General features: G+C 39.3%; 2 protein-coding genes across 2 annotated transcripts; both read left to right on the top strand.

The window, feature by feature from the left end:
• The first annotated feature begins 13,809 nt into the window (after positions 1 to 13,809).
• LYZ (lysozyme) lies at positions 13,810 to 18,899 on the top strand. Its single transcript, XM_010358741.2, has 4 exons — positions 13,810 to 14,007; positions 14,755 to 14,919; positions 17,180 to 17,258; positions 18,122 to 18,899. Exons 1-4 carry the CDS (start codon positions 13,872 to 13,874, stop codon positions 18,186 to 18,188), a joined length of 447 nt encoding a protein of 148 aa, XP_010357043.1. The 5' UTR covers positions 13,810 to 13,871; the 3' UTR covers positions 18,189 to 18,899.
• Positions 18,900 to 23,921: 5,022 nt separating this feature from the next.
• On the top strand, positions 23,922 to 53,499 carry YEATS4 (YEATS domain containing 4). The gene is made up of 7 exons (XM_010358740.2): positions 23,922 to 24,670; positions 27,562 to 27,681; positions 29,778 to 29,844; positions 29,934 to 30,028; positions 35,041 to 35,133; positions 35,223 to 35,310; positions 52,848 to 53,499. The coding sequence occupies exons 1-7, from the start codon at positions 24,620 to 24,622 to the stop codon at positions 53,015 to 53,017; spliced, it is 684 nt and encodes a 227-aa protein (XP_010357042.1). The 5' UTR covers positions 23,922 to 24,619; the 3' UTR covers positions 53,018 to 53,499.
• Positions 53,500 to 63,063: the final 9,564 nt, after the last annotated feature.

The raw sequence follows: 63,063 nt of genomic DNA, 5'->3' as shown, positions 1-63,063 counted from the left end.
TGGCTAACTGTAACTCATCATTCAGGTCTCAACTAGAACCTCCTAGACAGGTTTATCACTTTTGTTAATTTCTTCTATAAATACAGTGCTTCTATTTCTGAAGTACTCACCACACTTAAAATTGTTTTCAATCAGCATGACTTACTATTCTATAAACTCTATGAGGGCAAGGATGTTATCTGCCTAGTTCCTACCAGAACCTGAGTTCCTTGCACGGTGCTGCCTAGCGGACAATAGCTGCTAGATAAAACATTGTCAAACAAATTATTTCCCAATAAGTGCATGAGAGTATGACACATGGCAAAGGCAACAACTGTAAGAAGCATATTAAAAGCAATTTAAGAGCTTAAAAGCCAGGATGCCTTTACAAAACTGTTTTTGAACTTTAAACATAACTCTGAAAGAGTCTTAACTCTAAATATCCCTTTAACTGAAATGTTGTTACTTTTTAAAAACTATTTTCAGTGATTCTTTCAGATATGGCCTACTCTCTTTGTTCTCTGCCTTTGCTTATATGACTTTCTCTATTTAGAACACTGCCCACCTAACCTCAATTCCTTCAGTCCCCTGGCTGGCTTATACTTCTTGAAGACTTTGTAGAATTAAGAGGCTTTCCATAGGCAGAGTAGGTGGGGAAGGGCATAGCAGATTGAAGAAATAGCAAGAGAGAAGCAAAGAACAGAGTAAATGTGCAGCAAATACCAAAAAGGGAGAATTCTTCTCTGTGGCTGGAGGTAAAATGCATGGCAGAGCCTAGCAATACCCCTACTAGGCTAGTGCTACTTATTAGGCCAAGTGATCAAGTGACAGATTTTAAACATAGTAACATGTGACTTTTGCTAGAGACTGTTGTAGCACAGTATTGGCAATATAGTAGAAATAATTCCCCATTACCCAGTCCTGTGATGTATGGTGAATAGTATTATTTCCTTTCAGAATCAACCAGTTACCTGACCCAAAATGCAACAGCAGCAAGACCATAGCATAAATTAAAGTTATATGATTTCTGGAGTTTAGATGGTGTCAGAAAACCCGGGAAGGAAATTATCTAGCTTGTTTGATCTATTTTGCAATGAGCAGGACCTCAAATTACAGGGATATTGAGTGCTAAAAGAACAGATTGCATGCCAATCACAACAGGAAGAAAGAAAGCAAAAAAGAACACACTGTGATCACTAATACTTGGGAAAAAAATACACTAGTCTGAATTAGCCAATCCTAAATTAGTTACCATTTCTTAGCAACCCATGTGCCTCAGGAGCCAACGAAATGCCACCTTTGGATTGGGGTCAAGCCCTACTCCTCATAGGGACTACTCCCACAAAAAGTCATTCTGACCCATGGCCAGGCCCCTGGACTTGCAGGGGGCAGCTGGTAGGGGTGCTCATCCTGTTTCACAAGACTGGTACATAGCAGCTCCACTAGTTGAGAAAGTAATTACTTCACTTTAACCTTTCAGCGTCTAGTGTCCCCTGGAGAGTCAGAGGGTATTGCTCCCTACACCCCAACTCTCTCACTCCCTGTATATTCTCCTAGCAGCCATGCTGCCACAACAGAAATGAATCTAGGTCCTCTGCACCCCTAAGCCAAACCCCACAGGGCAGCCTCAGCTGAGTCATGAGTGAAATGCAGCTGTCCTAACCACAGTATCCCAACGTCCTCAATAACTTCAAGGAAGCAGCACTGCTTCACTACCAAGTGGTTATTTGCACCATCTAACAAAAGCCATGCCAATGCTTCTCTCCATTAATACAATTTAGATTTACCTGCGTCAGTGACATTCTGAGGTTTTTAAAATTCATTTTTCTGATATACTGACACAGGTAATATTTTAATTACTTAATACTAATAGCAAAAACAAGATTGCAGGAACAAAAATTACATAGTAGTGACATAAATTATAGTGAAACAAGATTATAAAGACAGAGAGGTCTGGCTCACTAGTGTGAACCATTGAAAATCTAAACACTGGCCAGGCATAGTGGTTCATGCCTACAAGCTCAGCACTTTGGGAGGGCAAGGTGGGAGGATCACTTGAGCCCAGGAGTTCAAGACCAGACTGAGCAACAAAGTGAGACCCCGTCTATACAAAAATTAAAATAATTAGCCAGGTGTGTGGTACGTGCCTGTAGTCCCAGCTACTCTGGAGACTGAGGCAGGAGGGTGGCTTGAGCCCAGGAGTTCAGGGATGTAGTGAGTTACGTTGTGCCACAGCACTCCAGCCTGGGTGACAGAGTGAGAATCTGTCTCTAAAAAAAAAAAAGAAAAGAAAATGACCTAGGGTTACCTCTGGAGTTAATGGTGACCTGAGTCATGACAACAACGAGCTAGTTTCAGGAAAATAGTTTAATCCCTAGAGCCCGCAGGAATCATCTCATTTTCTGCTTTCTAATCGCATTCTAATCAGAGCAAGCAAGTCTATATCAACTAGTGTGGTTAGTATAGATTTGGTGTACCATAAATGGATGTAAGAAACATCACTTTGCTTTCTTCCCCAATCTAACAAAATGTCTCTAAGCCCCACTTCCCCCGTGTGGTGAGGCAATGCTAGTTTTCGTTAAACTTTTTAAGCTGCTCTCCTGTCCAGGAGCTTCTAGGAGTCTCAAAAAAACTATGAAGTTCCGAAAACCTGGGGAAGACCTTAGAGCTTCAGCCTGTCATGGTCATACCTGAGCTGCTCAGACAGTGGTTACTGCCCAAGCTGATGTGGTCATTCAAAGGCAGGAGGCTCCTTTTCCAAGCTTTGTTGATGCCCAAGGCAGGGCAATTTGTGTTCAATTTCTCCAGCAGCTACGCGCCATCCAAGATACCTCTTGCCATTGCCCTGGATCCCACATGGGAGTGAGATGCCGGGTGCTACCATTCTTGGAATCTGCTGCCACTGTCACCCTAGATATGACCAAATTTACCTTGTCAATACCCAGTGGCCTCAGAAAGTCCCACCCCAGCTTATTCTCTCTCAGTGGAATTTGTTTCCCAAACAATAGCCTGGATAGGAGGTAGCATTCTGGAAGCATGGCAACTTGTGTTTCTTCCAGGAAATACAAATGCTATTCTTGCAAGAGTTTTAAATCTTTTCTTTTTTTTTAACTATGCAATAAAAATGACCCTACCAAAAGAACACTGTACTGAGATATTCTTTCTAGTTACTTTTTACATGGTTTATATGTTATTTGAATGCTCTCATGAAGCTCTGTGAAAATAGTTCACTTATTTCCATTGAAATTTAAGAGAACACAGATCTGGGTAGAGATGAGCTGCAGAAGAAAGATGACTATAAAGCAACATGACTGCCTCAACAAATGTGACAGAGTTCATATATGCAGATGAATGAGGACGCCTTCAGAATAATCACCCTTCCTTTAGTAATTCCACTATCGATTAAAATATTTTCGGAACTTCTCTCTTAGAGTTCCCTTCAAGGCCTAAAACACACTCCTCTCTTTCTCCCTCCCTTTCTTTCTCTTATTTTCTCTTACTTCCCTGAGATATTCGTTATAGCTTATGTCTTATTTTGTTTTGCCTCTGTTTCCTTTGAGTTCTTCTTCTTGAAATGTTTCTTTTGATGTTAATGTCACTCTGTATTTCACAATAGTGTCTTTCATCAAGTATCCTCCACTGATTGTGTAAGAATAGTACAAAGCACTAAAGAGCTGAGCAGAAAATCTGTAAACCTGGGTACGTCTCACCACAAGCAATTGATCAAGACTGGCCATTTCACTGTGGGCCCCAAATAATAATATCTATAGGTCTTTACTCCTGGTTCAGATATTTACTCCAGAGAGAATCCTACTGGTTCCTGCCTGAGAGGTAGTTTTGGCAGCCAGACATCGAGGAGCTCGGTTCAGGCAGGTTGAGAACTGGGTGACTGGATTACTGTTCAGAAGGCAGATTTGTATTTAATGCCCCTATTTTCATTATGGCATTATCCCCTGTCTTTAGTCATGCCTTGAGTCCCAAGTCCAGAGTCTCTGGTTCATCCTCTCCAAAGAGTGATCTTCTCATCCTTCTTCTAGGATTGGGAAAAGGCAGAAACCTGGTTTCCTGGTCTGGGGGAGAAAATCTGGGGCTTAACTGTTTCATATACAGATTTCCAACCTGTCTTTCTGTTTATAGCACTGCCGTGCAGTCCTGCCTTCAGAATTACCTAGTTTTTTCCAGGATCTAAGGCACGAGTTAGTTTGCTCTGTAGTGATTCCCCTTTTTCCAGGCACTCAGGTGTCAGCTTTCTCCATTATCCTAAATTAGTTACTACTCAACCACTCTGTATTATAAACTTTTATTGACATTTCTCATCTATTATCATCTCGTCTGCTTTTCCTTTGCCCTTGTTGGTTTATACCTTTTCATATTCCTTTTGTTGATCCTTTAATGTAATTTGGAAAGTGAACAGAGAGAAACCTGTGTGCCCAACCCACCACTTTCAACAGAGGGCATAGTGGCTTATGCTTGTAATCCCAGCACTTAGGGAGGCCAAGGCAGGAGAATTGCTTGAGCCCAGGAGTTCAGGACCAACCTTGGCAACATAGCGAGACCCTGTCTCTACAAAAAATGAAAAATTAGCTGTATGTGGTGGTACATGCCTGTAGGTGGGAGAGTCACCTGAGCCTGGGAAATCAAAGCTGAAAAAACATGATTGCACTGCTTCACTCCAGTCTGGGCAACAGAGTGAGACCCTGTGATATAGTTTGGTTATTTATCCCCATCCAAATCTCCTGTTGAATTATAATCCCCAGTGTTGGAGCTGGGGCCTGGTGGGAGGTGTTTGGGTCATGGGGGCAGATCCCTCGTGGCTTGGTGCTGTCCTGGTGATAGTGAGTGAGCTCTCACGAGATCTGGTTGTTGTAAAGTGCGGCACTCCCCCAACCCCCGGCAACTCTCTTGCTCCTGCTCCCACTATGTGAAATACCTGTTCCTCCTTCACCTTCCTCCATAACTGTAAGCTTCCTGGGGCCTCTCCAGAAGCAGATGCCGATGCCATGCTTCCTGAACAGCCTGTAGAACTATGAGCCAATTAAACCTCTTTTCTTATAAATTACCCAGTCTCAGGTATTTCTTTATAGCAACACAAGAATGGCCTAACAGAGCTGGGTGCAGTGGCTCATGTTTGTAATCCAAGCACCTTGGGAGGCTGAGGCAGGAGGATTGCTTAAGTCCAGGAGTTCAAGACCAGCCTGGACAACATAGCAAGACTGTGTTTCTACTAAAAATTTAAAAAGTTGGCCAGGTGTGGTGGCACATGCTTGTGGTCCCAGCTACTCGCCTGTGGTCCCAGCTACTTGAGAGGCTGAGGCAGGAGGATTGCATGAGCCCAGGAGTTCATGCTGTAGTGAGCCAAAATTGCACCCCTGCACTCTAGCCTGGGCAACAGAGCAAGACCCTATCTCCAAAAAAACAAAACAAAACACAACACAACAAAACTGGCCTTACATCCTATCTAAAAACAGAACAAAACAGAGGGCTATAGCACATTGTTTAGAATATCTTACATTATGGCAAATCTTCATCTTTTCAGGATGGCTTTAGTTTTGGGGAATAGTCAAAAGTGTGAGAAACCCTTAGTCAGATTCCCTTTCCCAGGCCTGAAGCGCCCAACACTCACCATAAAGAATTATTTTTCTCTATCTTGAGAAACAAATGAGTAAATCATAACTATTGTCCACTGTAATACAACAAAGTAATCTAGGGTCTGTAAGCAACTTTCGTAAAAAAGATAAAATGCATACATTGCATCAAAAAGAACATGCAGTACATACAAAATTTCTGAGGAAGAAAAATAATCTGTGCCCTCAAATCATGCTTACTTACTATTTTATTTTTAAATAGATTGCTCATTAAATCTACGTCAAATGGAATGACAGGGTTATCAATGGATGTTATAACTGCCCTTAACTTCTTCCCCAGGGGAGATAATTAAGGGGATCCCTTTGAAGTAGTCACTTGATAACATGCTATCACTTTGGTTCAGGTTGGCAGCAAATATTTGCTTGTTCCATTCCTAAGATAGTATAAGGTCATAACTGTTTAAACATTTGAAAAGAAAAATTAATCTTACCAGCATAAGGCTGCAACCAGCACGTGTAATAACTGGCCATCTTTAGTATTGAGTTGGGAATGGTATAAAGGGGACCAAAAGCTAACTCTTTTTTTTCTTCTTCTTTTTTTTTTATTTTTGAGACACAGTCTCACTCTAGTTGCCCAGCTGGAGTGCAGTAGCATGATCTCAGCTAACCGCAGCCTCAACCTCCCGGGTTCAAGTGATCCTCTGACCCTCAACCTCCCGAGTAGCTGGGACTACAAGCACATTAAAAAAAAATTTTTTTTTATTTTTAGTAAAGATAGGGTTTTTCCATGTTGCCCAGGTTGGTCTCCAACTTGTGGTCTCAAGCAATCCTCCTGCCTCAGCCTCCCATAGTGCTGGAAATACAGGCATGAGCCACTGCGCCCAGCCAAGACTAACTCTTTTAATTGGTTTCTGTCTCTTTGGGTCCTGAAAATCTCACTATTTATTATTATTATTATTATTATTTGAGACAGAGTCTCACTCTGTTGCCCAGGCTGGAGTGCAATGGCACAATCTTGACTCACTGCAACCTCTGCCTCCTGGGTTCAAGCAATTCTCCTGCCTCAACCTCCTGAGTAGCTGGGATTATAGGCACCCACCACCATGCCCAGCTAATTTTTGTATTTTTAGTAGAGACAGGGTTTCAGCATGCTGACCAGGCTGGTCTTCAACTCCTGACCTCAGGTGATCCACCTGCCTTGGCCTCCCAAAGTGCTGGGATTACAGGCATGAGACACCACACCTGGCCCTCTTTATTACTGAAGAATCAAAATTAGACCTAGCCTGAAAAATGAGATTATTCTTGATTCTTCTAGGATTGGGAAAAGGCAGAAACCTGGTTTCCTGGTCTGGGGGAGAAAATCTGGGGCTTAACTGTTTCATATACAGATTTCCAACCTGTCTTTCTGTTTATAGCACTGCCGTGCAGTCCTGCCTTCAGAATTACCTAGTTTTTTCCAGGATCTAAGGCACGAGTTAGTTTGCTCTGTAGTGATTCCCCTTTTTCCAGGCACTCAGGTGTCAGCTTTCTCCATTATCCTAAATTAGTTACTACTCAACCACTCTGTATTATAAACTTTTATTGACATTTCTCATCTATTATCATCTCGTCTGCTTTTCCTTTGCCCTTGTTGGTTTATACCTTTTCATATTCCTTTTGTTGATCCTTTAATGTAATTTGGAAAGTGAACAGAGAGAAACCTGTGTGCCCAACCCACCACTTTCAACAGAGGGCATAGTGGCTTATGCTTGTAATCCCAGCACTTAGGGAGGCCAAGGCAGGAGAATTGCTTGAGCCCAGGAGTTCAGGACCAACCTCGGCAACATAGCGAGACCCTGTCTCTACAAAAAATGAAAAATTAGCTGTATGTGGTGGTACATGCCTGTAGGTGGGAGAGTCACCTGAGCCTGGGAAATCAAAGCTGAAAAAACATGATTGCACTGCTTCACTCCAGTCTGGGCAACAGAGTGAGACCCTGTGATATAGTTTGGTTATTTATCCCCATCCAAATCTCCTGTTGAATTATAATCCCCAGTGTTGGAGCTGGGGCCTGGTGGGAGGTGTTTGGGTCATGGGGGCAGATCCCTCGTGGCTTGGTGCTGTCCTGGTGATAGTGAGTGAGCTCTCACGAGATCTGGTTGTTGTAAAGTGCGGCACTCCCCCAACCCCCGGCAACTCTCTTGCTCCTGCTCCCACTATGTGAAATACCTGTTCCTCCTTCACCTTCCTCCATAACTGTAAGCTTCCTGGGGCCTCTCCAGAAGCAGATGCCGATGCCATGCTTCCTGAACAGCCTGTAGAACTATGAGCCAATTAAACCTCTTTTCTTATAAATTACCCAGTCTCAGGTATTTCTTTATAGCAACACAAGAATGGCCTAACAGAGCTGGGTGCAGTGGCTCATGTTTGTAATCCAAGCACCTTGGGAGGCTGAGGCAGGAGGATTGCTTAAGTCCAGGAGTTCAAGACCAGCCTGGACAACATAGCAAGACTGTGTTTCTACTAAAAATTTAAAAAGTTGGCCAGGTGTGGTGGCACATGCTTGTGGTCCCAGCTACTCGCCTGTGGTCCCAGCTACTTGAGAGGCTGAGGCAGGAGGATTGCATGAGCCCAGGAGTTCATGCTGTAGTGAGCCAAAATTGCACCCCTGCACTCTAGCCTGGGCAACAGAGCAAGACCCTATCTCCAAAAAAACAAAACAAAACACAACACAACAAAACTGGCCTTACATCCTATCTAAAAACAGAACAAAACAGAGGGCTATAGCACATTGTTTAGAATATCTTACATTATGGCAAATCTTCATCTTTTCAGGATGGCTTTAGTTTTGGGGAATAGTCAAAAGTGTGAGAAACCCTTAGTCAGATTCCCTTTCCCAGGCCTGAAGCGCCCAACACTCACCATAAAGAATTATTTTTCTCTATCTTGAGAAACAAATGAGTAAATCATAACTATTGTCCACTGTAATACAACAAAGTAATCTAGGGTCTGTAAGCAACTTTCGTAAAAAAGATAAAATGCATACATTGCATCAAAAAGAACATGCAGTACATACAAAATTTCTGAGGAAGAAAAATAATCTGTGCCCTCAAATCATGCTTACTTACTATTTTATTTTTAAATAGATTGCTCATTAAATCTACGTCAAATGGAATGACAGGGTTATCAATGGATGTTATAACTGCCCTTAACTTCTTCCCCAGGGGAGATAATTAAGGGGATCCCTTTGAAGTAGTCACTTGATAACATGCTATCACTTTGGTTCAGGTTGGCAGCAAATATTTGCTTGTTCCATTCCTAAGATAGTATAAGGTCATAACTGTTTAAACATTTGAAAAGAAAAATTAATCTTACCAGCATAAGGCTGCAACCAGCACGTGTAATAACTGGCCATCTTTAGTATTGAGTTGGGAATGGTATAAAGGGGACCAAAAGCTAACTCTTTTTTTTCTTCTTCTTTTTTTTTTTATTTTTGAGACACAGTCTCACTCTAGTTGCCCAGCTGGAGTGCAGTAGCATGATCTCAGCTAACCGCAGCCTCAACCTCCCGGGTTCAAGTGATCCTCTGACCCTCAACCTCCCGAGTAGCTGGGACTACAAGCACATTAAAAAAAAATTTTTTTTTATTTTTAGTAAAGATAGGGTTTTTCCATGTTGCCCAGGTTGGTCTCCAACTTGTGGTCTCAAGCAATCCTCCTGCCTCAGCCTCCCATAGTGCTGGAAATACAGGCATGAGCCACTGCGCCCAGCCAAGACTAACTCTTTTAATTGGTTTCTGTCTCTTTGGGTCCTGAAAATCTCACTATTTATTATTATTATTATTATTATTTGAGACAGAGTCTCACTCTGTTGCCCAGGCTGGAGTGCAATGGCACAATCTTGACTCACTGCAACCTCTGCCTCCTGGGTTCAAGCAATTCTCCTGCCTCAACCTCCTGAGTAGCTGGGATTATAGGCACCCACCACCATGCCCAGCTAATTTTTGTATTTTTAGTAGAGACAGGGTTTCAGCATGCTGACCAGGCTGGTCTTCAACTCCTGACCTCAGGTGATCCACCTGCCTTGGCCTCCCAAAGTGCTGGGATTACAGGCATGAGACACCACACCTGGCCCTCTTTATTACTGAAGAATCAAAATTAGACCTAGCCTGAAAAATGAGATTATTCTTGATTCTTCTAGGATTGGGAAAAGGCAGAAACCTGGTTTCCTGGTCTGGGGGAGAAAATCTGGGGCTTAACTGTTTCATATACAGATTTCCAACCTGTCTTTCTGTTTATAGCACTGCCGTGCAGTCCTGCCTTCAGAATTACCTAGTTTTTTCCAGGATCTAAGGCACGAGTTAGTTTGCTCTGTAGTGATTCCCCTTTTTCCAGGCACTCAGGTGTCAGCTTTCTCCATTATCCTAAATTAGTTACTACTCAACCACTCTGTATTATAAACTTTTATTGACATTTCTCATCTATTATCATCTCGTCTGCTTTTCCTTTGCCCTTGTTGGTTTATACCTTTTCATATTCCTTTTGTTGATCCTTTAATGTAATTTGGAAAGTGAACAGAGAGAAACCTGTGTGCCCAACCCACCACTTTCAACAGAGGGCATAGTGGCTTATGCTTGTAATCCCAGCACTTAGGGAGGCCAAGGCAGGAGAATTGCTTGAGCCCAGGAGTTTAGGACCAACCTCGGCAACATAGCGAGACCCTGTCTCTACAAAAAATGAAAAATTAGCTGTATGTGGTGGTACATGCCTGTAGGTGGGAGAGTCACCTGAGCCTGGGAAATCAAAGCTGAAAAAACATGATTGCACTGCTTCACTCCAGTCTGGGCAACAGAGTGAGACCCTGTGATATAGTTTGGTTATTTATCCCCATCCAAATCTCCTGTTGAATTATAATCCCCAGTGTTGGAGCTGGGGCCTGGTGGGAGGTGTTTGGGTCATGGGGGCAGATCCCTCGTGGCTTGGTGCTGTCCTGGTGATAGTGAGTGAGCTCTCACGAGATCTGGTTGTTGTAAAGTGCGGCACTCCCCCAACCCCCGGCAACTCTCTTGCTCCTGCTCCCACTATGTGAAATACCTGTTCCTCCTTCACCTTCCTCCATAACTGTAAGCTTCCTGGGGCCTCTCCAGAAGCAGATGCCGATGCCATGCTTCCTGAACAGCCTGTAGAACTATGAGCCAATTAAACCTCTTTTCTTATAAATTACCCAGTCTCAGGTATTTCTTTATAGCAACACAAGAATGGCCTAACAGAGCTGGGTGCAGTGGCTCATGTTTGTAATCCAAGCACCTTGGGAGGCTGAGGCAGGAGGATTGCTTAAGTCCAGGAGTTCAAGACCAGCCTGGACAACATAGCAAGACTGTGTTTCTACTAAAAATTTAAAAAGTTGGCCAGGTGTGGTGGCACATGCTTGTGGTCCCAGCTACTCGCCTGTGGTCCCAGCTACTTGAGAGGCTGAGGCAGGAGGATTGCATGAGCCCAGGAGTTCACGCTGTAGTGAGCCAAAATTGCACCCCTGCACTCTAGCCTGGGCAACAGAGCAAGACCCTATCTCCAAAAAAACAAAACAAAACAAAACAAAACTGGCCTTACATCCTATCTAAAAACAGAACAAAACAGAGGGCTATAGCACATTGTTTAGAATATCTTACATTATGGCAAATCTTCATCTTTTCAGGATGGCTTTAGTTTTGGGGAATAGTCAAAAGTGTGAGAAACCCTTAGTCAGATTCCCTTTCCCAGGCCTGAAGCGCCCAACACTCACCATAAAGAATTATTTTTCTCTATCTTGAGAAACAAATGAGTAAATCATAACTATTGTCCACTGTAATACAACAAAGTAATCTAGGGTCTGTAAGCAACTTTCGTAAAAAAGATAAAATGCATACATTGCATCAAAAAGAACATGCAGTACATACAAAATTTCTGAGGAAGAAAAATAATCTGTGCCCTCAAATCATGCTTACTTGCTATTTTATTTTTAAATAGATTGCTCATTAAACCTACGTCAAATGGAATGACAGGGTTATCAATGGATGTTATAACTGCCCTTAACTTCTTCCCCAGGGGAGATAATTAAGGGGATCCCTTTGAAGTAGTCACTTGATAACATGCTATCACTTTGGTTCAGGTTGGCAGCAAATATTTGCTTGTTCCATTCCTAAGATAGTATAAGGTCATAACTGTTTAAACATTTGAAAAGAAAAATTAATCTTACCAGCATAAGGCTGCAACCAGCACGTGTAATAACTGGCCATCTTTAGTATTGAGTTGGGAATGGTATAAAGGGGACCAAAAGCTAACTCTTTTTTTTCTTCTTCTTCTTTTTTTTTTTATTTTTGAGACACAGTCTCACTCTAGTTGCCCAGCTGGAGTGCAGTAGCATGATCTCAGCTAACCGCAGCCTCAACCTCCCGGGTTCAAGTGATCCTCTGACCCTCAACCTCCCGAGTAGCTGGGACTACAAGCACATTTAAAAATTTTTTTTTTTTTATTTTTAGTAAAGATAGGGTTTTTCCATGTTGCCCAGGTTGGTCTCCAACTCGTGGTCTCAAGCAATCCTCCTGCCTCAGCCTCCCATAGTGCTGGAAATACAGGCATGAGCCACTGCGCCCAGCCAAGACTAACTCTTTTAATTGGTTTCTGTCTCTTTGGGTCCTGAAAATCTGTCTCACTATTTATTATTATTATTATTATTATTATTTGAGACAGAGTCTCACTCTGTTGCCCAGGCTGGAGTGCAATGGCACAATCTTGACTCACTGCAACCTCTGCCTCCTGGGTTCAAGCAATTCTCCTGCCTCAAACTCCTGAGTAGCTGGGATTATAGGCACCCACCACCATGCCCAGCTAATTTTTGTATTTTTAGTAGAGACAGGGTTTCAGCATGCTGACCAGGCTGGTCTTCAACTCCTGACCTCAGGTGATCCACCTGCCTTGGCCTCCCAAAGTGCTGGGATTACAGGCATGAGACACCACACCTGGCCCTCTTTATTACTGAAGAATCAAAATTAGACCTAGCCTGAAAAATGAGATTATTCTTGATTTTTGGACAGGGTCCTTGAACTGTCATTTAAAACCAAATCTGGTCATCTTTAGAGGCCATTGATGAAAAATAAGGGTAACTACAAAGTGATGACACTTTGTGTGGCTCAGAATCTGTCTTCATAGGCAGATACAGAAGCATAGTTCTTTTTGAGTTCTGGTAGCATTGTTTTTAAAGCTGTGCACAGCCTCCTGAGATTGCTATTTTCCAAGGTAGCATTTAGTTGGATATATGTGTTTGGGTAGGTTTGATTTTAAAAATGCTATTGCTTTCTAATGACCCCCTATGTTCTAATACAGAAATGGGAAGCAAAGTGTTGTGAAAAGTAGTTGGTAAATTCGGCCGGGCATGGTGGCTCACACCTGTAATCCCAGCACTTTGGAAGACCAAGGTGGGTGGATCACAAGGTCAAGAGATTGAGACCATCCTGGCCAACATGGTAAAACCCCATCTCTACTAAAAATACAAAAATTAGCTGGGCGTGGTGGCACGTGCCTGTAGTCCTAGCTACCCAGGAGGCTGAGGCTAGATAATTGCTTGAACCCGGGAGGCGGAGGTTGCAGTGAGCTGAGATTGCACCACTGCACTCCAGCCTGGTGACAGAGTAAGACTCCCTCTCAAAAAAAAAAAAAGTAGTTGGTAAAGTTGTTCACTTGAACCTCATTTATAATAGTAAAACACTGATTCATAATAATAAAACATTTACTATAGTAACAAAAAGAGTCTAGAGTAAGAAACTAGCTGAGCAACGTGGTGTCACACTATATACCCAGTAAGACAACAGGCACATGTGTCATGTCCATTTTGTGGAAAATGTATGTAAAATAATTGTAAGTAAAAAAGATAAATACCAAACAGTGAATGCATAGAAAAAAATTCATGAAATTGAATGTTAGTCAAAAATCACAGCTCATTTTAAGCTGTACAAAATAGTCATTGTTTTCTTTATAATTGCTCAAATTCATAATCAAACAGAAGAAGGTTCCTGTCTTGTAAACAGTGCTGTGCCCCAATTCTTCCAGAGCCAGTACTTTAAACAATGCCATTTCATTATTTTCCTGTAGACTAATTCTTAGAAAATCAGAGTATCTCTCTTCAAACATTAAAAAATCTCTTTAGAATCAGTAGATCAATACACAGTTCCTGTTTTCCACACAGCTGAAAGGGTGGAGCCACCAAACCACAAGGGGAAGAAAGAAGTTAAAAGATATAAATACTGGGACCAGCTCACCCTGGTCAGCCTAGCAGTCTGACCTAGCAGTCAACATGAAGGCTCTCATTATTCTGGGGCTTGTCCTCCTTTCTGTCACGGTCCAGGGCAAGATCTTTGAAAGGTGTGAGTTGGCCAGAACTCTGAAAAAATTGGGACTGGATGGCTACAAGGGAGTCAGCCTAGCAAACTGTAAGTCTACTCTCCATACTTCCAGAGAATTAGCTACGTATGGAACAGACACTAGGAGAGAAGGAAGAAGAAGGGGCTTTGAGTGAATCTTTCATTTTCTCCCACACAATTCAAGATGTGCCATGAGGAAAAGTTATTTTACAGTTTAGTCCATAGTTGTCAATGTAATAATCTCTGTAGTTTTCAGATTTAATTCAGACATTTCCCCCAAATAGCTATTTTTGAATGAATGAGTGAAGGGATGAAATCACAGAATAGTCTTGTTTTCAAGATTCTAACTTGATATCCAAATTCACCTTTAGATATTATAAGAAAATTTCTCTCTATCAGAAAATCCTTATGTTTTTCCAATTTTTAAAAAAAGCATTTTTCCATCAGCCTATGTATCTGCTATGAATTTACAAAATCTACTCAACAGCTGTGTTTATTTTTCTGTTCTTGGCTGAATGTTGCCTGAGGGATGGGAGCACAGGAAGGGTAAAAGCAATGGAAGAAACATGTATTTTAATATTTTTAAAAGTATGTTATATTGTTCATTAGTGTTACAAGATAATTTGCATTACAAAAGGATTCTCTTACAAGTCCCTTATCTTAACACTAAAGTGTTAAGATATTTTATAAGTTAAGTAAATCTTTATACTTATAAAACAAATCAGTAAAATAGAAGTAGCTAAATAGAACTGATTTTGCTATAGAATGTAAGTCACTTAGTGTTGCTGTTTATTACTAAAAATAAGTTCTTTTCAGGGGTGTGTTTGGCCAAATGGGAGAGTGATTATAACACAGAAGCTACAAACTACAATCCTGGAGACCAAAGCACTGATTATGGGATATTTCAGATCAATAGCCGCTACTGGTGTAATAATGGCAAAACCCCAGGAGCAGTTGATGCCTGTCATATATCCTGCAGTGGTAAGACCAGCTAATATTTGATCAATCTGGTTATACTTACAAGAATTGAGGTTCAATGCAAATGAAAAAGCCTTGAAGGGTTCATGAGGGACCTAGAAAAACTACATCTCAACTTCCAGAAAGTCATTATTATTTTCCTCATAATTCCCTGAGTAAGAAATTAAAGAAGCGGTATCATAAAAGGTTGACTTTTTTTAATATACAGAAGTTTCTGAAATGACTTATTAATTTACTGTCAATGGCCTTACTGATGCTTTGTCCCAAACAATGCCATTGCTCCTGCTTACTTTGGGGAGGTTTAGGGATAATTTAGTTGTATGGTCCTTTTTCAATCATTTTAGTTTTTATTAGGAAATGTTCTAAATACATACAAAATTAGAGACATTAGTATAATAAACAGCCATATGCCCATTATGCACTTTAAAAGTTGTTAATATTTTGCCATGGTCACTTCTTCTATGTTTTTTTGTTTTTTGTTTTTTGTTTTTGCTGAGAGTTTTTTGTTTTGTTTTGTTTTGAGACAGAGTCTCACCGTACCCCAGGCTGTAATGCAGTGGCACCATCACAGCTCACTGCAGCCTCAAGTTATCCTCCCACCTCAGCCTCCCAAGTAGCTGGGACTACAGGCATACACCACCATGCCTAGCTAGTTTTTGAAATTTTTAGTACAGGCAAATTCTGTGTTGCCCAGGCTGGTCTTGAACTCCGGAGCTCAAGCAATCTTCCAACCTCAGCCTCCTTAAGTGCTGGAATTACAGGCATGAGCCACTGTACCTGGCTACTGCTGAGAGACTTTTAAGTGAATTAGGAACATTATGACATTCCACTTCTAAATTATTTAGTTTACATCTTCAAAAAATACATTTCCTGTAGAACTATTATTGTAAATAAAAAATTAACTTAAGGATTTATTTATTTAGGGTGAAACAAATATTTTATTGAACTCATAAAAATAGAAATAACGTGGAATCTTCAGTGTCAAAAATATTGCAGAAATCTTGCAAAGTTGATATTATTAAATTTTTAAATATTAAAATTCCCAATAGAGAACATTAATCTTATTTTAAAAATCCAGTTAATTAAAAATTTTATATTATATATTATATAATCTTTGGTCATTAAATAAAAATTAGAAAATACAAATAAGAAAAATAACACCCATAATCTTACTCCCCAGAGGTTTATAACCATGGGTAAATTCTGGTATATATTCTTTTGTGTTTTTTGGGGGGTTTTTTTTGAGACGGAGTCTCGCTCTGTCACCCTGGCTGGAGTGCAGTGGCACATCTCGGCTTACTGCAAGCTCCGCCTCCCGGGTTCAGACTATTCTCCTGCCTCAGCCTCCTGAGCAGCTGGGACTACAGGCGCCCACCATTACACCCCGCTAATTTTTTGTATTGTTAGTAGAGACGGGGTTTCACCGTGTTAGGCAGGATGGTCTCGATCTCCTGACCTCATGATCCGCCCGCCTCGGCCTTCCAAAGTGCTGGGATTACAGGCGTGAGCCACCACCCCCGGCCTAATTCTGGTTTATATTCTTCCAGAATGTATATCAATCATGTGTATGAATGTTAAATTACATCATACATATATATACCCACATACAAACATGTGAGTAATGTGTGCTTTTGCAAAAATTAAATTGTATTATACACACTGCTTTACAATTTGCTTCTTATCACACAAAATTATTTGCATGTCAGCAAATACAAATCGGTTTTTAATGATCTTTTGCTCCATTTTCCAGATGAGAAAAAAATACAAATCTGTATCATCATTTGAAAAGAATGACTAGAATTTTAATATATGAATATTCTATAATTTACTGATCCAATTGTTACTACTGAGCACTTAGATTGTTTCCATTTTTCCCTCTTAGAAATTGCTATGAATAGTTTTGTGTATACATCTTTGGGTGCATTTCTTATTTCTTTTGGATAAATTTTCAGTAGTAGAACTGCCGAGTAAAATATCACTAGGTGTTTTTTTACAGTGTCTAGTACAAAGAGGACCTTTAATCATTTCGTTAATACTTCCAGAGCTTCCAATGACTTTGGTAAATGAAGAAAAAAATACTTCATTTCATGCTGAATGGGAGAGAATGAAGAGAAAGTTTTCCCCAACAATCACACATATATGGACTCATAGAAAATAATATCTTAGCATTCTTTCCACAGCCTAACAGAATAAAGCTGGCTAAACCTAAATTTAAAATAAAATATCTATTAAAGTTTTTTATTGCTTACCACCTGTCTTTCAGCTTTGCTGCAAAATGACATCGCTGATGCTGTAGCTTGTGCAAAGAGGGTTGTCAGTGATCCACAAGGCATTCGAGCATGGTATGTTTTACGTGTTAAAAGGGAAACCTATTTTACTCTACTGTTGATATATACAATGAGAGCAGACTTTCAAAGACAAAATTATGCTAATGACACCTAAAAATTGCAGCTTTTGGCTTATGCTAAATAATGCATTATCTTCACCTTGAAGAAACAATCTACTTTAACTGATCCAGAATCTTACTCTTTTACTCCACAATTTATTTTAGGGGATTTCTAGAGTTTTAAGATTCTTCACACTCTACCAGTTCCTTGTCATATCTTGAAATTCTTTTTAGAATAAGTAAATGTGGGCCGGGCACGGTGGCTCACACCCATAATCCCAGCACTTTGGGAGACCGAGGCGGGTGGATCACCTGAGGTCAGGAGTTTGGGACCAGCCTGGCTAACATGGCAAAACCCCGTCTCTACTGAAAATACAAAAAATTAGCTGGGTGTGGTGGCAGGTGCCTGTAATCCCAGCTACTCGGGAGGCTGAGACAGGAGATTTGCTTGAACCCAGGAGGTGGAGGTTGCAGAGGATTGCACCATTGCACTTCAGCCTGGGCAACGGAGCGAGACTCTATCTCAAAAAAATAATAAAATAATAAAATAAAATAAATGTGGAATTCACTTTGCAGTTGCTGCTGTACAACGCACATTACTCAATCTTTATGTTCAGCATTCTATGCTCTACTGAGAGATATGGGTAGGAGTGAAGTACTTTGTATACATATCTTCATTTAATAAATAGCAATCACTGGGTCTATCTTACTATTTTATCTATTGATAAAATATTTTGTTTCCCCAAGGGGTGTGAAGTATGTATATTACAATGAAGATATGTTTTAACCTTTCACCATTTGCTTCATCTTTTTCTACAGGGTGGCATGGAGAAACCACTGTCAAAACAGAGATGTCAGTCAGTACGTTAAAGGTTGTGGAGTGTAATTGCAGAATTTTCCTTCTTCAGCTCATTTTGTCTCTTTCTCACATTAAGGGAGTAGTAATTAAGTGAAAGATCACACTACCATTATTTCCCCTTCAAAGAAATAATATTTTTACAGAAGCAGGAGCAAAATATGGCCTTTCTTCTAAGAGACATAATGTTCACTAATGTGGTTATTTTATATTAAGCCTACAACATTTTTCAGTTGGCAAATAGAACTATTACTGGTGAAAATTTATCTAAAACCTTGGTTATCAAATACATCTCCAGTACATTCAGTTCTTATCAAAGAAATAACCCAGACTTAATCTTGAATGATACGAGTATGTCCAATATTAAGTAAAAAATATAACAAAAGGTTATCTTCAGTTGATCTTGGGCAAAATACCAGCAGCATCAGATGCCTTCATTTGTTCAGTCATCTCCAAAAACAGTAAAAATAACCACTTTTTGTTGGGCAATATGAAATTTTTAAAGGGGTAGAATACCAAATGCTAGAAACAGACTGCCTGAGTTGAGAATTTTGTTTTCTTAAAGTGTGTTTCTTTCTAAATTGCTGTTCCTTAATTTGATTAATTTCATTCATGTATTATGATTAAATCTGAGGTAGATGAGCTTACAAGTATTGAAATAATTGCTAACTAATCACAAATGTGAAATTATGCATAATGTTTGAAAAACACAAACATTCTAATTAAAGGCTTTGCAACACATACCTTGTCTGTTTTTATTTAGACTCCTGTAGTGCCTCTGAAGAAAAAAACACAAATATTTGAAAAAATATGATTTGGTGCTCTTATTATCTCTTATATCCTCACTTACTTCACTTAAATAGTCGGATATTGCTGGAGAAAAATCTGTAAGCATGCTGACCTGTCTCAGTTTAAATTCATAACCATAAATCTCAAATGAACCCTCATGTCTACCTGACCATTTTAGTTACTTCTCTGCAATCCTTCCATTTTTATGTCCCTAGTCTCCAAAATGACTGTTACTATTTTACTTTTCCTCTTCTCTCTTCAAAGCCTCAAGACACACATTCAGCCTCCTCCTCTGCCCCCTTATCCTCTACCCTCCTCTGTTCTCAGCAGATAACCTGGCCTCATATTACACTTTTAAAACAAAAGCAACTTCATGGCAAGTTTTCCCCTCCACATCACCAAAGCAGCAGTCATACCTTCCCATAGGCCCATCCTTCCTTCCTTCCCTCCTATTACCAGGATGAAGAGCCTCTGCTCCTGCCAACAGCACTGACTCCACATGCAGTTCCCCTCCCATCCCTCTCACTACTCCAAGTTAGGTTGTTTCTTGCATTCCTAGTTTGTTCCTTTTAGCTGGATCACCTCCATCATTCTGCAGTCTGCATCTTCATAACCTCCCATCTTACAACAAATACTCCACTGACCCTACATAATCCTCCAACTGCAATTCCATTCTCTGTTCCCTTTACAACAAGACTTCTGGGGAAGGATGTCTGTACTTACCAACTCCATGACCTCACCTCCCATTGTCTTTTCAACCCTCTCTAATCTGGCTTCCATCCTCACCCAGTTGAAACTGCTCCTCCAGGATTTTCCCCATGACTCCTCAGTGCTAATTCCGTGATCACCTTGTTCATCTCAGCAGCATTTGACAAAGTGAACCACTTCATACTTTTAGCAGTTTTCTTCTCCCTTGACTTTTCCTTATTTGCATCCTACTTCAATGACTGTTCTTTCTCAGTCCTTCTTGCTCACTCTTTCTCTGCTATTTAATTTCTAAATGTGAGAGTGCCTCAGGGATCAAGTCTATAATAATTTTATATACTACATATTTTATTTATTTGTTTCTTCTCACCAAAATATAACTTCCAAAACGACAGAGGTTTTCCCACTTTTTAAAAAAACATTGAAATAATCTCAATCTTTCAAAAAATGTAAAAGTACTGTCCAAAGATCATTTATTTTTTTCAGAACTGTTTTGAGAGTAAATAGCCAACATGATATCCAATGGCCCTGCTTATATCGGTGTGTGATTCCTACAAAGACATTCTCCTACATAAAACCTCAAAACAATTATCCAAATTAGGAAATTAACACTGATACATTACTACCACCTAATCATCCGATTCCACTCAATTTCATAGATTGTCCCAATGAGACCTTCGTAACAAAAGCATCTAACTCAGAATCATGTTGTATTTTGTTTTCATGTTTTTTAAGTCTCTTTCAATCTGGATTGTTCTTCAGTTGTTTCTTTCTGGACTTTTTATGACCTTGCCACTTTTGAAGACCACAGACTAGTTATGTTATAGAATGTTCCTAAGATTTTTCTGGTGTTCTCTCGATTCCATTAGGTTATGCATCTTTGGTAGGAATACCACAGAAGTGATGTTCTCACTGCATCATTTCAGGTGGCATGCAGTTTTGATTTGCCCCATGACTGATGATGATCACTTGGATCACTTGATTAAGGTAATGCCTGCAAGCCGTCTTCACTGTAAAGTATTTGGGGAGGAGGTGCCTTGAGACTACTGCTCATCACATTTTCAGTTTGTTTGTTTATTTATCTAGAGATAGGACTTCACTCTGTCACCTAGGCTGGAGTGCAGTGGCGTGATCTCGGCTTACTGCAACCTCTGCTTCCCGAGCTCAAGCGATCCTCCTGCCTCAGCCTCCTGAGTAGCTGGGACTACAGGCGTGCATCACCATGCTTGGCTAATTTTTGTATTTTTAGTAGAGATGGGGTTTTGCCATGTTGCCCAGGCTGGTCTCGAACTCCTGAGCTCAAGCAATCCGCCTGTCTTGGCCTCTCAAATGCTGGATTACAGGCGTGAACCACCGTGCCTGGTCATGCATTTATTTATTATATCAATATGGACCCATGGTTTCTATTTTATTCAAATCATAAGGAGTTATAGTCCATTACTATTATTTATTTTGATGTTCACACTGTCCTTGATTTGGCCAGTGAGCCTCTGCAAGTTGGCTTCTGTGCCATTTCAACATATTGCCATTATTCTTCAAGCACTTTCTTGTTTTCTGGCACAAGATATTCTAAGGCTCACCTTGTTCCTTCCTTGCTTTCAGAAATGGAATAGGCATTTCTCCAAGGAGCCCTGATTCCTCAAAGTGCATGATAGTATTAAAAAACAAGATCTGGGCACTAGGTTGTCACTGTTCCCAGGCCCTGTCAGTGAACAGAGCTGGAAGATACATGTATTTACACTATATTTATCTCTACATCTATCTATTTATATTGAAAATCATGAATCCACACCAGTATCTCCAATTCTAATCTCACACCACAGGATTCACTCTAGTTTTCTTCTTTTCCATGTTTTAACTCTCTTCTCTGACAGTAAGAAATTTAGCATCCATTACACTCAATATCCTTAAAAATGTGTCCTTAGTACATTTATGTATTTGATGGGTTTGCCTGTATGTAACCAATTTCCCAACTCTGCTCAACATTGAGTGCTCTCCACTCAGGCTCTGACATCCCTCAGTGGGTTGCTTCCTTCCCCCACACCTGGACACCCTCCTTACCATGATACATCTCTGATTTTATAATATGCTGAACCACTGTACTGATAGGAAGAATAGAAATTTTTCACTCCTTCCACTTCTGTATTCTAAACACCTAGAAGAGTGACTGGAACATGGTACATGCTCAATAAGTGTCAGTTGATCGAATAAATCTCTTGCTGATTATTTAGTATGTTCCCTCCAAGCTGATCATTCTAAGTTTTCTGTTTTTGAGACAGAGCCTCACTCTGTCTCCAGGCTGGAGTGCAGGGGCGCGATCTCGGCTCACTGCAACGTCCACCTCCTGGGTTCAAGCGATTCTCCTGCCTCAGCATCCCGAGTACTTGGGACTACAGGCACGCGCAAACACGTCCAGCTCATTTTTGTATTTTTAGTAGAGACAAGGTTTCACCATGTCAGGAGGTCGATCTCCTGACCTCATGATCCGCCCGCCTCGGCCTCCCAAAGTGCTGAGATTACAGGCGTGAGCCACCGCGCCCGGCTTTTTTTTTTTTTTTTTTTTTTTTTTTTTTTTAATTAACTCTTCCAGGCCACATGATTCCAGTACAACAGTTTGCGGGGTTCCAAGCCACGTTTTGGCTATGTAAATGCAGCACATAGACCAGCCATGGGAGGGCAGCAGAGGGCCACTACAGAGGTGCCACCTTAGGCTTCACAATTCTTGGATCATTCTGATGTGATTAAACTAAAAAAGAATGAGTTCATGCATATGGAGATACCCTGAGGTGTACAAAGGATGAGTCAAGGTAGGGGAGAGAGAGTTGAAGAGTGACAGCTGAGAAACAGAGATAGGACATGTCCAGGAAGTGCCAGGATAACCCAACAACACAGGCTGATTGAGGAAATTGCCAGAGATTAGACAAAGTAGACTGAAGAGGGAAAGCAATGTTTGTTGGAGATTTTTGTTTTAGTTTTTGATAAATATTTCTTAGTTATACCAATTGTTTTTAATATAATTACGCCCCCAAACCAAATTTCTACTCTTATTCTGGCAACAGGATAAAAATCAATATCAATGTTTGATCATTTTCAAAAGAAACTCAGTTCCTATGTTGGTTGAAATGCAGTGACATCCATATGACAATTGAGCTCTTCATGTGGCACTAATTATAACTAAGCCCTGAGCACATCCCTTGCACTTCTATTTAGTGAAGTCTTTTAAAAAATATTTTCTTCGGCCGGGCGTGATGTCTCATGTCTGTAATCCTAGCACTTTGGGAGGCCGAGGCGGGCGGATCACGAGGTCAGGAGATCGAGACCATCCTGGCTAACACGGTGAAACCCCGTCTCTACTAAAAATACAAAAAATTAGCCGGGCGAGGTGGCAGGCGCCTGTAGTCCCAGCTACTCGGGAGGCTGAAGCAGGAGAATGGTGTGAACCTGGGAGGCGGAGCTTGCAGTGAGCCAAGATGGCGCCACTGCACTGCTGCCTGGGTGACAGAGCGAGACAGCGTCTCAAAAAAAAAAAAAAAAATTACTCAAAGTTGTTAAATGGAATTACCGAAAATCACAATCAGCAGTATTTTCTACTCTTTTAGCTTATTTTTTAAAATACTTACCTCCATGCTTTTCAATATTACACTTATATTGCTTCTTCTTGATTTTTCCATTTTAAGATATTGACTTCCCACTATGGAAGTTAAAGAAGCTCTATTTCCTTCTACTCCAACCCCATCAAGCATGGTACCTTTCTCCAAAGCCCATCCTTCCAAATGTAATTCTATTTTTTGGGGAGTGGGGGATCAATACTCAGTATTTATGTAACCATAAATACAATTACTTTCTTTTCTTACGCAAGATTTTGTTTTCCCTAGAATTAATAGCTGTATAATTCTTACAGCCGCTTAGTTTTCTGTGTACCTGTCATGAGTTAAACTCCCAAACTCTCGGTCAAATCTCCTCTTGAGGATTCAACACCAGATGGAATTGTGTCAATTCCGTCCTTCTAAAGCAGTGTCTCCGAAAGATTTCTGACCGAATCTAACCTGGATGCGTTGCTGTCTATGCCTGTACACAGCTATCGTCTCCGCGGCTCTTTCAGTATCATCTTGGGATCTTATTATTTTCTGTGTTTGATATTTATTGTATTTCCTGTATTTCATAATTTCCTCCTTCTTGGCTTATTCCCTCATTTTGGTGGGTCAGATCTACAGGATCTTCCTGGAAGTACTGAGAAAAGTAAGATAGGTACTATTTTTTATGTGTAGTGATTTAGCACGTCTGAAACTATTCACACACTCGATTGGTAGTTGGATGAGTATTGAAGACTAAATCGGAAGCAATTTTCCCTCAGAGTTTTGAAGACAGTACCGTATGGCTTCCTAGAATCTACCTGAGCAATCTGAAGCCACTCTGATTCCACAGTCTTTATAACCTGGAAGGGTGTGGGATCTCTTTATCCTCGATGTTTGGAAAATTCACAATGATATGCCTTGACATGGATGCTTTAATATTTGTGCTGGGTGCTTGGTAGGATCTTTCAATGTGGAAACTCATATCCTTAACATCTGGACAACTTTCTGAACTCATTTATTATTTCCTTCCTTTCATTTTTTTTGGTTTGGAACTCCTGGACTGGTCTTGTGTTGTGACTGCAGCCGCCAGGCGCGTGCGCAGTGTACACTGCGTGCGCACACGCGAACCCGTTGCGCCTGCGCACGGTGCCGCCGTCGCCCCTCCTTTCGCTGCGCTCTCCACCTGCGCAGGGCTGAATGGCCTTCGGGAGCGCTGTCGGCCTGAGGAGTTGACGGTCAGTCAGCGTTACGAGCCTTAGTAACTCGCCCTCCCTCGGCCAGAAACCCTCCGCCTGGGCCCGCGCGAGAGGAGCGCGGCCTCTTGAGGGGAGCGGCGACCCCGCCAGCCCCGGTCTCTTTCCCTGGCGGCGGCGGCTTCTTCCGTGGGACAATATGTTCAAGAGAATGGCCGAATTTGGGCCTGACTCCGGCGGGAGAGTAAAGGTCAGTATTCGGACCGCCCCTCTTCTCTTCCGGGGTGGCTCTCCCGCCCCGGCTCCTCTCTGAGCGGCGCGGGGAGGTCACACTGGGTTTCCTTTCGCGCCTTCTGTCCTCGGGTTTGAACCGTGGTTTCAAGGCGGAGAGCGAGTCAGAGTCATTGAGTGAAAAAACGGCGTTCATTGGGCCCCAACTTCCTCGCGTCACTGCCAACTCCCATCCCCGCCAAAAACCAAACAAATCAGTGGGGGCTTGGGGAAACCTGGACGTGGCTGCCGAGGAAACGTGCGAGTCCGAGGGCAGGGAAAGCTCAGCTTGGTGCACATTCGCTGCCAATCTAGGTTATTGGTAAAGCGGTGACGCCACCCCCCTGGTGTGAGGATAACAACTGTAGCCAGCAGTCGCTGAGCGCTTACCCACAGTATTTCCAAGTGCGGTAACTGAGGCACCGAGGCATACGAAAACTAAGAAAATTTGCGGGAGTTCATGGTGTTCAGAAAGCCCCAAAGCAAGGGCATAACACTGCCTGGCACATGGGGAACATTCAGTAAATGTCAGCTGCTTTTGTTTTTAATGAAATGATCATAGAGCCTAGCGTAATATTTGACATTGTGACATTTCCCTCACACATCCCCTGGCACGTTAATTTTTTTTTTTTTCTTTTTTTGAGACGAAGTGTTGCTCTTGTTGCCCAGGCTGGAGCGCAATGGCGCGATCTCGGCTCACTGCAACCACCGCCTCTCGGGTTCAAGCGATTCTCCTGCCTCAGCCCCCCAAGTAGCTGGGATCACAGGCGCCCGCCACCAAGCCCGGCTAATTTTTGTATCTTTAGTAGAGACAGGGTTTCACCATGTTGACAGCCTGGTCTTGAACTTCTGACCTCACGTGATCCACCCACCTCGGCCTTCCAAAGTAGTGGGATTACAGGTGTGAGGCACCGCATCCGGCCCTGCACATTGATTTTTAAGGCAGGGCCCACTGGCTCCTGATAAAACAACTATTTGTACCCTGTCTGATTTTTATTTATAAAGGAAAGGAAATTTTTCTTTAAAAAGAATCAACCACGGCCGGGCGCGGTGCCTCACGCCTGTAATCCCAGCACTTTGGGAGGCCGAGGGTGGGTGGATCACCTGAGGTAAGGCGTTTGAGACCAGGCTGGTCAACATGGTGAAACCCCGTCTCTACTAAAACTACAAAAATTAGCCGGGCGCGGTGGAGGGCGCCTGTAATCCAAGCTACTCAGGAGGCTGAGGCAGGAGAGTTGCTTGAACCTGGGAGGCGGAGGTTGCAGTGAGCTGAGATGGCGCCACTGCACTCTAACCTGGGCGACAGAGCAAGACTCTGTTTCTTCAAAAAATAATCATAATAATTAGTAGGTTTTAAAAATACTTATCTGTGTCTTTTTTTTTTTTTTTTTTTTGAGACCAAGTGTTGCTCTTGTTGCCCAGGCTGGAGTGCAATGGCGCGATCTCGGCTCACCGCAACCTCCACCTCATGGATACAAGCAATTGCCCTGCCTCAGCCTCCTGAATAGCTGGGATTACAGGCATGCGCCACCATGCCCGGCTAATTTTGTATTTTTAGTAGAGACAGGGGCTTCACCGTGTTGGTCAGGCTGGTCTCAAACTCCTGACCTCAGGTGATCCGCCCGCCTCGGCCTCCCAAAGTGCTGGGATTACAGGCGTGAGCCACCGTGCCTGGCCACTTTTCTTCATTTCTTATTGTTGTTGGTTACACTCACTCAGCGCTTTTCACATGTGGAAAATCTTGCTCTTTGTCCTTCAGATACATTTCTGTAACTGAGCCATTGGTTTCAGATTCATGTGCAACATTCAATATTTTCACTTAAATTGAAATTTTTTTATCTTTCCGTCATAATCTGTCAATACTCATTGCCTTTGCACTTATCAGGTATAAGAAATATGTATATTAAACTAAGGACAAATGTAGCAAACATGTCATCAGCCGTTATTTAACAAGCTTCAGTCATCCAAGTGACACTTGGCCATTTTTGCCATGTCTGAATTCAACTGTAATATTTATTGTAACATTTACATTTAAATCAATTTATTTTTTAAATGCCTTTTTCTAAACGTTAATGTTTTTGAAATTGTAGGGTGTTTTTTTTTTTTTGTTTTTGAAGACAGAGTTTCACTGTGTCGCCCAGGCTGGAGTGCGATGGTATGATCTCGGCTCACTGCAACCTCCGCCTTCCAGGTTCAAGCAATTCTCCTGCTTCAGCTTTTCAAGTAGCTGGAATTACAGATGCACACCACCACACCCAGCTAATTTTTGTATTTTTAGTAGAGACAGGATTTCACCATGTGGGCCAGACTGGTCTTGAACCCCTGACCTCAGGTGATCCACCCGCCTTAGTGAAATTGTAGGTTTTAATTTCTAGTTACAGTTATTATTATTTTTAATACTGATTAAACATGTAAGTAAAAAAGTGAAAAATGTTTGACCTTTATTCTGCCTCTCACAAATTACTCTTAATATTTACACTATACTTTGGGAAACACTGCCACAGATTGGGTGATAAGGACATTACCACAGGTGATGCCAGTCAGAATTGGCAATTTTTATTTCAATGCCTAGCTTTCAGGTGTTTAAGTAAAAGGCCTTTTGCATTTCTTTTAACAAAACTCTCAAAACGCTTTACGTGGTAATTTAAATAAAAGCATTTTCAAAGAGGGAGCATTGTAATTATTCTGGTGTTTTTTGTGTTAATATGAAATGAGGGTAAGTGTCTGAAATTGATTTGAGAGAAATCCATTTTATAAGCAAACTATAGATTGTTAGACTGCCATTCTTTAAAACAAGTTTTCGGAGCTCTTATTCTGCTTATTTAGCTAATGGTAAAATATTCATTTATTTTAAAATTATTTTTCTTTTAGGGTGTTACTATCGTTAAACCAATAGTTTATGGTAATGTTGCTCGGTATTTTGGAAAGAAAAGAGAAGAAGATGGGCATACTCATCAGTGGACAGTATATGTAAAACCATATAGAAATGAGGTAGGCACTTGTTTTTTCTGTAACCATTTTGCTTAAAGTTGTCTGTAATTTGTTTTGCTTAAAGACAACCTGTAGTTTTTTATAGTAACTTTCTGATTATAAAATTGGTCCATTGTAGGAATGTTGTCAAAAAGTTTTTGAAAAAATAGAGAACCGTCATCTTCATATGATACTAGAATTCAATTTTCCAAAAATGTTTCCTAATTAAAATTCAGATAAGAATTATTATGCTATAAATACATCTTCCTAACATCATGTCTCAAGTTAACATAGTATTTAATCAGAAGTTTCAGGAATAAGCTGCTAATCCTTAAAGTTATAATGTGGTAATAAGACCATCAAAATATGTGAAAGACAGCTCTGCTGTGTCATCCGATTGCTAGTAATTTTGTTTCACTGTGGAGTCTTTAATGCCTGGAACAGAGCCAGTATATAGTAGGTATTTAACTGATATTTATTGAGTGAGTAAATTATTCCTCCATTTAAAACCCTTCAAAGTCCACCCAAAAACTTGCGTATGAGTATTGATACCAGTGTAATTCATAATAGCCAAAAAGTGGAAACAATTCATCTATCAACTGATGAATGGATAAATAAAATGTGGTATATCCATACAATTGAATATTATCAGGCAATAAAAAGTAAAGTACTGATAAAGTAAAGATGCTACTACATAGATGAAACTTGAAAGCATTATGCTAAGTAAAAGAAGCCAGATATAAAAAAGGCCACATATTATATGCTTTTATTTATATGAAATGTCCAGAAGGGTCAAATCCATAGACAAAGAAAACAGATAAGTGGTTGCTAGTGGGTGGGGCAGAAGGAGTATTAAGGTAAGTGCTAATGGATATGGCTTTCTTTTGTGTGATAAAAATGTTCTAAAATTGTAGTGATTCTTATGAGACTCTGTAAATATAACTAAAAATCACTGGCTAGGCAAAATGTCTCATTCCTGTAATCTCAGCCCTTTGGGAGGCCCAAGCGGGAGAATCGCTTGAGCCCAGGAGTTTGAGACCAGACTGGGAACATAGTAAGACTCCATCTCTACAGAAAAAAAGGTATCATTATGGTAAGATTCCAGTTTGTTTTTTAAATAATAAAGTTAGATATGAATGTAGATATAAGTAATTTAAAAATTCCTAAAAGTAAATTAAAAGGTTAATAAACATTACTATTGAATGTGACTTATTGCTTTGCATTTTTTATTCTTCTATAATGAATTATATGTTTTAAAAGCCACCTTCGCCAACAGAAGCCCTTTTATTTGCCATAACTAATGAATATACTTCTGTACTTTAAAATAAAGTTAAGAAAATGAGGAGTTATTGTACTCAACAGTCTTAGATTGCTTTAAATTAGTTGTCCTTAGCTTTATGTAATGTAATTTTTTGTTTGTTTGTTTGTTTGAGATGGAGTTTCTCTCTTGTTGCCCAGGCTAGAATGCAATGGCGTGATCTCGGCTTACTGCAACCTCCGCCTTCTGGGTTCAAGCGATTCTCCTGCCTCAGCCTCCTGAGTAGCTGGGATTACAGGCGCCCACCACCATGCTCGGCTAATTTTTTGTATTTTTAGTAGAGATGGAGTTTCACCATGTTGGCCAGGCTGGTCTCGAACTCCTGACTTCAGGTGATCCACCTGCCTTGGCCTCCCAAAGTGCTGGGATTACAGGCGTGAGCCACCGTGCCCGGCCTATGTGATATAATTTTGTTCTTTGAAATTGACTATAGATTTGCCTTATATTTCTGTAATAGTACCAAATATGTACTGTTTTAATGAAAAAAATCAAAATTGATTTAGAATATTATCTATAGAGGTTTATGAAAACAAGATTTGCCAAAAAAAAGTGAATTTGGGACATGTATTTCTATATATTACAAATTATGAAAGAATTCAACATAGCCTTCCTTTGTTTTTGTTTTTTAAAAAAAGCAAAATAGCTTCCCAGGTATAATTCATATTTTTTAGAAAATTAGATTCCATAAAATTTGAAGGGAGGTATGTTTTTTATAAAATTAAGTATATATGCTCAGTGTATTTTTTTTTCCTAGTTTTCATTTGTAGATCATAAAACTAATTGATTCCTTATATTTTAGGATATGTCAGCATATGTGAAGAAAATCCAGTTTAAATTACATGAAAGCTATGGCAATCCTTTAAGAGGTACAATATAGTCTTTTGATTCACAATATCCAAAGTTAAAAATGGCTAGGAAACTAAACCGATAATTTACTATTTTTTTCTGTCTTTAGTTGTTACTAAACCTCCATATGAAATTACTGAAACAGGATGGGGTGAATTCGAAATAATCATCAAAATATTTTTCATTGACCCTAATGAAAGACCTGTGAGTAGCATTAATCTTTGTAAATATAAAATAGATTTCTTCGTAAATATGAAAATGCAATATGCTTAATGAATAGGGTTCATTCAGATGTGTTTTATGTAAATTTATGGCACAATGTATCTTGCCATGAGTTTAAGTTTTTCATTTTTAAATGTAGTGCCTTTCAAAATCCTTTTTTTTCAAGTATGAAAAGAAAACATATAATATGAACATATATTGGAAAGAAACCATGGAAATCAGATGATTACTGCAGCAAAAATACTTAAAACTATTATTATCATTTGGTTATTAGTAATAAACAAGTTGAGCCCATATGCTGTGTAAAATGGTTTTTATAGTTTTTGGTAGTTAAACCCTAAGAAACAGTGTTTTTGTTTTTTTAAACTGTCATCAGTACTAGTGCTTCATTTTATATCTTATTTATGAGTCTTTATTTTTATAGCCACTGGCTTTTTCATCTTTTGATCTCTTCTTATCAGATTGTTACTTGATAATGTAAAAAAAATCCCTCCAGGCTTTTGCATTGATCCTTCAGCAACTTTGTTAGGTTGTGATATCCTCATTTTAGAGATCAGGATACCAAGGCTCAGAGGTCAAGTCACTGCTCAAAAACACTCAGTTAATTATGGTAGAGCTAGTTTTTGAACCCAGATGTTTGCATTCATACCTTTTTCTAGTATTTTTTCTTTTGAGTAAAACTACTAGGCCTTTTTTTTCTTAAGCCCGTAGGGTCAAAACTCAGTAATGGCTCTCACATTCCACATATGTAACTGGGTTTTAACTCCAGTTTCAAGGCTTTCACATTCATCACCATTTTATCTTATTAGAATCTTATCATTCTTTTAGCACCAGACATTTACATTTTAATTATCAGATTATATTTTTTAAACTGTGTATGTATTTTTAAAGGAGCGGAATATCACCTGGACCAGTATTTTTCAGCAAACCAGTTCCTAACTGGCTGCATCAGAAACACCTGAGGTGCTTGTGTATTTATTTATTTATTTTTCTGAAGTGCTTTTTAAAAATTCAAACTCCTAGACGTCACCTTTTGGAGAGTCTGATTCAGTAGGTTTGGAATGCGGCCAGCACCCCAGGTGATTTTGATGCACAGTGAGATTTGGGACCCGTTGACGTAGACTTACTCTTCTCTTCCTATGTAGGAATTTATTTAGGCAATCTCTCAAATGAAAATCTAGTTTGGGCTTGCATATCTCCAATGTGGAGAAATAACTTATGTCACTAAGTAAAACATTCTATTCAAGGTTGGGGTAGTTTTAGTTTTAAGAAAGCTGTACTTCGTTACGCTTCCCTGAACCTTTTACTGATAACTATTCCTACATTAGTTTCCTTTCCTCAGGAGTAAGCATCCATAGCTCATTTAAACATTTTTCGTGTTTTCATGTGATGAAGTTTTTAGATCTCCTACCATCCGTGTTGTCCTTCAAGAAAACACACTCGTTATATTTTGTTTGGCAAGAATTTTTTTTTTTCTTTTGAGACAGAGTTACACTCTGCTGCCCAGGCTGGAGTACAGTGGCATAAACATGACTCACTGCAGCCTCTACTTTCTGGCCTCAAACAATCCTTCTGCCTCAGGCTCCCCAGTAGATGGGACCACAGATGCATGCCACCATGCTGTGCTAATTTTTTATTTTCTGTAGAGATGGGGGCTTGCTATATTGCCCAGGCTGATCTCAAACTCCTGGACTCAAGTAGTCCTCTCGCCTTGCCCTCCCAAGGTGCTGGGATTACAGGCATGAGCCACCATGACCGGCCAAGAAATTATTAAATGTTATATCTGCTATTTGCAAGATATTGTTTAAGGGACTGAGAAGGATACAAAAATGAGACACTGACCTTATTGAGAATTGTTTATTAGGGAAAAGAGAGCATAGAATTTAGCAGATGTTGAGAGGGAGAGAGAAGCAGCCTGTGATGTTACTAGAGTAGAAGCTCTTTTTAACTTTGTAAGATTGCTCTGTTTTCATTTTTATTTTGAGAATATGCTGCCTTACTTCCCTGTCTCCTCATCTGTTACCTCTTATCCCCAGTTGGAAAATAAATCTGTGAAAGAAATCATTATATCCTGTAACCTCATTATGAGACAGCTCTTGAAGTCACTCTTAGAAAGGTAAAACAACATAACCTATTGCACTGCTGTAGTGATTAATCTATTGAATAGGTTCCCATATAGATCTACATAGGCCTCAGCTTTATTCTCTTAAAAAATATTGTAGTTTTTTTTAGTATTATTTAACTATTATACTTTTTCAGTAGTTGGCTCTTATAGAAAATGCCAAATGAAGATTTATTTAAAATATATAAGAAAGACAACTTGGTTGGAAGGTAACTTGTGATTTACTTCTGTTACCCAGTAACCTATTATACAGATCAAGCCACTATAAAAAGAATGGTTGTTTCTAAAAGCAAAATGCCAAACTGAGTTTTCGTTCCTAGAAATAGGGATTTCTAGGCAAGCATAGGTAGTTTCATTGTTCTAAGAATTTTCAAACAGCACTCAAAATTAGAGACATCTGTCTTGAAATGTTTTTATTGCCTATATCTGCATGAATGCCTCTGGAAGTCTGAATAATAAATTTAGGGAAGGATAGTTTTATGATGTAATTGTAAGAATTTTTTAATTATAAAAGTCAGATGTGCATATGGTTTTAAGAGAAGATTTTTGAAATAAATGTGAGTCTTCCGTATTAGTTTTCTGGTACCACAAACTGTGGGATTAAAACAACAAATTGATTCCCACAGATCTGGAGGCTAGAAGTCCGAAATCAAGGTGTTGGCCATGTTTTTTCCAAAGCCTTTAGGGGAGCATCTTTCCTTGCCTCTTCCAGCCCCAGATGTTCCTTGGCCTTTGGCAACATATCTCTAATATCTTCCTCCATTGTCACGTGGCCTTATCTTTCTCTCCTGGTCTCTGTGTCTTCTTCTCTTAGAAGGACACCAGTCATTTTGGATTATGGTCCACCCTAATGACTTCATCGTAATTACACCTACAAAGACCCTATTTCCAAATAATGTCACATCCACAGGTACTGAGAATTAGGGCTTCATATCTTTTGCCTGCATTTGTAGTCCCAGTTACTTGGGAGGCTGAGGCAGGAGGATCATTTGAGCTCAGGAATTCAAGACCAGCCTGGGCAACATAGTAAGACCCCATCTCAAAAAAAAATTTACCTTTTGCAGGGAGGTCACATAATGTCTTCTTTATCCCATCTTTGACCTCTTTTCCAAGAAAACTACTTTTTAACAGTTACCTGTTTGCAATTCCTCTAGAAATTACTCACTCCCATGCATTTCATATATTTAAATCTCTAATGTTGGATTTCTCAACTTCAGATAGTATCTTTCAGTGTGTAATGATTATAGATGATCCTTTTTCTTCCCCTTTCCAAGTTTCCTTTTTACATTTTGCTGAAGGAATTTTTTTCAGAAAGGATGCCTGAGAAATAAACTTTCAGAGCCATTGCCTATCTGAAATGTCTTTATTTTTTCTTCATACTTCATTGTTGGGGAGAAAAATTCTAGGTACTAAAGGTAGATATGCTTTCTTGTCTATGAGTGGAGAGAGAAGGGAAAGTCAAGAGGCCCAGCTACCCCATAGCGTTTTTTTTTTTTTTTTTTTTGAGACGGAGTCTTGCTCTGCCACCCAGGCTGGAGTGCAGTGGCCGGCTCTCAGCTCACTGCAAGCTCCGCCTCCTGGGTTGACGCCATTCTCCTGTCTCAGCCTCCCGAGTAGCTGGGACTACAGGCGCCCGCCTCGTCGCCGGGCTGGATACTTGCCAACTCTGAGCTTGGAGCACTGTAGGGCTTCTGGGAGCTCTGGCTCCCACCTCTGAGGCAGTTTTCTTAAGTTTTCAAGTTGTGGTTTTTCTCTGTTATTGTTTATTATCCTTCTTGGTAGACTCATCTGCTTTCTGTCTGTTCCAGAAATTTGTTAAATTATTTGCTTTAAATAATTTGATATGTAATTCATGCTCTTATTTTGCAAATTGTCTGTCGATACTGTTATTTTAGTAGAATTCTGTGCATTTCCCTCCTCCCCTTTCTACATTGTTAGTGCATCATCTAGAGCCTGGAAGATGTCCTTTAAGTAGGATATTTCCGCTTGCTGAGCCATGTCCAGGGAAATCTGACACTCTATTAATTGAGCTAAATTGTCTTTATGGGGAGTTGATCATGCTTGTTTAAATTCAGTTGCAAGGAATTTTATATTTTCTGACTTTTTCAGTGTACCCTTCCTTGCTCCCTATTTCGTGACTTTTTTGGAGAATAGCATTCTCTTACAATTATGTTAACTAACTTTTTGGAAAATTATTTGAGGTCCCTGGTTTTCAGAACTTTAACATGAACTCTGATGTTTTCCCAACTAGATTTTATTTTGCTAAAATAATCACACATTGTGCTGCAAAGCTTTTCCCTTGATGTCTTACTATACCTGTTTTAAAGTGTTTGAAGACATGTTGCTCTTCCCAAAGTGAATTATTACTGTCCAACTTTTTATTTATTATGTCATTTATGTAATAATCTTATAGATACCCAAAAAAATTATCTTGCCCTCACTGAACTTTTTCATTCCTTTTGAAAGTATCAAATCTTTTATTCCTCACAGTAAATTTGTAAACTCTAATCTTCAAAAGCAGTTGTCACAACCTACTTGTGTAAGTAAAATAATTCATCTTTTAGTGATTTCTCAGTTTAATTTCTATAGCTTTATCTTGTGTTATTTTTATAGTTTCCTCTCTAGAGATTCTTGAACAGACTCTTCATTAGCCTCTAAAGAATATTCATGTTAGGTAGATATGAATATATCTACTAGGAAAATAAAGGTACAGAAAATTTGGGTGATTTGCTGCAATCAGTTGCAGTTGAAACAAGATCATGAATTTGACATGTATATATTTACTTCAGTCTCTAATTCAGTTTAAAAAATGCCAGTGTCTTGTGATGATAAAAACCATTGCACAGATGTGACATCTGTTTTTATTTCATAGGTAACCCTGTATCATTTGCTAAAGCTGTTTCAATCAGATACCAATGCAATGCTGGGGAAAAAGACAGTGGTTTCAGAGTTCTATGATGAAATGGTAAGAATATTTTATAATGATAGTTTTAAAAGCATTTGAAGTTGGAGAACTTTGAAGTTACTGGGTTTTTGTTCTTTCTATCCCATTAGATATTTCAAGACCCAACAGCAATGATGCAACAATTATTGACAACATCTCGTCAGCTAACATTAGGAGCCTATAAGCATGAAACAGAATGTAAGTGCCATGCATTCATAATTCTGAAAAATAATGTATTCTGTAATGGTGTAAGGGTTGTATGATTAGTGCCTTTTAAACTTTAAAAAAAAATGATACAGGTAGGTTTTTTAGGTGTTAAAAAACAGTTTGTATTACAGTAAAACATGTAAGAAGAATGTTTTAAATTGTTCCTAAGTAGGCCTACTTTCAAGAAGGGTGAAAGACAGCCTCTCACATTCTCTGAAGTACTGTTTGTCTGTTTTATTCCCTAATTACATTTAAGTATAGTTTTTCATTAGTCTTGCTTAGCCTATCATTTTCTGTTGACTAGTCTTGACTAACAAAATCCGTGTGACGAACCTTGCAGAGCATAATTATACTTTTATGTACTGTGAACTAGTTTATCTTGTATTTTTGCTGATGTCATTTTACATAGTTTTAGATTAATGCTCAAGTATTGACTACCTGAATGCCACATTGATAATCGGTCATGTTGTATTTTCTTTCTAAGCTGACATGGTCTCAGAATCCTGTACACATTAATCCGTGCGTCTATTCTCAGTCATTTGGGATTGGCATTTAATATGAAACCTATTTGCCGTCCCTGTGTTAACATTTATGTCACTGTTCAGTCATTTCTTTGATCATTCATTCAATATAGAATGAGTACCAGTTACATGCCAAGCATTGTTCTAGGTGCTAGGTGCTGAGGTTACAGCAGTGTCCGAATCAGACAAAAGGCCCTATCCTCATGGGCCCTATATTCTAGTGGGAGGAAAACAGGTATTAAATAAACAGAACAAGGAAGTATAAGGTAGTGATTAGGTGCTACGGAGACAGAGTGGGGCAGGGAGCATCTTTGGTGGGAGGAGGTGATTGGAGTTTTAGATACTGATATCAAAATATCAGTCAGGAAATGCTTTCTGAGCATTTGGAGACCTAAAGGAGTAAAGGAGTGATCTAAGGGAAAGATGTTATATGTAGAGGGAGCAGTGAGGACAAAGGCCCTCAGGTAAGTGAATGGCTGAAAAACAGCAAGAAGTCCAGTGTGACTAGAGTAGAGTGAACAAGAGGACAAGGAGTGGGAGATGAGATCAGAGAGGTTAACGGGACTAGGTCATATAGGGACTTGTGGGTAACTATGAGGACTTCAGGTTATCAAACTGAGATGTGAAGTCATTTTTGAGTTTTGAGCAAAGGAATGACATCAGATTTAACTTCTTTAAAATGTTTAATTTTGTGGGTATATAGTAGGTGTATATATTTACTGGGTACATGGGATATTTTGATACGGGCATACAATGTCTAAAAATTACATCCAGGAAATAAGATATCCATCACCTCAAGCATTTACCCTTTTTGTTACAAATAATCCAAATATACTCTTTTAGTTACTTTCAAATGTACAATTACATTATTATTGACTATAGTCATCCTGTTGTGCTATCAAATACTTAATCTTATTCATTCTTTATATTTTTTGTACCAATAGCCATCCTTCACCCACCTACCCACTACGCTTCCCAGCCTCTGGTAACCGTCATTCTACTCTGTTTTCTCTATTTCATGAGTTCAGTTTTTGTTTGTTTTTTGAGACAGAGCCTTGCTCTGTTGGCCTGGCTGGAGTGCAGTGGCATGACCTCGGCTCACTGCAACCTCTGTCTCCCAGGCTCAAGTGATTCTTCTGCCTCAGCCTCCCGAGTAGCTGGGATTACAGGCGTGTACCATCACGCCTGGCTAATTTTTTTTTTTTTTTTTTTTTGTATTTTTAGTAGAGACAGTGTTTCACTATGTTGGCCAAGCTGGTCTCGAACTCCTGACCTCAGGTAATCCACCCACCTCAGCCTCCCAGAGTGCTGGGATTACAGGCATGAGCCACTGCGCCCAGCCTAGTTGTTTTAATTTTTAGCTCCCACAAGTAAATGAGAATATATGATGTTTATCTTTCTGTCCCTGGCTTACTTCACTTAACATAATGACTTTCAGTTCCATCCATGTTGTTTGGAATGATAGGATTTCATTCCTTTTTTATAGCTGAATAGTACTCTATTGTGTATATGTACCATATTTTCTTTATCCATTCATCTGTTGATGGACACTTGGGTTGCTTTCAAATCTTGGGTATTTTGAATAGTGCTGCAATAAACGTAAACATGGAAGTGCAGATATCTTTTTGATATACTGACTTATTTTCTTTTGGATATATACCTAACAGTGGGATTGCTGGATCATATAGCTCTATTTTTAGTTTTTTGAGGAACCTCCAAACTGTTGACCATATTGGTTTTACTAATTTACATTCCTGCCAACAGTGTATAAGGGTTCCCTTTTCTCTGCATCCTTGCTATTTGTTATTGCCTGTCTTTTTGATAAAAGCCGTTTTAACAGGCATGAGATAACATCTCATTGTAGTTTTAATTTGCATTTTTCTGATGATCAGTGATGTTGAGAACCTTTTCATATACCTGTTTGCCATTTGTATGTCATCTTTTGATAAATGTCTATTCAGATCTTTTTCCCATTTTAAAATCAGATTCTTAAGGAGTTGTTTGAGCTCTTTATATATTCTGATTATTAATTCTTTGACAGATGGGTAGTTTGCAGATATTTTCTCCCATTCTGTGTGTTGTCTCTTCACTTTGTTGATTGTTTCCTTTGTGGTACAGAAGTTTTTTAACTTGATGTGATCCCGTTAATCCATTTTTGCCTTGGTTGCCTGTGTTTATAGGGTATTACACAAGAAATCTTCGCCTAGTCCAATGTCCTAGAGAGTTTCCCCAGTGTTTTCTTTAGTAGTTTAATAGTTTGAAATCTTAGTCTTCAATCCATTTTAATTTGATTTTTGTATATGGCAAGAGATAGAGTCTAATTTCATTCTTCTACATATGGATATCCAGATTTCCTGGCACCATTTATTGAAGAGACCATTTTTTCTGCCAAGTGTATGTTCTTGGCACCTTTGTCAAAAATGAGTTCCCCGTAGGTGTGTGGATTTGTTTCTGGGTTCTCTAGTCTGTTCCGTTGGCTTATGTGTCTCTTTTTCTGCAAGTACCATGCTGTTGTGGTTACTGTAGTTCTGTAATGTAATTTGAAGTCAGGTGATGCCTCCAGTTTTATTCTTTTTGCTGAGGGTAACTTTGGCTATTCTGGATCTTTTGTGGTTCCACATAAATTTTAGGGTTTTTTTTTCTATATCTGTGGAGAATATCATTTGTATTTTGATAGGGATTGCATTGAATCTGTAGATTGCTTTGGGAAGTATGGGCATTTTAACAGTATTGATTTTCCAGTTCATGAACATGGAATATCTTTCCTTTTTGTGTGTTCTCTTCCATTTCTTTCATTACTGTTTTGTATTTCTCATTGTACATATCTTTCACTTCTTTGGTTAATTCCTAGTTATTTAATTTGTAACCTTGGTAAATGAGATTCTTGATTTCTTTTTCAGATTGTTCACTGTTGGCATATAGAGATGGTATTGATTGTTTTGTATGTTGATTTTGTATCCTGCAACTTTAGTGAATTTATCAACTCTAATAGCTTTTTTGGTGGAGCCTTTAGGTTTTTCCAAATATAATATCATCTACAGGCTGGGTGTGTGGCTTACACCTATAATCCCAGCACTTTGGGAGGCCAAGGCAGACAGATCACCTGAGGTCAGGAGTTCAAGACCAGCCTGGCCAACATGGCAAAACCCTGTCTCTACTAAAACTACAAAAATTAGCCGAGCGTAGTGGCATGTGCCTGTAATCCCAGCTACTCGGGTGGCAGAGGCAGGAGAATTGCTTGAACCTGAGAGGCGGAGGTTGCAATGAGCCGAGATTGTGCCACTGCACTCCAGCCTAGGCAACAGAGTGAGACTATCTCAAAATAAATAAATAATAATAATATCATCTACAAACAAGGCTAATTTGACTTCTGCTGAATTTTATCAGATCCTTTTTCAGTATCAATTGAAATGATCATATAGTTTTTGTCCATCATTCTGTTGATATGATGTATCACATTGATTGATTTGTTTATGTTGAGCTGTCCTTGCATCCCTGGGATAAATCCTGCTTGGTCATGATGAATGATCTTTTTAAGGTGTTGTTGAATTCTTTTTGCTAGTGTTTTGTTATGGATTTTTGCATCAGTGTTCATCCAGAATATTGGCCTGTGGTTTTCTTTTTTTGATGTGCCTTTGGTTTTGGTATTAGGGTAATACTGGCCTCATAGAATGAGTTCGGAAGTATTATTTTCTCTGTTTTTTGGAATAGTTTGAGTAGGGTTGGTATTAGTTCTTCAAATGTTTGGTAAAATTCAACAGGGAAGCCATTGGGTCCTGGGCTTTTCTTTGACTTTTTACTACAGCTTCAATCTTGTTGCTTGTTATTGGTCTGTTCAGGTTTTGGATTTCTTCATGATTCAATCTTGGTAGGTTGTATGTGTCTAGGAATTTATCCATTTCTTCTAGATTTTCCAATTTATTGGCATATAATTGCTCATAGTAACCACTAATGATCCTTTGAGTTTCTGCACTATCAGTTTTAATGTCTCCTTTTTCATCCTTTATTTTATTTGCGTTTTCTCTCTTTTTTCTTAATCTGGCTAAAGATTTGTCAGTTTTATCTTTTCAGAAAACCAACTTCTTGTTTCATTTTCTTCATTTCAATTTTATTTATCTTTGCTCTGATCTTTTTTCTTCTACTAACTTTGGGTTTAGTTTGCTCTTGCTTTTCTCATTCTTTACAATACATCGTTAGATTTTTTATTTGAAGTTTTTCCTCTATTTTGATATAGACATTAAAAGCTACACATTTCCCTCTGAGTACTGCTTTTGCTGAGTTGTGTTTCCATTATCTGTTTCAATAAATTTTTCAGTTTCCTCCTTCCTTTCTTCCTTCTTTCTTTTCTTTTCTCTTTTCTTTTTCCTTTCTCTCTCTTTCTTTCCTTCTTTCCTTTTTTTTCTCTCTTTTTTTTTCTTTTCTTTCTTTCTTTCGAGCTGGGGATCTCGCTATGTTTACCAGGCTGGTCTTGAACTCCTGGCCTAAAGTGATCCTCCCATCTCAGCCTCCCAAAGTGCTGGGATTACAGGTGTGAGCTTCCAAACCTGACCCAGTTTTTCAATTCTTAATCTCTTCATTGACCCACTGGTCATTCAGAAGCATATTGTTTAAATTCCATGTGTTTGTATAGTTTCCAGAATTCCTCTTGTTATTGATTTCTAATTTTATTCCATTATAATCAGAGAAGATACTTCACATTACTTGTTTGTTTGTTTTTGTTTTAAATGTTTTATGACTTGTTTTGTCACCTAACATATGGTCTTTATCCTTGAGAATGATCCATGAGCTCAGGAGAAGAATGTGTATTCTGTAGCCATTTGATGAAATGTTTTGTAAATACCTATTAGGTCCATTTGGCCTATTGTGCAGATTAAGTCCAATGGTATTTTTTGTTGATTTTCTGTCTGGATGATCTGTCCAATGCTGACAGTTGGATGTTGAAGACTCCAGGTATTATTGTATTAGGGTCTATCTCTCTTAAGCTCTAATAATATTTGCTTTATGTATCTGACCACTCCACTGTTGGGTGCATGTATGTTTACAATTGTTATATCCTCTTGCTGAATTGACTCCTTTATCGTTATATAATGACCCTGTCTCTTTTTATCGTTTTTGTTTTGCAAAATCTGTTTTGTCTGATGTCAGTATTGCTATTCCTGCTTTTTTTTTTTGGTTTTACATGCAATATCTTTTTTTTTTTCATTTGCATGCAGTATCTTTTTCCATCCCTTTATTTTCAGTCTGTGTGTGTCTTTAGAGGCGAAGTGTGTTTCTTGGAGGCAGTACGTCATTGGGTCTTGTTTTTTCATCCATTCAGCCACTCTGTGTCTTTTGATTGGAGACTTTAGTCCATTTACATTCATTGATATTGGTATTTACATTCATTAGTATTGGTAAGTAAGGACTTACGCCATTTTATTTTTCTGATTGTTGGACGGTCTTCTCTTTCTTCTTTCCTTCCTTCCTGTTTTCCTTTTAGTGAAGGTGATTTTCTCTGGTGGTATATTTTAATTTCTTTTTATTTTCTGTGTTTCTTTTTTATGTTTCTAGGTTTGAGCTTACCATGAAGCTTGCAAATAATATCTTATAACCCGTTGTTTTAAGCTGATGACAGCATAACACTGATTGCATAAACAAGCAAGCAAAAAGAAAACAATAAACACTTTATATTTTAACTTCATCTCCCCACTTTTAACTTTTTGTTGTTTCTATCTTATTACTATCTATGTCTTGAAAAATTGTAGTTATTATTTTCGATCTGTTCATCTTTTCATATTTCTACCTAAGACATGCATAGTTTACAAACCGCAATTACAATGTAATAATATTCTTTGTTTTTCTGTTTACTTACCAGTGAGTTTTGTATCTTCAGATGATTTCACATTACTTATTAACGTGCTTTTCTTTCAGTTTGAAGAACTCTCTTCAGCATTTCTTGTAAGGCAGCTCTGGTGTTGATGAAATCTCTCAGCTTTTGTTTGGGAAAGTATTTTTCCATGTTTGAAGGCTATTTTTGCCAGATATACTATTCTAGGACAAAAGTCTTTTTTTCCTTCAGCACTTTAAATATATCATGCCGCTCTCTACTGGCCTATAAGGTTTCCACTGAAAAGTCCACTGCCAGATGTATTAGAGCTCCATTGTATGTTATTTGTTTTTATTTTTCTCTTGCTTTTAGGATCCTTTCTTTATCCTTGAGATGTATGAGTTTGATTATAAACTGCCTTGAGGTAGTCTTCTTTGTGTTAAATCTCCTTGGTGTTCTATAACCTTGTACTTGAATATTGATATTTTTTCCTGAGTTTGGGAAGTTCTCTATTATTATTCCTTTGAATAAACTTTCTACTCCTGTCTGTATCTCCTCTTTAAGGTCAATAACTCTTAGATTCTACCCCCACCCCGCCTTTTTATTTTGAAACAGGGCCTGACTTTGTCACCCAGGCTGGAGTGCAGTGGCATGATCTTGGCTCACTGCAACCTCCACCTCCTGGGCTCAAGCAGTCCTCTCACCTCAGCTTCCTGAGTAGCTGGGACCCACAGGCACATGCCACCACCACGCCCAGCTAATTTTTTTTTTTTTTTTTTTTGGTGGAGATGGAGTTTTGCCATGTTGCCCAGGCTGGTCTCAAACTCCTGGGCTCAAGCAATCCTCCCTCCTTGGCCTCCCAAAGTGCTGGGATTATAGGTGTGAGCTGCTGCACCTGGCCTAGATTTCCCCTTGTCTAGGTTATTTTCTAGATCTTGTAGATATGCTTCATTTTTTTTGTCCCCTCTCACTGTGTATTTGCAAATAGCCTGTCTTCAAGCCCACTAATTCTTTGTTCTGCTTGATCAATTCTGCTATTAAGTGACTGATGCATTCTTCCCATATGTCAGTGGTGTTTTCAACTCCAGAATTTCTGCTCAATTATTTTTATTTCCATTTATTTATTAAATTTATATGATAGGATTCTAAATTCTTTCTCTGTGTTATCTTGAATTTGTTTTGAGTTTCCTCAAAACAGCTATGTTGAGTTCTCTTTCTGAAAGGTCACATATCTCTGTCTGTTAGAGATTGGTCACTGATGCATTATTTAGCTTGTTTGGTGAGGTCATGTTTTCCTGGATGGTCTTAATACTTGTTGATATTCATCAATGTCTCGGCATTGCAGAGTTAGTTTTTTGTTGTAGTCTTTGCAATCTAGGCTTGTTTGTACCTGTCCTTGAGCAGGCTTTCCAGGTGTTTGAAGGAACTTACATGTTGTGATCTAAACTTTTGGTCACTGCAGCCATATCTGCATTAAGGGATACCCCAAGGCCCAGTAATGCTGTGGTTCTTGCAGATTTGTAGAGTACCACCTTGGTGGTCTTGGATAAGATCCAGAAGAATCCTCTGGATTAGCAGGCAGAGACTCTTGTTCTCGTTACTTTCTCCCAAACAAACGGAGTTTCTCTTTCTGTGCTGAACTGTCTGGACCTGAGGAGGGATGACACAAGCACCCCTATGGCCACCACCACTGTGACTGCCTTAGGTCAGACCTGAAGCCAGCACAGCACTGGGTCATGCCCAAGGCCCACTGTAACTGCTGCCTGACCACCACCTATGTTTGCATGAGGCCCTGAGGCTCTATAATCAGCAGGTGATGAAGTCAACCAGGCCTGTGTCCATCCCTTAAGGGCACTGAGTTTCCCTGGGCCGCAGGTAGGCTCAGAGATTCTGTCCAGGAGCCAGGTCCTGGAGTTGGAAACCTTAGGAATAATCCTGATGCTCTGTTTTACTGTGGCCAAGCTGGCACCCAGGCTATAAGACAGCGTCCTTCCCATTCTTCCCTCCCCTTTTTCCAGGCAGGTGATTCTTTCCCTGTGTCCAGCAACTACCACAGGGCCACAAGGAGTTCTGTCAGGGTACCACCAATGTTTACTTAAGGCCCAAGGGCTCTTCAGTCAGCTTGTGTTGAATACTGCCAGGCCTGAGACTTTCCCTTCAAGGCAGCGGGCTCCTCTCTGGCCTAGGTAGGTCCAGAGATGCCATCCATGGGCCAAGGCCTGGAATTGGGAAGTTGGTACCAAAGCTTGAGACAAAGTCCCCGAGTTGGTACCAAAGTAAGACAAAGTCCCCTTTACTCTTTCCTCTGCTTTTCTCAAGTAAGAGAGGTCTCTCCTTGTCACCACAGCTGTGAATATGCTGGGTCACATCTGAAGCCAGCATATCTTGTGTCTTGCCCAAGGCCCCCAGCATGTACTACATGGTTGCTGCTGCTGCTGTTTATTTAGGGCCCAAAGGCTCCTTAGTCAACAGATGATGGATCCCGCTAGGACTAGTTCCTTCTCTTCAAGGCACTGGGTTCTCTTCTGGCCCAGGGTGTGTCTGGAAATGTCTGGGAGCTAAGGCCTGGGGCCTCACAACTCTGCCCAATGCCCTATCCTACTGTGGCTGAGCTGCTATCCAAGTTGCAAGACAAAGTCATCTTTTCACTTTCCTCTCCTCAAGTGGAAGGGAGAGGATCTCTTTCCGAGCCATGAGCTGTGTTGCCTGGGGCTGGGGGAGGAGTGGTGCAAGCACCCTTAGCTGCCCCAGCTGGTGTCTCACTAAGCCAGGTGTCCCCTAAGTCTACTGGTGTCAAGCACAGCACTCGCCTTGCCTAAGAGTTGCAGTCCTTGTGGCCTAGATGGCCTTTCAAGTTTATTTAGGACCCCAGAGCATTTTATCCCAAGGGGGTGAGGCTTGAGGCTTGTCAAAACTCAAGTTTTGACCATGGGAATGAGCAGTTCTCTGGATAGGGCGTGTAAATACTCTTTCTGTGGGCGCTGGCTGAGTTCTGCCCAGTGTTGGGAGCACTGTATTTTAATGCAAAGTCCCCCAATCACTGTGCTCTCCGTCTCTTAAGTGCACAGATTCTCTTTTTGCACTGTGCATCCGCTGCTGGGGGTGAGGGAGGGGTGGTGTTGGAAATTCAGTACTGTCTTTCCTATCCTCTTCGGCACCTCTTTCACTGATATGAAGATAAAACCAGATATTGTGATCATTCACCTGATTTTTCCTTCTTATCAAGGTGCTCTTTTGTGTAGATACGTGTCAAATTTGGTATTCCTGTTGGGAGGACGATTGGTGGAGGCTTCTGTTCCGCCATCTTGCTCCACTTCCTCCCCAAACTAACATCACCCTGGTTCTGCAAAGCAGATGTAATAGAAGGAGAAGTCGTAGTGTGGAGGCTGTCCCAATAATTCAGATTTGGTAAAATGGTGGCTTGGACCAGAGTGATAGCAATGGGAGAAGACATTAGATTTTGGACCTGTTTTGAAAATAGGTACAGTAGGATTTGCTGATTGTTTGAATAATTTGGAGAAAGGTATTGGAGAAAGACAAGCAAAGGATGACTTAACGTGGTTTTGGGCCTGAGGAACTCCAAAAAAGTCATTGCTTTTTACACAGATGTTTTTGCGATTCAGAGTACAGCTTTGGCTGGCCAGGTGTGATGGCTCATGACTATAATCGCAGCGCTTTATGGGGGCCAGCGTGAGAGGATTGCCTGAGCCCAGGACTTCAAGACTAGCCTGAGCAATGTAGCGAAACCCCATCTCTACAAAAAAATTTTAAAAAATTTTCTGAGTGTGGTGGCACATTCCTGTAGTACCAGCTACTCAGGAGGCTGAGGTAGGAGGATTACTTGAGCCCAGGAGGGCAAGGCTTTAATGAGCTGTTATCATGCCGCTGCACGCCAGACTGAGCAATACAGCAAGATTCTGTCTCAAAAAAAAAGTGCAAGTTTGGACATGATGGGTGTGCGATGCTTGTAAGACATGTAAGTTGAGATGTTGAGAAGGATGTTGCACACTGGCATTCAAAGAGAGGAGAGGTCTAGGCTGGAGATATAAATTTGAAAGTTAATAGAATTGTAAATTATGAGACCAAATGGTATCATCAAAGGAGTAAGTGAACATAGAAAAGAGGTCCAAAGACTGAGAGACATAGGCACTCCAAAATTTAAAAATTGAGGAGATAACCAGCAAAGGGAATGAAGAACAAACAGCAAATATGGAGGGAGAAAAACTAGGTGCATGTAATGTCCTCAAAGCCGAATGAGAAAAGTGTATCAAGAACTAGAGAGTGTCTAATACTGCTGGTAGGTCAATTAAGATGAGGGCCCAGTAATTGGATAGAGTAAGATGGAGCTCCTTGATGATCTTAACAGGAGCAGTGTAAGGAGAATAATAAGGTCAGAAGATCAATTGAAGTGGATAAGAGAATATCAGATGAGATAAATTGGAGACAGACACTATAGACAACTCTGTCTTGAAGCCTGGCTATAAAGGGGAGCAGTAGTCTTTGAAGCAGTAGCAGAAGCAAGATACGGGGTCAAGAGGGTATTGTTTTCAGGGGGAAATAAACTAGTATATTTGTAGGCTGAAAGGGAGTGATCCAATAAAAGAAGAGGTGGAGGAATGGTAATGAAGTGGGGAGGGAATTGCTGTTTAACAATTAGTGGTTATAGCAGTGTTTCGTTTATATTTTCATAAAACACTTGGTTAGGACTTAAAAGATCTGGGTACTAATTATAATTTTGCAACTTGGGTAGTCATTGAAAATTTGTATGCTTTAATTTCTATATCTACAACAAATGTTATGAACATAAAACAGTTAAGTATATGATCACTTTGAAAAGGTAAAAAGCACTACTGTGTGCTTCATTATTGATCACTTTCTCTCATACCATGAAATGTGCCCATTCATGGTGGAAAATTCTCTTTCAAAATTCAAGTGCTCACATTTTTCTGTTTTTGACAAAACTATTATTTATTTATGTATAATAAGTAGGTATAAATAATGTATTTTGTGAAAAGGCTGTAAATCTGTTTCGATGTGTTAAATCTTATGTATAGAGCTGTATAACCTTGGCAAGTTTTTATCAATAAGTTACATTTTATCAATAAGTTACATTTAGTTCATTTTCTTAACAGTACCAAATCAATAAGGGAGAAAAGTCTAATTCCATAACTGGTGTTGGCATAATTGGTCAGCTTTTGGGAGGAAAACTTAATTTTGATCATCACTTTATAGTACTTACCAAAACAAATTCCAGTTTCGTTAAAGAGATTTAAATGTTTTTTGAAAATCAGTCAGCCTGTTTTTCGAAAAATTAGATTACTGGCTATCCTGGCTAGGGAGGACTTTCTAAATTTAAAGTGTGAGGAAAAATCACATTAAAAGAAGGATAGACTTTATTAAATATATTTAATTTCTACATTTCAAAAAGGCACAGAAGAAAAGTTTGCAGAAAATATGGCAAAGAATTAGTTTTTTTAATGCTAAAATTGATAAATAGAAAAACATGTTAAACCTCAGTAGATAAATGGGCGGAAAATATGGATGGACAGACAGAATAAGAGAGCACCAGTAAATAAAATGATAAAATATTTGGCCCTGCTAATAACTTTAAGAATGCAAACCAAACAGTAATAAATGACTACATTTGTCCTATCAAATTAGCAAAAGGATTTTTTTTTGCCCTAGAGACAGGGTCTCACTCTGTCACTCAGGCTGGGTTGCAGTGGCGTGATCATAGCTCACTGCAGCCTCAAACTTGTGGGCTCACATGATCCTCCTGCCTTGGCTCTCCAAGCAGTAGCTAGGACTACAGTTATGTGTCACCACGTCTGGCAATTTTTTTTTTTTTTGTAGAGGCAGGGTTCTCCCACCTCAGCCTCCCAAAGTACTGACATTACAGGCATGAATCACCGTGCCAGCCAGGAATTTTTAATAGTTGTACCGATTAAGAATATAGTAAACTTTGCATTCTCATGAATTGTTTTGTGAGTATAAATTTAGTTTTTTAGGAAAGCTATCTGGGAATATTAATCAAGGGTCTAAAAAATGTATGTATAGTTTTAACAATTTGAGGGCATATGATAGTCAATATTTAGTAATAATAAAATATCAGACTTAGTGCTTACTATTTGTACTCTTCTGAGTCTGTACATATATAAACTCACTTTATAACAACTTTATTAGGTAATATTTAGAAAAGGAAACTGAGGTACAAGGAGGTTAAGAAACTTGCCCAGGGTCACACAGCTAGTTAGTAGTAGAATCAGAACTTGATCCCCGGCAGTCCTCAGAACTTAGGCTCCAAAAATTTAATAGTATTTTTATATAGAGAATATTTATTATGGAGTATATTGGAAGTTTAAGCACTAATGATCTAGCTTTTTAGTTGCTTCTTCAAGAAGTAATAAAAATGATAGTGAACACTTACTGAGAGTTTACTATGTACCTGTCAAGCACTTTCCCTTTCTTAACTTGTTGAATACTCTAAATAATCCTAGGAGGGAGATACTATGACTAGCACCATTTTGTAGGTAAAGACTCTAGAAAGACTTGATAACTTGCCCAAAATTACCCAGTAGAGCCTGCATTTTAAACCCCAAATCTGTCCGCTTAACTAATAAGTTGTAAAAAGCCTGATAGTCTGTCTCCTAACCAGTAATTTGAACTGACTTTATAATAGTAATTCTTTAGATTTGTTTTCTCGAAATTGAGACTTCATTGGGAAATTAAAAACAGAAACTTTTCTTTTTTTTGTGTAAGCTTTAACACATAGGAAGCAGAACACTGGAACAAGCTAAAAGAAGTTTTAAAATGTTTTCCCCCAGGATCTCATTGCTAACTAACTCATGTCTTCTTCCAAACATCTAGTGCCCTTCGAAGTCTTACAAGTTGTCAAAAATAAAAGTATCATGAATCAAACAACATGAATCTATGTTACATCTGCAGTGAATGCCGTCCTTCTGACAATTGAGTTAATCAGGTCTCCCTGGCTAGTTTTGAAACTACCGCTTATAGCTATACAGGACTCCTTGTTTTTATGCTGCTTCCTGGGCCTGTATGCCCGCTTCATTTACCTAACTCCTTTCTCATTGTTTAAAATTTAGTTTAGATGTTACTACTACCAAGAAGCCCCCCTTCATAAAACTCACCCTTTCTACTTGATTTGAGTCCAATCTACTCTTGTCGTTCCCTATGATTACCTCATGTCATTAGTGCATTTTTTCTTACCTGTTTCCTGCCTCTGTACCCCAGCATCTAACAAAGCGCATATCATTCAGTGTGTTTTTTAAATTGATGTGGGGAGAGAGGGTACAGGGGAATACAAATTTCTGCATAGTAAAAAGCACTGGGAACAAACTCTAAAGACTGACAAGCCATAGAAAATGTACTCATGTCACACATGACTAGTTTCTTAACATACAGTAGTCTCCCTTTATCTGGAGAAGACACGTTCCAAGAACCCCAGTGGATGCCTGAAACTGCAGATAGTACCAAGCCCTATATACTGTTTTTTCCTATACATATGTACCTATGATAAAGTTTAATTTATAAATTAGGCACAATAAAAGATTAACAATGATAATTAATAAAATAGAATTATAACAATGAACTCTAATAAAAGTTATGTAAATGTGTGCTCTTCCCCCACCCCACCCCCCAGAAAATCTTATTCTTTTTTTTTTTTTTTTTTTGAGGCGGAGTCTCACTGTCTCCCAGGCTGGAGTCCAGTGACCGGATCTCAGCTCACTGCAAGCTCCGCCTCCCGGGTTTACGCCATTCTCCTGCCTCAGCCTCCCGAGTAGCTGGGACTACAGGTGCCGCCACCTCGCCCGGCTAGTTTTTTGTATTAGTAGAGACGGGGTTTCACCGTGTTAGCCAGGATGGTCTCGATCTCCTGACCTCGTGATCCGCCCGTCTCGGCCTCCCAAAGTGCTGGGATTACAGGCTTGAGCCACCGCGCCCGGCCACCAGAAAATCTTATTCTACTGTACTCACCTGTTTTCAGACCGCTGTTGACAGTGGGTAACTGTAAGCATGGAAAATGAAACCATGGATGAGGGGGGACTACTGTATAAAGCTGTATATAGCTCTTATGAATCAATAAGAAAGGCCAATAACCCAATAGGAAAATGAGCAAAGGGAAAACAGATCATTTGTAGAAAGGGAGAAATGTCTCAAATATTATAACAAAGATGAGTCAGCCCCAGTAGTAATAAGATGAATGCAAATTAAGACTATACTGAAATACTGTTTTTAACCTTTCAGGTTAGGTAAGAACAAAAAGTTGATGCAGTAGGGAAACAGACACAATGCTAATGGGATTATAAATTGGTAGATCCTTTTGAGTTGCTTGACATTCTTCTAGAATTACAAGTACATATATATTCTTTTCCAGGAATTTATCCTACAAATATACTAAAATGATTATTCACAGCATACACATTATTGCATTGTTTGTAAAAGAAAAAATGGAGATACTCTGAATGTACATCAATAGGGGGCAGACAAAATGAATTTTGTATATCCATTCAATTAGGTCCTCTGTAGTCATTAAAAAGAACAAGACAGCTCTGTGTTATAGGATGAGCTTCCACGTATAATGTTAAGTGAAACAGCAAGGTGCAAAACAGTGTGTATAGAATGATACCACTTGCGTTGGGAAGAAGAAGAAACTGCACTTGGGTATATGCTTTGTATATCAGCAGACTATTTCTGGGAAGATATCAGAGAACCCAACAGTGATTATTTCTGGGAAGATACCGGAGAACCCAACAGTGATTATCTCTGGGAAGAAGCACTGATTGATCGTGGCATGCTGGGGAACAAGTGTAGTAGAAGGGCATATTTTTTCACTATGTACTGTTTTTAACCTTTTAATTTGTAATCTTGTATGTACTACCTATGTATAAATATAATTTTTAAGAGAATGAAAAGAATTACGAAGTAAAATATGAATTGTTTTGGCAGTCACAAAAAGCAAGTCGTCAGCAATGAGCAAAATAAGGAAAGAATTCATTAATATTTATTGCATGTTTTTTATGTGTTAGATGCTTTACATATAATTACTTCATGTAATCCTCGTAAATCCTCTGAGAAATACCTAGTTTTAACTGTATCATATAGACAAAGAGATTGATGGAGACTTAGAAATGTCAGTATTCAGCTAATAAGGGAGCAAGGGTTTATTTGAACTCAGGTCTTTTCTGATTCCATAGTTGGGTTTTTTCCCACCAAACCATCTGGCTTCCATTAGTGACCATCTTATATTAGTGAAAATATAAGTATACTTTAATAGTGAGCAGCAGCAGTTACCAAAAATGTTCACAAGATGGAAATGTTAGACACAAGAAGATATTTTTCTTTGTAAAACATCATGCTGCATATCCAAGTGGCATATTTAAATAGATGTATCCTGTTTTGCAGTAATGTTTCTTTAGTACTTTGTCCTGGATAGTTTCAAATATCATTTAATGTTTCTCTGTTCTCATAACAATAGTTGATAGGGCTTTTTCTGTACCAGGCAGTATTCTGGGTACTTTGCATAAATTAATTCATTAAGTCTTCTTAACAGGTTGGGTGTGGTGGCTCACACATGTAATCCCAGCTGTTTGGGAGGCTGAGGTGGGAGGATCACTTGAACCCAGGAGTCAGAGTTTGCCGTGAGCCAAGATCACACCACTGCACTCCAGCCTGGGTGACAGAGTAAGATCCTGTCTCAAAAATTTTCTCAACAAATAATATTACGAAGTATTTTCCATTATCATTTCTGTTTCATAAGTAAGGAACATAGGTGAAATAGCTTACAGTGTCACAACTTGTAAGTTGCAGAGCTGGGATTCAGCTTTTAGCAGTTATTGCTACCTATTTGAAAAAAAAAAGGTATTGGCTTGTTTTGATAGTGTGATTTTGTTTATAAAGTTTCACCTGGGCCGGGCACGTTGGCTCACACCTGTAACCCTGCACTTTGGAAGGCCAAGGAGGGTGGATCGCCTGAACTCAGGAGTTCACAATCAGCCTGGGCAACATGGTGAAACCCCGTCTCTACTGAAATACAAAAAATTAGCTGGGCGCCAACTACTCGGGAGGCTGAGGCAGGAGAATTGCTTGAACCTTGGAGGCAGAGGTTGCAGTGAGCCGAGATCGTGCCACTGCACTCCAGCCTGGGTGACAGCGAGACTTCATCTCAAAAAAAAAAAAAAAGTTTTACCTGTATATAAATTTAACAATACGTGTAGTTAGCGCTCCTCCCCTCCCCCCCGCCACCTCCTTTAAGACAGACTCTCACTCTGTCGCCCAGACTGGAGTGCACTAGCAACATCTTAGCTCACTGCAACCTCTGCCTCCCAAGTTCAAGTGATTCTCATGCCTCAGCCACCAGAGTAGCTAGGATTACAGGTGTGCACCACCATGCCCTGCTAATTTTGTATTTTTGGTAAAGACAAGATTTTGCCATGTTGGCCAGATTGGTCTCGAACTCCTGACCTCAAGTGATCCACCTGCCTTAGCCTCCCAAAGTGCTAGGATTACAGGCATAAGCCACTGCACCCAGTCACCTCTTATTAGCTGATATATCTTGGGTTTGTGTGCCCCCTTATTTCAATCTCAGTATGTGTATGGAAAAAAGGACATTATGTCTTAAAATTTTAACTGTGAGTTGGTGATCAGAATTTCTTTTTTTCTTTTTTTTTTTTTTTTTTTGAGACAGTGTCTTGCTCAGTTGCCCAGTCTGGAGTGCAGTGGCGCGATCTCGGCTCACTGCAAGCTCCGCCTCCCGGGTTCCCCCCATTCTCCTGCCTCAGCCTCCCAAGTAGCTGGGACTACAGGCACCCGCCGCCACGCCCGGCTAATTTTTTGCATTTTTAGTAGAGAAGGGGTTTCACCGTGTTAGCCAGGATGGTCTCGATCTCCTGACCTCGCGATCCGCCCGCCTCGGCCTCCCAAAGTGCTGGGATTACAGGCGTGAGCCACTGCGCCTGGCCCAGAATTTCATTTTTAGTTGTAGTAAACATCTTAGATCCGCTCTTGGAAATTCAGACATTCTTCCCCTACCCCAACCTGCACCCATGTTTAATGTTGTAATTCTTAAGTTATCCACATTTCATCATGGAAACATTGTCGCCAGGAAATGCCATATTTATTACCCTATCATATATCTTAAACATGTGAGAAAAATACTTTAGTCAAATATTTGTTTTCTTTAGTTGCAGAGCTTGAAGTGAAAACCAGAGAAAAATTAGAAGCTGCTAAGAAAAAAACAAGCTTTGAGATTGCAGAGCTTAAGGAGAGATTAAAAGCAAGTCGTGAAACTATAAATTGTTTAAAAAATGAAATCAGAAAACTTGAAGAAGATGACCAAGCAAAAGACATATAAACAGTTCTTATGAGAACTTGGTAGTAAGCTAAACTGAAAATAAGGTGGGCTTCACTGGAGAAATGGACTTACTGCAAATGCTATGACGTTTCTTAGAGGAACTTCATATATAGCTGTTGACCGTGAATTTCTCAGCAATAGGAATTTGTACTGTTTAAGCAATCTTTAATGGAAAGTACATGTGTAAGAATGGATGCATATAGGCATTTTACCAACCCATTTTAAGGAAATTCTATGATATGAAGTGCAATTTTAAAAAATGTTTATTGTAGTATATGTATAGCTTATTACCCTTTTGACAGGCATCAGCATTTCATTATAAAGTATTACTTGTACAAATTTTGTACTTCTCTAGTAGTTAGAATTAGTGATAAACTTAATGTATATATTTAATTTCTTCAAGTTCTTACCTGCCCCCATCCAATCATTTTTGTATATGATGTCTCCAGTAAGTAGTCAATAAATGTAGTTTATTGATCCTATTTCTCCCTCCTGATGTGTTTCTTCCTCTTTGAAGACTTTCTGGAACACCCTCAATACAATTAAAGTATCTTTATAGTATTGTGACCTCACATCTCTTATTGGCACTCATTGTCACATATAGAAGCTCTTTGATGGTAAAGATTATATCATAAGTTTTGTTCTGCCTATCACAGTGTCATTATTCTTCACATACAAATGTATTAATTCTTAGGGGCCAGGCATGGTGGCTCACACCTGTAATACCAGCACTTTGGGAGTCCAAGGTGGGTGGATCACCTGAGGTCAGGAGTTCGAGACCAGCCTGGCCAACATGGTAAAACCCCATCTCTACTAAAAATACAAAAATTAGCGGGGCGTGGTGGTACATGCCTGTAATCCCAACTACTTGGGAGGCTGAGGCAGGAGAATTGCTTGAACCCAGGAGGCAGAGGTTACAATGAGCCGAGATCGCGCCTCTGCACTGTAGCCTGGGCAGCAGAATGAGACTTCATCTTAAAAAAAAAAAAAAAAATTAAATATTTCATAGAGACATAAGGGAAGCAGCTGCAGCTGTGCATTAGCTTCATGCACTACTCCCACCCTCTCCTCTTTAGCCTCTTCTGTTCGAATCCACACAGCAAGTCCTCTACTTTTGGACTCATCTACTTTTAACATTCATTAATACCTAATCTTTAAAGGTATGTTGGCTGAACCATCTTGGCAACCTAGGAATAAAAATACTTTCTTATCTGTCTGCCCTGATGGATTGGTTACTTTTTAGTTTGTGGCTTTATTTTTTAAAGTTGTGACTTTTACAATTATTATGGAGGACGTACAAAGGCCTCTGTGGTCTGAAATTTCGGCCAGAGCCCTCTGAGGCTTCGTAGTGGTACTTTTAATTGTGCCAGGCATCATTCATTTTTCTCTGCACCTTTTATCTCCATGCCTACCTACCAGGCTCATCATGATAAGATTCCCCACACTACAGCATAGGACCTGGGGATAGATCAGGAAAATGACATGAGGGAAAGCCCCATTCTACTTGAGGAGTTCACACAGGCAATCATTATTCTAGTTAGGCCCCCAAGAATGTATTGGTTCAAATGTATTGGTTCATAAAACTAAAGTCCATGTAGGTAGGTCTGACTTCATGCATATGCATACAACGGTTCAAAATATGCGCTCATGGCTCAGTCTTACTCTACTGGCTCTTATTTCTTTGTTGGCTTTAATCTTGGTGGGATTTCACTGTGACATTGCAAAGAACTCCTATAAGTCAACAAAAATTTTTTTAATGGGCAAAGGATTTGAACAGATTTCTCAAAGGAAGGTATCGAAATGGTCAATAAGCATATGAGGAGATGCTCAGCATCATTCATCATTAGGAAAATGTGAATTATAACCACAATGAGATACCACCTCACATCCACCATTGTGGCTATAATTTTAAACAAAATACCCAAAACAGTTGGGTGAGGATATGGAAAAATTGGAACTCCCATATATTGCTGGTGAGAATGTAAAATGGTTCGGCCACTTTGGGAAACAATTTGGCAATTCTTCAAAAAGTTAAGCATAGTTATCCAATGATACAACAATGCCACTCCTGGATATGTACCCAAGAGAAATGAAAACATTCACACAAAAACTTGTACATCAATGTTCATAGCATCATGTATGACTGCCAAAAAGGAGACAATTCAAAATGTCCATCAACTAATGAATGCATTTTTTAAATGTGGTATCTCCATATGATAGATTTTCCCATTCTTTTATAAGTAGAAAGAATATTTATTTCCCAAGGGATAATTTATTCATCTAGACAATAAGAAGAATTAAAGAAACTCAGCTAATTAGGCGGCTCACTTCTTTAAAGAAGATCAAAGTATTAGTCTCGTTTTTTCTAACCAATGTAGGTGGTTGGTGCTGTTACTCATATTTTACAGATAGCAGATTAAGGAACTATAGCTTGGTGTTGAGTCAACCAGCAGTGACTCAGATGAGTAATCTGCTATGGGCTTTTCTGTCTCATTAATACTTACTTCTCATGTTCCAAGTGTTAGCATTTTTAATCGTCTGTTGCTCATGACTAAATACTTCTCAAACCTCCTTCCTTTAACTAATTGGAGTAACTTAATACTACATCAAATATGAACATCAGGTAGCATAAATGCAAAACACTGTAGATAAAAATCTTGCTAGCCTTTAATGACATGTAAGAAAATTCTAGTGTTAATTCTATTGGATGGAATGCTAAAGCATAGATATTTGAAATCTCTTTACAAAACATTTCAGGTACCTGTTCCTTAGCATTACCCCTAATGTCTTCAGTTTTGTTTTGTTTTGTTTTTTAATAGTAATAGATTTCAAGCTCTTGAGATCGAAACCAAGGACAATGACTGGGCATGGTGGCTCACACCTGTAGTCCCAACACTTTGTGGGGCTAAGGATCTCTTGAGGCCAGGAGTTTGAAACCAGCCTAGGTCACATGGTGAGACCTGGTCTCTACCAAAAAAAAAAAAACACACACACACAAACAAAAAACAGAAAAATTGGTCAGGTGTGGTGGCATCCACCTGTAGTCCCAGCTGCTCAGGAGGCTGAGGCAGGAGGATTGCTTGAGCCCAAGAGTTTGAGACTGCAGTGAGCTATGCGTGGGCCACTGCATTGCAGCCTGGTGACAGAGCAAGACCTTGTCTCTTAGAAGAAGAAAGAAAGAAAATGAGATCATACAGGTACCAGCAAGGAAAAAAAACAAGTAAATTGCTTCCCCTCAACCTAGTCCCTGCCAACAATTGATAAAGAAATAAAAAAAAAAAAAAAAGTAAATATTATTTTCTTGGAGTTGGAAAGTACAATGCAAAACCCAGAAATCATAAAGTTTGGGATCTCAAATTTGAATGAGTTTAGGAATCTCCTGAGGTTGCTAAATCTAGGGAAAGGGGATGGTAGGGGGAATAGGAAATACAGATGAAACAAGATTGACTGTTGCTAATTATTAAAGCTTGATAATAGGTACATGGGAATTTATATTATTTTCTGTACTCTTATGTATGCTTGAGATTTTTCATAAACAGGGTTTTTAATAATGTCAGAGAAAATCATGTTTTCTCCCTGAAGTCAACTGATGAAGAATAAGTCAATCTTATCTTGATCTTACCGGATCAGCACACTGTCCCACAAGATAACAGTAGCTTCCAGTTGCATGGTTAGCATGTTTACTTGTATGTTTTATTTTAATAATTCTAGCAAATTCTTCGGTATTGATCTTTGAATGTAATAGAAGTTTGGAAGAATGGATGGGAGAGAGGAAAAAATAAAGGGGGCAGTTAGGGAAGGAGAAAGAAAACCCCTTAGGGAGCTTCTTAATAGTTTAGAGTACAATAGTAAAGACATTTGATTAGGTCTAGAACAGAGCTCAGGAATTTGCATTTGTACAAGGCATCCAGGTGATTTGAGAAACGGCATAGTGGCACAACTGCGCAAGTTGTATTACATAAAATGCAACACTTCTAGATGGAGACAAAAAATAAAAATAGCCTAAAGGAAAACTGGGACATATACGTGTCTAAAGCTTTAAGACTAAAAGAATTATTATAAATCATTAAGGAAAACGAACCACTGGCAAAAGCAAAAGACTTGAACAGGTAGTTCACTAAAGAGGACACAAAAATAACCAATTTTATGCTTCATCTCACTAAATCTTAAGAATATACAAATTTAAATAGCAAATATTTCTCATTCATGTAGGATGAGATAAATGGTACAGATAAATTGATAACAGAGAAGACACCACTGATGATACCAACAGAGAGACCAGAAATAGGCCATCTGGAAGATGGAGATAGTTTTTGTTTGTTTGTTTGAGCCTGAATCTCACTCTGTTGCCCAAGCTGGAGCACTGCAGCCTTGACCTTTCTGGCTCAGGTGATCCTCAGACTATAGGTCTGCACCACCACGCCCAGCTAATTTTTGTATATTTTGTAGAATTTCGCCATATTATTGCCCAGGCTAGTCTTGAACTCCTGGGCTCAAGCAGTCGGCCTAAATGCTGCGATTACAGGCATGAGCCACCATGCCTAGCCTGAGATAGAGTATCATTTTTTATCTGAAATTCAAATTTAACTAAACATACTATATTTTTATTTGCTAACTCTCCTTTTTAAATTTTAGACTTAAAAAAGCAAAGCAAAACAAAAAAGACAGTGATAGCAAGAGAGCGAGGAAACAGCTACCCTCATACAATGATGGTATTATAAATTAGTTCAATGTTTTTGGAGGATAATTTAGGAATATCTGCTAAAAGACTCTGACTCAACAGTTTCACTTTTAAAATTCACATTTGTTTACTTTTTTTATTGAAAGCAAGTAGAGTTTTAGGAATATTTATTTTCACAGAAGGAAGAAGGGCAAAGGAAAAAAATAAGAAAAAAAGAATGTATTACTTACAAACATTTATCCAAATATGCAAGGTATGCACAAGAATTTTCACTACAGCATTATTTACAATGAAAAAATAGAAAAAAATTGGAAGCAAGGCAAATGTCTTGTCAATAGAAGCTGTATAAATTATGATATATCATGATAGATACAATGGAATCCTCTGTGGTTGTCAAAATGAATAAAGCAGATCTATGCGCTTTGTTGGTAGGGGACGGAAGGCAGTTTGAAAAACAGTGTTTATGATTCAATGTATGTAATATGTTAGTAAGCAAAGAAAAGTAACTTGGAGGAATGAATCATCACCAATCTTAACAGGAAGAATTATAGGGACTGTAACTATCTTCATTATGTGTCTAAATGTTTAGCTTTTAAAAAAAAATGCATTTCCTTTGAGTGAAAGAGAATAAAAATAGTTTAAAAATTAAATGAAAAGGAAAAACAGATGTCTTGATTATCAGAACATTGCCTCCTATGATGAAGTATCGTGTAACAGTTCAAAGAAATTAAACATGACCTGTAAATGATGTAAGGGACCAGGGCCAGGACTCCTTCAGGAACTTTATTGAAGGGACTTATGGGTAAAGTCCTTGCTCTTCAGTGCATTGTCCAGTGAACTGGGATAAATAACACTATGATCCTAATGTAAAAATAAGCAGTTAAAGCTATGGGTTTCATCTGTATCCTGCCCCAGTCTGGACTCTCTGATCTGGCTTTTAAATTATTTTTAGTTATTTTTACTTAAGATAAATTTTAACCAATTGACCACCTAGTTTTCAGTAGCCTTATATGTAATGTGCCTCATGTCAGTCCCCAACTCTAGGTAGCCTTCCCCAGTCTCCACCCTAGCCTGTTTACTTTTCTCACTTTCACTGGCTATCCTGAGTTAACTGTTCTCTACTCTCAACAAGGCTTCATTGCTCTTTAGTAATTCCTTAGTCTACCCTTAGTAAATTCTTCATTGTTGCTGTCTGAAAATTTCCAGTCTACTGAATCACCAGTCTGCTTATTCACTAAATGAATAGAGTCATAAAGCTGGGAGCTAATCATCTAACTTAATTCCCTCATTTGATAAGGGAGTAAAGTCATGAAGAAATTAAATGACTTTCAGAGTCACACAATCTGTTGGGACCAGAGATTCAATTTTAATTCAGTATTTCCTGACTGAACAGTCATGGTACAGCTCCCCCAAAGCTTAGAGAAGAGTGTGCAAACTGGAAATCAACTGGGAAACAAACTTTCCAAGAAAGAAGGAATCTGTAAGCTGAGGTTTACTGTTACTGAGGTAGTCAAATTCCTATTACTGAAATTTTGGCTCATTCTCCCACCAGTTAATCTGGTTAAATCATGTTCTCAAAATTAATGAGAATTGTCACTCCTATTTGGTTTAATTACATGCATGAATTGAAAACACAAATCTATTTACTCTTATTCTGCACATCAGCAGATGACCTCAGTTATTACATCATTGAGATCACTGATGCTATTCAAATTGATTCTGTAAACTTCCATCCATACAAAGTTTCTCTTTGTTCTCACCAAATCCTGCTTTCTTTCATCTCCCTAAATGTTCTCCCCATCTGTAATTTTAATTCCAATTTATACTATGTACTACTGCAAGTTTATAATTAGGGGAAAATAAACTTTCCTGAGCCTCAGTTTGCTGTGGTAAACATACTACCTACCTCACGGAATTCTGTTTAAGGGTAAATAACATAGCACATGTAAAAGCATGTTGAATGGTAAGAATAAAGAGGATAATAATGCTGGCCATCTGCTAAAATCCTTGATGAAATACTAACACACCAAATCCAGCAACATAAAAAGGATAAAAAGTCCCATTATCAAGCGGGATTTATCTCAGGAATGCAAGGTTGGTTTGGCACATACAAATCAGTAAGTACACATACACTATTATGAGCTGAATTGTGTCCCTCTTCCAATTCACATGTTGAACCCTAACCCCTAGTACCTCAGACTGTGACTGTTTTTGAAGATAGTGTCGAAGTAATTATAATCATTAGGTTGGGCCCTAATCCAATACGACTGGTGATATAGTTAGGCTGTGTCCCCACCCAAATCTCATTTTGAATTGTAGCTCCCATAATTCCCACTTGTTGTGAGAGTGACCCAGTGGAGGTAATTGAATCATGGGGGCTGGTTTTTCCTGTGCTGTTCTCATAATAGTGAATAAGTCTCATGAGATCTGATGGTTTTATAAAGGGTAGTTTCCCTGCACACGCTCTCTTGCCTACCACCATGTAAGGGTAGGTAGGCATCTTTGCTCATCTTTCACCTTCCACCATGAGGCCTCCTCAGCCTTGTGGAACTGTGAGTCCATTAAACCTCTTTCTCTTTATAAATTACCCAATCTTGGTATGTGTCTATTAGCAGCATGAAAATCGACTGGTGTCCTTATAAGAGGAGACTAAGACACAGACACTCACAGAAGGAAGACTATGTGAAGACACAGGGAGGAGACAACCATCTACAAGCCAAGGAGAGAGGCCTCAGGAAACTAATCCTGCCCACAACTTGATCTCAGTCTTATAACCTCCAGAACTGTGGGAAAATAAATACCAAATACCCATATGTGATAGTTTGTTATGGCAGCCTTAATGAACTAACATATACACTATATTAATAGAACAAAGGACAGAAAATACACATGATCATCTCAATAAATGCAGACAAATCATTTGACAGAATCCAATACCCCTTTATGATTAAAAAAACACTAAACAAATTAATAATATAAGAGAACTTCCTCAGTGGGAAGCATCATATATAGTGGTTAAAGACTGGATTCTTTCCCCATAAGATCAGGAAAAAGATAAGGATGTTCACTCTTTCCACATCTATTCAACATTGTGTGGGAGGTTCTAGCCAGAGCAATTTGGCAAGCAAAAGGAATAAAAGTCATCCAGATTAGAAAGGAAGAAGTAAAGTGATCTCTATTTGGAGATGACATAATCTTGTACAAAGAAAACCCTAAGGAATACACACACAAAAAAAAACTAATAGAGGTAATAAATGGATGCAGTAAAGTTGCAGGATGAATGATTATATACAAAAATCAATTATTTCCATACTCCAGCAATGAACAATCTGAAAATAAAAATTAGAAAAACAATTTCATTTATAATAACATCTAAAACAATAAAATACTTAGGAATATAACACCTAAAGTGCACTCAACCAAATAAAAAAATAGACAAATTGACTGGACACAGTGGCTCAAACCTGTAATCCCAGCACTTTGGGAGACAGGGTGGGTGGATTGTTTCAGCCCAGGAGTTCGAGACCAGCCTGGGCAACATGGCAAAATCCTGTCTCTACTAAAACAATACAAAAATTAACTGGGCATGGTGGTGTGCACCTGTAGTCCCAGCTACTTGGGAGGCTGAGTTGGGAGGATCACTTGAGCCCAGTAGATGGAGGTTGCAGCGAATCAGGATCATGCCACTGCACTCCAACCTGGGCAACAGAACAAGACCCTGTCTCAAAAAAAAAAAAAAAAAGACAAATTGATCTTCATCATTAAAAACTTCTGTGCTTGGCCGGATGTGGTGGCTCACGCCTGTAATCCCAGCACTTTGAGAGGCTGAGGTGGGTGGATCATGAGGTCAGGAGATTGAGACCATCCTGGCTAACATGGTGAAACCCTGTCTCTACTAATACAAAAAATTAGCCGGGCATGGTGGTGGGTGCCTGTAGTCCCAGCTACTTAGGAGGCTGAGGCAGGAGAATGGTGTGAACTTGGGAGGTGGAGGTTGCAGTGAGCCAAGATCACGCCACTGCACGCCACCCTGGGTAACAGAGAGAGACTCTGTCCTCCCCCCACAAAAAAAAAAAAAAACATTTCTGTGCTTCAAAGGACATTCTCAAAAAAGTGAAAAAAACAACCCACAGAATGGGAGAAAATATTTGCAACTCACATATCTGACAAGAGTCAAGTATCCAGAATATATAAAGAACTCTTACAACTCAACAATAAAGAGACAACTCAATTAAAAATTGGACAAAAAGTTTGAATATACAGTTTCTCCAAAGAAGATATTCAAATGGCCAATAAGCATATAAAAAGATGCTTAATATCATTTGGAAATACAAATCAAAATGATGATAACACTTCACATCCACTAGAATGGCTGCAGTAAAACAGACAGACAATAATAAGTGCTGATTAGGATGTGGAGAAATTGAAACTCTCATATATTTCTGGTAAAAATGTAAAAAGACACAGCTGCTGTAGAAAAAGTTTCAGAGTTCCTTAAAATGTTAAACGTAGGCCGGGCGCGGTGGCTCAAGCCTGTAATCCCAGCACTTTGGGAGGCCGAGACGGGTGGATCATGAGGTCAGGAGATTGAGACCATCCTGGCTAACACGGTGAAACCCCGTCTCTACTAAAAAATATAAAAAACTAGCCGGGCGAGGTGGCGGGGGCCTGTAGTCCCAGCTACTCGGGAGGCTGAGGCAGGAGAATGGCGTGAACCCGGGAGGCGGAGCTTGCAGTGAGCTGAGTGAGATCAGGCCACTGCACTCCAGCCTGGGCGACAGAGCGAGACTCCATCTCAAAAAAAAAAAAAAAAAAAAAAATGTTAAACATAGAGTTACCATCTGACCTCAAAATTCTTCTGGATATATACCCAGGAGAATTGAAAACATGTCCACACAAAAACTTGTGCATGAATATTTATAGCAGCATAATTCAGAATAGCCAAAATTGGAAACAATCCCAATGTCCATCAACTGATGAATGAATAAATCGAATGTGGTGTATCAGTACAATGGATTATTACTCAGCAGTAAAAATGAATGATGTGCTAACCATGCAGAATGAACCTTATAAACATGCCAAATGAAAGATGCCAGACACAAAGGCCACCTACTGTATGACTCCACTTATATGAAACATCCAGAATAGGTAAATCCATAGAGACAGAAAGTGATTAGTGGTTGCCAGGAGATGGGTGGTGAAGGGAGGATGGGGAGTGACTGGGTACAGAATTTTTTTGGTGGGGGTGATGGAAAAGTTCTTGAATTAAATAGTGGTGATCCTTGCACAACTTTGTGAATATACTAAAAATGACTGACTTGTACACTTTATGGTACGTGAATTATATCTCAATTAAAAAAAAAAG

The sequence above is a fragment of the Rhinopithecus roxellana genome, chromosome 10, assembly GCF_007565055.1.
Source record: "Rhinopithecus roxellana isolate Shanxi Qingling chromosome 10, ASM756505v1, whole genome shotgun sequence".
Lineage (NCBI taxonomy): Eukaryota > Metazoa > Chordata > Mammalia > Primates > Cercopithecidae > Rhinopithecus > Rhinopithecus roxellana.
This window is presented reverse-complemented; position numbering and strand designations above follow the sequence as displayed.

Bases quoted from the DNA above. Each gene is read 5' to 3' on its own strand.
- LYZ (XM_010358741.2), top strand. From the start codon at position 13,872: ATGAAGGCTCTCATTATTCTGGGGCTTGTCCTCCTTTCTGTCACGGTC. The intron at 14,920-17,179 runs GTAAGACCAGCT...CCTGTCTTTCAG, and splicing joins CTGTCATATATCCTGCAGTG to CTTTGCTGCAAAATGACATC. The intron at 17,259-18,121 runs GTATGTTTTACG...CTTTTTCTACAG, and splicing joins CCACAAGGCATTCGAGCATG to GGTGGCATGGAGAAACCACT.
- YEATS4 (XM_010358740.2), top strand. From the start codon at position 24,620: ATGTTCAAGAGAATGGCCGAATTTGGGCCTGACTCCGGCGGGAGAGTA. The intron at 29,845-29,933 runs GTACAATATAGT...TTCTGTCTTTAG, and splicing joins CTATGGCAATCCTTTAAGAG to TTGTTACTAAACCTCCATAT. The intron at 35,134-35,222 runs GTAAGAATATTT...CTATCCCATTAG, and splicing joins CAGAGTTCTATGATGAAATG to ATATTTCAAGACCCAACAGC.